Source organism: Panthera pardus, unplaced genomic scaffold, assembly GCF_024362965.1.
Source record: "Panthera pardus isolate Hobbes unplaced genomic scaffold, ASM2436296v1 HiC_scaffold_17, whole genome shotgun sequence".
NCBI classification, from domain to species: Eukaryota; Metazoa; Chordata; class Mammalia; order Carnivora; family Felidae; genus Panthera; species Panthera pardus.
In genome coordinates this window covers 140,590,808-140,659,759 of record NW_026526732.1, presented here as the reverse complement: position 1 = coordinate 140,659,759, position 68,952 = coordinate 140,590,808, and the positions used below count along the sequence as shown (strand labels likewise).

Sequence of the window (68,952 nt, the reverse complement as noted above, 5' to 3'; positions counted from 1 at the left end):
GGGAGGGGGCATCCCTCTGCCTCCAGGCAGCCCCCCATCGTCCCCCACACCACTCCCCACTAAGAAGCCTCAGGAGCAGGGCTCGACTGGGACAGCCCCTCTGCTCACCATGTTTGCCTGTTGCCCTAGGGGAGCAAGAGGCACCTTACCCCAATGAAAAGAGGTAGTTGTGTGCAAGAACCTGGGGTGTCAGCCTCCCATCTCCCTTCCAGGCCTGAGGACAAGAGGACCTTCACGTCAGCACAAGATGTACATCCTCAGCTACGGGTTGTTTTCCTCCTCTCTTTCTTCCCTCCCACCCTGCCATTCCTCCGGGGCCAGTGGTGCCTCATCTTCAGGGCTCTTACCGGTGCCCCCCCAAACTTCCCCCAACTGCTACCTAGTGCCTGAGGTACCACCATCAGAATTCCTTCCTTTTCTTTGTGGCCAGAATCCAGCAGCCCCTCAGACTCCCACGTGCATGAAGAGTCAGACAGTGGGTTCTCCTCCCAGGGAGGGAGGGAGAGTATGAAGAATGCGGGGAGAGTGGGGGAAAGCGGGGTGCAGACCATGCCGAGGACGTCAGCCGCCTTTATAGTTGGGCCCAAGGCTGCCCGCCCACCCACCCACTGGATACTCAAGAAGGGGAAGGAGAGAAGGCCTGGCCAGCGGCAAGACGGGCTCCTACCTGTGACGGCCACCAGGATGAGCAGGCGGAGAGGCTCCATGTCAGGCTTCCCTGGTGGAAGGCAGACACAGGGGACCTTGTGCAAGATCTCGTCTTTCCCTTGAAGTGCGGAAAGGAGAGGGGCAGGCGCATCGAGTGCTGCCCACAGGAACTGGGCTTTTAGGGATTGAGAAATAGTCAGGACTGGGGTCTGGTTTTATGATTCAGGGAGGGGGTGTGGGGTGGGGGAGGAAGGGAGAGGAGGGGCCAGTCACTGCTGCCCAGGAGGCAGTGGGAGGCTGAGGATCCCAGACCTCTGAGAGGCCAGCCTGCCCCACTGCCCGTCCCAGCCAGGGGGACCCCACATGGCAGGGGCTGGACAGTGTCCAAGGCTGTGGAGCCCAGCCCAGGGATCACAGTCCCCACTGCTGTGTCCAGACCCTGCTCCAGCTTCAGTGCCTATCACACTCTTGCTGCAGCCTTGCAAGGACCAGGGGCCAGCTGGACCCTCATCTGGGGCCTCCTAGTCCTTCCCTCCAGGCCAGCATCCCTGTAGTGTAGGTAGACTTCAAGTCCTCCTTCCTCACTGCCTGTGTGTGCAACCACACCCCCCCCCACACACACAACCTCTCTGTATCTCAGTCCTTACATCTGTATAGTGGGAATAAGAATAGTGTGTAGGGTTATTGGGAGGATAACATAGATTTCTACCGGCAAAGTGCTTTAGAATAGGGCCTGACACACAATAAGCACTCAGCAAATACTAATTAGTACTATTATCCCAGTTAGGGTGGGGGGGGGGGGAAGGGGGAGATGGGCTTTGCACGAGGGGGAGAATTTCTCTTCCACCTGCCGTCTCCTGCCCAAGCGTATCCTTTGCACATTTGGGCACCTCCTGTGTGCACCAGTGCACGAGGGCATTATTTTGTGCATGCACACACCTATGGGACAACACAGGATGTGACATTTGCTGGAGTTTCCAGGGCTGGAGGTGTGCTTTCTCCACAGGTGCAGGAGTGGGGTGGGGGTACTTGAAGGGTGATCCAGGCACAGGGATTTGCAGGTACAAAGCCACCAAAGTGTGAAATGGCTCTTGGCAGTCAGTCCTGGGATGGGGTGAGGGAGGAGTGGTAATTCCCAGGGGCGGGAAGGTGAGTCCTGCAGGGGGAGGTAGCAGAGAGGCCAGGAAGGGTCCACAGGCACCCACAGATCGTCAGAATCTACTCTGGTTTCCTGCAAGCACTCACTGATTTGTTTTTATTTATTTCTTTACTGTGCATCTACGGTATTTACAGGGAATGCACCTAGAGATGGGGGTTAATGATGAACATAATTTAGTCCTTCACTCGGGAAACCAGCTCCCCAGTCTTGACTTAATGGCTTGGGGAATAGAAGGGTCTGAGGCCACCTGAAAATCACTGGATAGGTCCCCTTCTAAGGTCTTTTTATAAAGTCAGGATTATTGGCATATCATTTACATACACAAGAATTCACCCCGTTAGGTGTCTACCTCTATGAATTTTGACAAATTCATACATCTGTGTAACAACCGCCACAATCAAAATACAGAACACCTCTATCAGCCCCCCAAAAAGCTCCCTCGTGCTCCTGCTAGCCAATCTCCTTTCCAGCTCAGGTCCTGGCAACCACTGATCTGACTTCTGTTCCTACGGCTTCCTGCCCTTTCTAGAATGTTCTATACCTGGAATTATTTGGTGTATAGCTCTGAGTTTGGCTTCTTTCACTTATGATAATGTATTCAACACACATGAAGTTGTGCTCCTCAGTAATTCACTTACTTTTTATTGCTGAACAGTATTTAATTGTATGGCTGATGCATACCTTGTCTATCCACTCACCAGCTGATGAACATTTGAGTGGTTTCAAGTTGGGGGCGATTATGAAAAAAGCCACCATAGACATTCATGCACCTATATTTTGTGTGGTTATATGTGTCATTTCCCTTGGCTAAAACCCTAAGAGGGGTCACGTGTTAAGTGTGTGTCTAACTTTATAAATGCTGCCACACTGTGTTGCAAAATGGCTATACTATTTTTGTATCCTTGTCAAGACTTGATATTGTCAGGGTTTGGAAAAGCCATTCTAATAATTTTGTGGCTATATCTCATTATGGTTTTAATTCTATTTTCATAATAACTAATGATGTTGAACATCTTATCATTGCCTGCTTTTTTTGAGAGAGAGAGAGAGGGAGGGAGAGGCAGTGCACGTGTGTGGGGAGAGGGGCAGAGGGAGAGGGAGAAAGAGAATCTTAAGCAGGCTCTATGCTCAGCTTGGAGCCCAATGCGGGGCTCGGTGTCCCAACTGTGAGATCATGACCTGAGCCAAAATCAAGAATCGGACACTCAACTGACTGAGGCTTCTGGGATTCAAACCCTTGCTCTCTAGCCCCCACCTCTCTCTCACCTCTGACTCCTCTCAGACTTGACCTTCTTTCTTTGTATTTGGACCATTGTTCTCTGACACTTCTAGCTGAGGCAGTTCTCCCATCCTTAGCATCTCATATTTTCTCAGACGGGGATCTTGGCCCCTGTCTAGAACCAGTACCTCCTCTCTTCAGGGCAGACACCTCCCGGAGAGTGAGGGTGTGTGTACTCGCTCAAGTGCATGTGCCGGGATTGCTTTAGGTCATGGGCAAGCAGCAGCCAGTAGGCTAGGGGATGGCAGGCCCAAAGGGAAGATCTGGACGATAGCACAGGTGCTAGGAGGAAGGGATCCAGGCACTGAACCTGCCTCAGGTCATCACAGACATCACAGGACTGAGACAGAAATGCAGGGAACCTCATCTACCATGCGGCTGGATCAGGACTGGTCCAGATCCTGCCAGGATTGGGGAGGGTACCTAGCCTGCCTTTGGGGGCCAAGTGTGGGGATTAGAAGGCTGGATGGGACAGATGCAAAGTGGGGATTGAGCACACAGGTTTGGGCTTCTTACAGACCCATGCTTAATCCCAGCTCTGTTATTTACTGGCTGTGTGGCCTTGGGCAAGTTCCTAACTCTCTGGGCCGGCTTCACTATCTGGGTATGTAAAGGTAGGGCATGTTAAGTGCTCAAAAAAGAAAGAAAGAAGAAAGAAAAAAAAAAAAGAAAGAAAGAAAGAAAGAAAGAAAGAAAGAAAGAAAGAAAGAAAGAAGAAAGAAAAGAAGGAAGGAAGGAAGGAAGGAAGAAAGAAAGAAAAAGAAAGAAAGAAAAGGGCTAGAATTATTTTCCTTCCTCTTCCCTATATTTCTCTCTAAAATCTTCCTTCTTCCTGTCTATCTCCATCCCAGAATTTCATCTTCCATTTTCAAGATGGCAGCTTTCCCTATATCTTGTCTAGCTGTCTGTCTGTCTGTCTGTGTATCTCCCCTGGATGATCCCCAGGAGCTACTTTCTCACCCGTCCCGTCTCCCCCCGTGTCTTCAGGTCCTACTCCCCACCGCCCCCACCACCACCACCACACACACACCTTTTCCTCCGTGCTTACCTTGCCACAGACTCACCTGTCCTCACATCTTCTTTATCCATTCATCCATCGATGGACATTTGGGCTCTTTCCATACTTTGGCTATTGTTGATAGTGCTGCTATAAAAATTGGTGTGCATGTGCTGCTTTGCAACAGCATACCTGTATCCCTAGCAGTGCAATTGTGGGGCCGTAGGGTAGTTCTATTTTTAATTTTTTGAGGAAACTCCATACTGTTTTCCAGGGTGGCTGCACCGGTTTGCATTCCCAACAGCAGTGCAAAAGATATCCTCTTTCTCCGCATCCTCACCAACATCTGTTGTTGCTGAGTTGTTAATGTTAGCCATTCTGATAGGTGTGAGGTGGTATCTCATTGTGGATTTGATTTATATTGCCCTGATGATAAGTGATGTTGAGCGTTTTTTCATGTGTCGGTTGGCCATCTGGATGTTTTCTTTGGAGAAGTTTCTATTTATGTCTTTTGCCCATTTCTTCACTGGATTATTTGTGTTTTGGGTGTTGAGTTTGATAAGTTCTTTATAGATTTTGGATTTATACATTATCTGATATGTCTTTTGCAAATATGTCCCATTCTGTCAGTTGCCTTTTAGTTTTGCTGATTGTTTCCTTCACTGTGCAGAAGCTTTTTTATTTCTTAGGGACAGCTTTGTTATTCACGCTCTTCAACTGCCCATTTGAGTCTGATCACCAGAAGACATGAATAGCCTCCTCGCAGCCCTCCTGGACTGACTTTTCTGCTGCCTTTGACCCCTGCTGACCGTGCTCCACTCCTGTCCCCACCCCTGCCCCATGCTATCCCTGCTCAGTCCTGTTCTGCCCCTGGGAGGCTGCCCCTCTGGACTCCATCACCCCAGCGCCTGGCCCCCTGGCTTACTACTGCTGGGTCTAGCAGAAGGGAGCTACAGGCAGGGGTTGGCAGTTAGGAGGAGAGATAAGTTGGAGTACTTACTTTCCCCTACTCCCTCCATGTCTGCCATGGCTCACACAGTGGCTGCCTTCCTCTGTAGCCATAACTCTGATTGGTGGTCCCTCCTCCACGGCTCCCGCTCTCACTTGGCTCCAAGAACACAGTTCTCTCTCCTTGCTCTTTCAAGTTGGGGTGTTAACACTCCCTGTCTTTGGATGCATCGCCATCCCTTGGTGGCCCGCTCATCCTTGTCCACTCCTCTGTAGGAACCCTATTAAAATGATCGGCAATAGGGGCGCCTGGGTGGCTCAGTCGGTTAAGCGTCCGACTTCGGCTCAGGTCACGATCTCGCGGTCCGCGAGTTCGAGCCCCGCGTCGGGCTCTGGGCTGATGGCTCAGAGCCTGGAGCCTGCTTCCGATTCTGTGTTTCCCTCTCTCTCTGCCCCTCTCCCATTCATGTTGTGTCTCTCTCTGTCTCAAAAATAAATAAACGTTAAAAAAAAAAATTAAAAAAAAAAAATGATCGGCAGTTGAACTCTCTTGTGCTTGCTGCCTGGTCCTGGAAGGGAACTTGCCCTACAACTATCCCCTCCCGGGCATTCCTTTCCCTCTTACCCAGGAAGTGGGAGAGACTGGAGCCCTCTTCCCAGGGGCACATTCATTTATTCCACCTATTTTCCAAGCTCCTACCATATGCCAGGCTCCATGCTAGGTGCTAGGAAGGTGCAGTGAGCACAGGAGTCACTGCCCCTTTGTTGCTAGATGTGGAAGTGATGTTGATATTGCAGATCTGTATTGGCAGGATTTTAAGACAATACCCTGGGTTCAGGGAGTGAAGGGAGACCCTCAAATGAGTCATCAGAGAGAGCTTGGGGACATTTCTGGTCATCTCAGGCAGAAAGGCACATCTGGGCCTCTGTTCTGAGTGTGAGTTGAGAAGTCAGGACGCCTGTTAAGGTGGAAGTGAGGGTCCAGGCTTGGACCACAAGGATCTGCCAACTGAAGATGGGTCTTGCCATGGCCAGAAACAAAATGCCTTAAAAATAAAAGAGAATTATTAGAGAATTGCAGCCTTTCTTTAGATTTTTTTTTTAATGTTTATTTATTTTTGAGAGAGAGAGACAAACAGTGAGAGCCAGGGAGGGGCAGAGACAGAGGGGGAGACACAGAATCCGAAACAGGCTCCAGGCTCTGAGCTGTTAGCACACAGCCTGATGTGGGGCTTGAACTCACGAACCGTGAGACCATGACCCGAGCCCAAGTCAGACGCTTAACCGACTGAGCCACCCAGGCGCCCCAAGAATTGCAGCCTTTCCTAAAAGAAAGAAAACAGTTCCTCCCGAGTGGGGCGGATTCCCACCCCCAGCACTGAGTGGACCCCACCTGGTGGTGCTGTGTCCTTGTAATGCCCCGGACTGAGTCAGTCCACAAGTCCTTCCCTCTACACCCGGAGCACGTTGGGCAGTCTGGGACCAACAAGGAAGTAAATCCTGAGACCAATGTGCATCTAGACCAGCCCTTCCTAACAGTATCTGACCACAAAACCCTTCTAAAAGTACTCTAAATTTTCAGACAATCCACAGGAGCGCCAGAGTTACATTTATGCCTGGATTAGAGTAGAAAGCAATGACAGTCCTAAAGATAAATTCGTTGCTGCAAAATTTGATAATTTTCAAAACAACTTTTAAGCAGAATTTTTAAAATCACAATTTAGAAAAATCAGGTAATTTTTAAAGACCTAGTACTGAAATCACAGCAAGATAAAACGCTTATTAAATAGGGTTGTTAAATACATCGGTGATGTCCATGATTCCTTGGTAAATACTCCTTGTGCAGTTGAAATATCGTACCCACAAGCCACAGGCAATTTGCCCCAGGATCACCTGCCACAGTCATGTAGCGCGCAGATTCAGAGGGAGCTTATTTCTATCATAGTAACTATATAAAATGTGCTTAGTGTTTTAAAAATCTTTTGAAAACTGTAGTCAATTAATTTTTATATGAAAAAATATAAAAATTAACTTTAAAAAGGTAAAAGTTGTCCATAATTCCACACTCAAAATACATGAGTTGGGGCACCTGGGTGGCTCAGTTGGTTAAGAGTCTGATCTTGATTTCAGCTCAGGTCATGATCTCACGGTTCGTGAGTTCAAGCCTGGCATGGGGCTCTGTGCTGACAGCATGGAGCCTGTGTGGGATTCTCTCCCTCTTCCTCTGCTCCTCTCCCCCACTTGCAGTCTCTCTCTCTCTGTCTGTCTGTCTCTCTCTCTCTCTCTCTCTCTCAAAACAAAAACTAAAGAATAGAAAAAAAGAAGAAAAAACAGACAAGAATGTATTGAGTGCTTACTATGTGCGGGGCATTGTTCTAAACACCTTAAATGTGTTTCGCCATTACCTGTGAGGTAGGTAATATTATTGTTCCAGGTAACCAAGATCCAGAGAAGTTAAATAACTTTCCTGAGGCCACACAGCTCATACAGGTGGAAGTTAGGTTTAGATCCGAGCAGTCTGGCTCCAGAGCCAGTCCACCTAATCTTACTGAGTGGAATTTTCCTCCACTCTAATACCACTCCCTGGAGATAATTTCTACTGATATTTTAGTGTTTGTTCATCTAGCCTTTTTGCTATGGTCATACAGAGACACAAACACAAAGGAGTTCATGCTAGACATATTATTTTGTGGCATTTTCACTTAATCTATCTGGAATATCTCTCCATATCAACGGATGTCTACATAATATTCCTTGGTATGAATGTATCATAACTTCTTAATCAACCTCCCATTAATGGATATTAAAAGAGTTTCTAAGAGCCAACTTTTGCAAATTGTGATAAGCACAACTTCCTTTTCCTTACGTTAAAATGTTTGAAGAAAATGTGTTCCTAGCATGGGTTATTTTCACATGACACTTATTAATGTCTCTTAAAACGCTAATGTTTTGTGGTGCATTGGGAGGTGAATCTCAACACTTCTATAGCTGCAGGAAGCTTCGGGTTGCGATCCACTCCTTCTGCGTTCCAAGTCATGTAGCAGAACCCATTAGTCACCCTTCCACCCCACATCGCCAGACCCTCCCCACAAACTCAACTATCTCAGCCTGGAAGACAAGACCTAAAACAGCAGGGACCAGAGAGATTTGGAGGATCCATTCTTTCCTCCGACTCAGGCTCGGCTTCTCGACTTCTGAGTCTTTGGCTGAGGAGACATACTCCTTCAGTGAAGACACTAATGACCACCAGGGGGAGGGCCAGGAAAACTTAGTTGAGGAGAGATTGGCTGAGGGTTTGGGGGTGAGCCAGCCTGTAGCTGCCAGCCATTGACAGCAAGGTAAGGACTCGTGCATTTCCTTGAAGGACAGAGAAAAGCTTCAGATTGTTGTGATGACTTTTTGTTGGTGTTAGCCTGGGGTTCCTTGAATGAAGCTCCTTGAAAGGACCCTCACCAAATCTAGCTTGTGGATTTGTTACATGCATGACCGCCGCAGTGGGTGGGAGAAGGGGCTTGTTTTGAGAAATCTGTAAAGATTCCAGGGAGAAAGAAGCTCAGGCAGAAGAGATAGTAGTGGTAAAGAAAAAGAAGGCCAGCCAAGTTTCTGACCTTTGGGAAGCTGTGCTGGGATTTAGAATTTACATTAAGAACTTATTTCACTGGGGCACCTGGGTGGCTCAGTTAAGCATCCCACTTCAGCTCAGGTCGTGATCTCGCAGTTCGTGAGTTCGAGCCCCACGTGGGGCTCTGTGCTGACAGCTCAGAGCCTGGAGCCTGCTTCTGATTCTGTGTCTGCCCCTCCCCCCGCTCACACTCTGTCTCTCTCACTCAAAAATAAACATCAAAAAAAATTTACAGTAGACTTACTTAGCACCAAAATTTACATATCCTGCCATGCTTACATTTTTTTCTGTTGTTGTATGTTGCATAACCTCCTGATGTAATAGGAACCTGATAACAGCACCTGCCTGGTGGTTTTATTGTTACAGAGAAAATGCCATTTGGGGTGCCTAAATTCATTCACAGAACTAGATTTTTGACTGTGATTATTATCATGAACTCTCAGAATTAAAAAATATGAGGTATGTATCTATATATCTATGTCTATATCTGTATCTATATCTATATCTAAATCTATACCTATATCTGTTCCTATATTTCTGTATCTACATATGAAGCATTACAGACATATTTGAAGTCCCCAACCAATATACTGGGTAGAAATGTTTTTAGTTGAGATTTGAATTTATTTGATTGCTCATGAGGTTAACCATTACTTATGTTTTTCATTTTCTTGGGTGTGATTTTCTTCTCACCTATAATTTGTCCACTAAAAACGGTGTGTCCTTTTACTGATTTATAAATCCTGGATGCTAATCTTTTATCAGTTATATGCATTGCAAATTCCATTTCCCTGTCGGCGGCTTCTCCTCCCACTTTATTTCTGGTGTCTTCTTTTTGTACTCGAGTTTTTCATTTTAATATAGTCAAACACCACATTTCCCCTTTATGGTTTGCACTTTTGATATCTTGCTCAAGAAATATTCCTGTACCCTGAAGTCATGAAAACGCTTACATTTTTGTCTAAACATTTTATTGCTCAGCTATTGACATGGAGATTTGTAACCCACCTGGAATTCATTCTTCTGTAAGACATAGGCGGGAATCTAATTTTCTATTTTCCCCATATGGATAGATGGTTGCTCCTGGACCATGGCATATTCCTCTCCTCTGCCCCTGTTTCATATGCCTGCTCTGGCAGAAAATCAGGTTCCCACTTCTCACCCCCCAATTCTGTTGCCCTGGTCGATTTTCTAGTCTAGGATCACACTGTGGTTGTGAGAACATCACACTAAGTCTTGGTTTCCGGTCAGGTAAGACCATCTCCTTTTCCATTTGTTCTTCAACTTTGTCTTGGTTCTTCAGTTTGATTATTTATTGTTTATTGGTAACAAACTATCCCAAACCTTAGTGGCTTGAAACACTGACCAAAACAGAAAACAGACAAGTCGATGAACAAAACGTTGACATACTGTGGGGCGTGCATAAAGAGCATAGTGGGGGGCAAGGTGAAGGGAGGGTCCAACTGGCAGTGGGTGGCAGGCCCTCTGAGGATGGTGCCTAAAGCCTGCTGGTGTCCCAAAGGTCGAAGAGCATCTCTCTCCTGTGGGGCCTGAGCCTTGGGTGGCAGAAGGGGTGGTCCCCTCCCTGGGGCACTGTGGGCAGGAGGGACCCAGGCCTTTTTATCTGGGGACACTGGTTAATCAAGAATCCCTCTCCTCAAACTCCCCAGCTACATCAGCCACAGCCCTACCATCCCCTCTTGGCTCCTGGAGTTCTATCAGAAAAGGTCACACTTCCCATCCTCTCCTAGCACCGTTAGCATTCTTCAGCTCTTGCCATGATTGCTTGGTGTTACTATTTTGTCATACGTCTACCCCCTGTGCATGTGCACGCATGCGTACATGCAATGGGAACAGGGACCCAAAAGCACTGTGGCTAAAATTTCAGGTCTAGGATCCACCATTTATTAGCTATAAGACTTTGGGAAATTACTAAACTGTCTGCGTCTCAATTTCCCCATCTTTAAAATGAAGGGAAAGCACTTACCTTATGAGGTTGTTTAAGCCATTAAGGTATGTAGAGGAATGTGGCTATAAGAAACACTCCATAACTGTTGGCTTACTAGACTTAATCACCGCCCCTGAGCAGTGGCTGGAGGTCAGCAGGCCCCTATAAATAATGTGTAATGCCTATAACTCCAGGGGTTCTAGTCTGAGTAAATCCTTTGGTTTTGGACAGTGGCGGGAGGAACCTGACCCCTGGGATGGCTCGTGGTGTTATAGCCAGGAAACCCGAGTTGAGAAGACCATGGTGAAGATGGGCTCCCCCAGTGGGTATGTAGACTAAAATATAGACCAAGAGGCACTGTCAGGAGCCTAGCACAACAGAGGACCAGAGGTCTAATGAGGCCATAGGTCAGTGCTGATGGCCCTCTCAGAGCAAGGCCGGGTAGGGTGAGAGGTCAGGATACAGCAGGTGCCCAGCCTCTGGTAGTCAAATCTGGAGCACTGGAGGGGCAGGGAAGAGACCTGAGGAGCCAAGGTGATGCTCAGAGCATCCTGTTCTCCACCTCTTTCAACTCGGGGTTGTTCCTAGATGTCCCCAACAGCCACAGACTCGGGACAGAACCACATCCTTAACACTGGGAACCTGGGATGTCACAAGTGACAAGGAATTACTTTGCCTTCCTCCCTGAAGAAGACCTCATCATCACACCCCAGCCTGCCAGACCTCAGACCACCCACCCTTTTCCTCTCCAACCCCTCTCCCTTCCTGGCCCTGAAGCAGCCACACCCTCAGGTCCCATCCTGGAAGCAAAGCTGATGTCTCACTGTGACTGATGGCAAACAAGTTCCTGTCTGACAAAACCATTCACACTGACCAATAAGCAGTGAATCCCCTGTCCTCCAAGAGACTGGGACAGACACTGTATGACTCACTGGAATTTTGCAGAAGGGATCTGGCCTCCCACTGGCAGTTGGATTTGATGATCTTTAAATGTCACCCTTAAGAAGTAATGAATCGGCAATTCAAGCAATCTTTCCCATGACATGGTAGGACAGCACCCTCTGTCCCCATGGCTTAGAATTCCCACGATCCAGAGTCACTCCTTGGAGGTGCAGAATAAAAGAGGGCCCATGTCTCCGTAAGAGCCCTGTGGAAGTGTACTTGGGCAAAGCAGGAGGTGGCCCTCAGCCTGCTCTGTTGGAGATGAAGCTAGCAAGGTAGTTGATGGTTTCCATGGAAGGGGAGGGAGCCCAGGTCAGTTCCCTACAGTGGCTGCGGGGGCCACTATAGGGAAGGAAGCTCCCATGCCTCCCACCCCTGCCCAGCAAGGCCAAGTGTTAGGAGGGACTCTTGAGTGGAGGACACTGCCCACATACTGGCAGGGTCATTTGTGAGAATCAAAATCAGGAGGTCAGGAAGGAGCTCTGGTGGAGGAAAAGAACTTTCCAGCCTGGCTTAGCAGCCCTGAGAGGTAGTTGGGGGTGGATGGGGGGGGTTTCATGAGGAGAGTCACCAAAGAGGAACTTGCACAGTGTGTCAGGGTTTCACAGCCCCTGGTCAGGAAGGAAGTGAGGGTCACAGAGCGGGGAGAACATTGGGTCACTCGGAGGCACTGGGATCCAGACCCTATCTAATTGGACTTTGCTCTAATAGCCTTCCTCCTAGACCCTGGGGAAGGGAGCAGGCAGGTGTCTAGAAACCCCTTCTATGGGCCCCAGAGCCTGTCCAGCACAGCCTTTAGACTCAAAGCTTCTCTCCTCTGGAGTGATAAGGACTTTCTTCTCCTCCCCCTTCCTCACCTCCTTTGTAGGAAGGGATGACCTTTTGCTGGTTTGGGACCATCTTTGTCCCACCAAAATCCCCGTATCACTGGTAGGGCAACCCCACGCCTCACAGGTACTTGTTAAGTGCTCACTGCCCAGTGAAGTCTGCCTTCAGCTCCTGAGTTTCCCCCTCCAGGGCAGTCAAGTTGGAGGGCTGGGGTCTGCTTCCAGAGATGCTGGCATATTCCACAGTCAGAAGGGGGTCAGGCGTGGGCCTCAGGTTGGGGTGGGTGTTGACATAGATGGAGTCCTCAAGGTCAAAGTTGTTCAGGTGGGTAAGTGAAGCATAGCAAATGGCCCCACAGTCCTCGTCAGAGCCCATCTGTTGATTGGAGCCCTGGGAATCAAAGAAGATAGATGTTCATTGTACAGATCATAGCTGGGAATGGTCAGTGGCCCCCAGGCTGCCCAGAGCTGGGTAGAGAACAGAGACAGGGATAAGGTGTGGGACAGAGTATGGACCTTGCAGAGCCTCTGGGAATAGCTGAAGCCAGCAGAGTTGCCATCACTGACGATGTTTAAGAATAGGCTAAGGAAGGCTACGTTGGGTATGATCCATGGACCGGCATTGCCTGGCAGCTTGTTAAAATCTCAGGTTCCACCCAAGATCTATTAAATCGGTCTCTGGGGGAGGGGCCCAAGAAATTCTGTTTGAACACGTTTTCCAGGTGACTTTTATGCACACTCAAGTTTGAGTAGTGCTGAGCTAGAACAGCACTTGGTAGGGGTGCCATTTGTAGAGTTGATTCCAGCATTACAGAGGGTTGAACCAGATGGCTTTAGATCCTCCCAATCCTGCGATTCTGTGGTTTTAAGAGTCTCAGATCTTTAGACAAGACACACCTACCCAAGGGCAACAGCTCGGCCCTCAGCTCCCGAAAAGAGAGCACTTAGGGAGCCAAGCTTGTGCCGTGAGGCCCTCTTCCCCCTAGCCAACTGGACTGATGGAAGCCACGCCATAGGCTGGCTCTGGACCCATGGGATGGACCCCCATTAATAGCTGTCTCCTGTGGGGGTGAAGGTCAAAAGCTGAAGCAGTCAACTTCTCTCTCTTGAAGAGGTTTGAATTGGGAAATATGGGGCAATGGGTACGTGCAGATGAGGCAACATGAGGAGTCACACGTGATTCCAGGTCCAGACTGAACAGAAACTACAAGTAAACACAAGCTGGGGAGCTAAAAAAGACAGTAAACACTGACAACACAGATACCCAGGAAACCTGAGATCGCCTCTGCCCTGATGAGGAGTCTTTCCGGTGTTCAGTGGTCTTTTCCCTCTGGACTGAAATGTTGTCATAGACGTGGAGTTTGTCCTCACCTGTGAAGAAAAGAGTCCAGTTTGGGGCAGGGACCGCTCCCTAGGCTCCAGTCTCCTGTGAAGGCAGAGGTGATGGAGGCCCCCTCTGGGCAGAGGGGACCCTGGCAGGGGAGGGGCTGGGGCCCCGGCCCAGAAATCCCACCCTGCCCAGGACATTGCAGGGAGGTCACAGTAGGGTCACAGGCCTTGGCCAGTGCAGAGGAGTGTCCAGAGAGCAGAGGTTAGTGATAAGGAGCAAATCAAGCTGGCAGCCTGTGGCTCATTTGCATAAAACTGGTAAGCTTAATCAACTCAAGTCACTGAAAGTTCCAAACTGAAACATCAATTTAAGTATAATCTATTTGCTGGGGAAGTTATCTATAACGTCTTTCAAATTTTTGGACCAGGAGCCACAATGAGAAACATTTTATCTTATTCCGGCACATACAAATACACACACTCACACACTCACACTCCTACATATACGTGCGCCGCCCCCCCACACCCCTAAAAGTCCAATGAAAAAATATTTGTCCTTCCAGAGTGTACAAACCACTGTGACATTTTACCTTTTTATTTTGTTTTATGGAAATAGTATTGCGACCCACTAAATTGGCTTTGCACAGTTTGAAAAGTACGGATAGAAAATTTTACAATCCCGGGCACCTGGGTGGCTCAGTCGGTTAAGCGTCCGACTTCAGCTCAGGTCATGATCTCACAGTCTGTGAGTTTGAGCCCCGTGTCGGGCTCTGTGCTGACAGCTCAGAGCCTGGAACCTGCTTCGGATCCTGTGTTTCCCTCTCTCTCTGCCCCTGCCCCCCTCTGTCTCTCTCTCTCTGTCAAAAATAAAACAAACATAAAAAAACTTTTTTTAAATTTTACAATCCATTACTACGTTAGGATTTTTATAGCTTGAAAAATTAAAATCAATACGGCCCAGCATAACCCTGACTTGCTTCCACATTTCAATCTTGTCAACAGACACAACACTGGATTATATGGTTAATAAATACACAGCACATACATGCTAAACAAACCAAACAACAAAAACTAAGGCAGGAATCATTGAAAGGCACTAAACTGATAAGCCTTGTGCAAATGTTAATGCTAAAAACTTACAACTCAGAAGATTAAAAAGTCCTTCTTGTGCTTTTAGGGAGACAAAATTTAAAAACAACTGTGGCAACCAGGGGCGCCTGGGTGTCTCAGTCGGTTAAGCATCCGACTTCGGCTCAGGTCATATCTCCTGGCTCGCGGATTCGAGCCCTGAATCGGGCTCTGTGCTGGCAGCTCAGAGCCTGGATCCTGCTTCGGATTCTGTGTCTCCCTCTCTCTCTGCCCCTCCCCCTTCTCTCTCTCTCAAAAATAAATAAAACATTAAGAAAATTAAGAAAACATAAATACAAACAATAGTGACAATTAAAAACCAATACCGTTGACCAGAAAGGTTTTTAGATAAATTTGCTTAAAAATCTTTAACGATAGGTGGCTCAGTCAGTCAAACATTCAACCCTTGACTTTGGCTCAAGTCTTAATCTCACGGTTTGTGTCAGGCTGTGTCAGGCTGCACACTGTCAGTGCAGATTCTCTCTGTCTCCCTCTCTGTCTCTGCCCCTTCCCCTGCTTGCACTTTCCCTCTCTCAACAGAAATAGAGCTTTTTTAAAAAATAAAAAAAGTAAATCCTTACCTATAAAAATATGGCAAATTATACGATCCCAAAATGATAGCAGAATGCCCAATTTTAGGCAAATTAGGCTTAGAGGAAGCTGACCTTGAGCCTCTGAAGAGAATGATCCTGCCTGCTGTTCTGCAAAGCAAGAGCACCCAGGGGATCCTGGCCACCTTGTCTTGCGGGCCTCAATTTCCTTGGTGGTAGAATGGGCACAATAAGCCTGGTCCTCACGGCTCGTGGGCACGAGGACATCATGGCCACGCCCTCAGTGGTCTGCTCTGAACCAGCTCTGGGCTTTACCTTTCCTGGCACTTCCTCGGGCTTTCTTGAAGTACAGGATCATGAGGACCATGAGCACCAGCAGCAGCAGGACGGCCACCGTCGAGGTGGGAATGATGAGATGCCAATTGCTTTCGGAGCTTGGGAATAAGGAACAGCCAGCAGGGTGAGGAAAGTGGGAGCCAAACTTCTGCGGGGAAGCCATCCCTCTCCCCACGCGTGTGGTGATCATGACAGCCCCTCCCGCTGAGCTGGCCAGGAGGCAGTCCCATGGTCAAGGCCTCTGCCCCGTAAGCCATGCACGTCTAGCCACGTCTGGGCTATGTTTCCTCCTCTGTGAAAGGGGAATGGTACCAATGCCTGCTGTCTTTGCTCCTTTTCCTTTTTCTGGCTGCTGTCCCCTGACTTGCCCCCGGGCCCCTGTTGCAGGGTCTGCACTCACCCCTCCAACCTGCTCCCCTAAACTATTCTTGGTCCCGGCTCTGTCACCTCAGCCTGCCTGTGAGAGGCGCCCAGCTCTCAGAGAACACTGGTTTCCTGTGACCCACAGTTCTGCCACATGATAAACACATCTGGATAGGGCCTGTCTTAAGTCGAAGGCAGAACACAAAGACAGGCTTTCTCACACCACAGCAGGCTCCCCAGGGCGGCAAGCGTCGAAGCCCTAAGCCCCGGAGGCAGCCACTTTAGGAACACCTCTCAGCTCCATGACCATCTCCACCTGGTTTCTGGACATATTGCCTTGAAGCAAGGAACCATGGTTTGTGAGAGCCCCAGGTTCCCATCGCAGTGATGGTGGGTGGAGAGACGGCAGGGAGGATGGAGTCTGGAATAAGAGTGGCTATCAGGTCAGTCCCGGGGGGTCGGGGCCTAGAACCCATCAGGCAGGGGTAGAGAAGAAATCAGGCCGTGGGTTGTAGTAACGACAGAGTGCCCCCTTCCCCCGGACGCCTGTGGCTGGAAGAGGGGAGAGGCCAAGGAAGAAGCTCTGGGCACATGCCTGGCGCTGGGCCAGACACAATCCCACTTAATCCTCACAGCAACTCCGTAAGACGGTGGTTCTGCCCCGAGGCAAACTTGGCAGTGTCCGGAGACATTTTGGTTTGGTTGCCACACCTGGGTGGTCTCAGGGAGGTTTGTGCTGTTGCTGTCCCATGGGCAGAGGCCAGGGACGCTGCCGCCCGGGACACCCCTTGCAACAAATGTCAGCCTTGCCCAAGGTAAGCAACCCTGCTGTAAGGTGAGAATGTCCACTGGCCCCATTTTGCAGATGACAAAACTGAGGCTCCAAGAGGCCTGAGGCAAGTGACCGGAAGCATTCTGCCCCCCTGAGAGCCAGGCGTCTGTGGTAGCTGGAGGCATTTGGCACAGTTGGCCATGGCAGGGGGGGAGGAAGTGGAGGACGGAGAGGACCGGGAGGCAGGTGACAGTACCTGTCGGTGACAGAGCTGGCGGCGGAGGTCCAGGCTGTAGTGCTCCTGGTGCTCGTGGTGGAGGGTGTGGTTGTAGCTGAAAGACACGACCACGAGAGGAGCACTCCCATGTGTTTGCTCCGCATTGCGGGCTCCCCACTTCTAGCCCGTGGCCCTGGGGAGGATGGGCCCACACAGGGCCCTGGGCCAAGTGGGGGTGTTACTCTGAGTGATGTTGGGTTTCCCTCACAGTGAAGTGCCACCGTGCAAGTGGCTTTAGATTAGGACTAAACCATCACTTGGCTATATTCCACAGTCTTTTCTGTGTTCTTTGAACATATCATGTACTTTCCACCCATAATGCATCCCTCCCACCTGCCCCCACTTTTGTCTGGGGGTCCTGCTCCTTCAGTAAGGCCCAGGCGGTATCACCTCCTCTGGGGAGTCCTCCAGGAGAATCCACACCACTGCTTTCTCCACCAACCTGGTCTCTCCCTTCCACTGGGCCGCCACCCAACATGCTTCCATTATGCCGCCCACCACCCACCCTCCTAACCCTTTACCTATGTATCTGCCTTCCTGGGGTGGGAGGGCGCTGTGGGCTCCTCCAGCACAGGAGTGGGTCTCAAGGTTTCTGATTCCCCTTCTAGAGCACAGCCCCTGCCCTACATGGGGGAGGGCGGTGAGCCACGGCTTAGATGGTGACCGGCCAAGCAGCTGACCTGCGTCCTCTGGGTGCCCAGCTCACGGAATGGCTGAGCAGGCTTGGAAGGAGGGCAGGGGTCTGGGAAGATGCCATTCAGGCTCCAACCATCACAGAGAAACTCGGTGGGTGGGGGGCAGGTTTGCCACTTGGAGGTTGTTTTTTTTTAATTTTTTTAAACGTTTATTCATTTTTGAGAGACAGAGAGAGACAGATCATGAGCGGGGAAGGGGCAGAGAGAGAGGGAGACACAGAATTGAAGCAGGCTCCAGGCTCCGAGCCGACAGCACAGAGCCCGACGCGGGGCTCGAACCCACAAACCGTGAGATCATGACCTGAGCCGAAGTCGGACGCTCAACCGAATGAGCCACCCAGGTGCCCCAACCACTCGGAGGTTTTCAAGAAATACACCTGGGGCCTCAGATGGGGAGCACTGCCAAGCTCCCCATCTGAGGCTTATGGTCTCTCGACTATAAGGGGCAGGTCCAGGGTGAGGACCCATGTCTTCTGAGCCCTCGGCCGCTGCACCTCCCAACCTCACCCTTTAAGCCCCACGTCTGCCTCACTGACTGGCTGCCTCCTGCCTGTCTGCCATTTGTTAACCCAACTGGCTTCCTGGGACTCAAGCACAACCCTTTGAGAGAAGGTTAGGGGTTAGGGTCAGGGGTGGGGATGCCCAGGAGCGGCCCAGTCACCAGCCAGTCTCGTCAAACTTGAGGGAGCCTTACAGTCATTAGAAATCAACGGACGAGTCTTGTTAGTAGCAACAAAACTGTTCAGAGACACATGTGATGGGAAAGGAAGAACAAAGTGAGCCAGCAGGTCTGAGTTCTGCTGGTTCTGCCTTTAATTCACGGTGACCTTGGGCAAAGGGCACTGGTTTTCGGCTGTGAGAGCCAAGAAGAAAATGCTTTTAGAGTCTTCTCTAGCTCTAACACCTGTGGTTTAGGAAGGCTGAGGACCACACGAAGAAGGGCAAGAACTCACCCCGAGATACCACCAGATGGAATTTTCTGAGAACAGAGATCTCTGAGGATTTGTAGAGTCCACATGAATAAAATCCGGAGTCCTTCACCCTGAGCTCAGTCATGGTGACGATGAAGTAGCCTAAACTGGAATAATCCTGAATAGAGTTTCGAGGTTCCCCGGACACTCTCGGGAGCCTGGTGTTGGAGGCTAACACGATACAAGTATCTGCTGAAATGTCCCTGCACAAGACTCTCATCATGTTTGAACCTGTCCAGGGCGGGTACAGGCACTTCACGGAGACCGTCTCCCCTTCCAGTTTGCGCAGCAACAGTGACTTCTGTTCCCAGGAGCCTGAAAAGAAACTCGGGTCAGGGAGCAGTTCATCTGCCACTGCGGGGCCAGGAGATAGGTGCCTTCCTCCGCAGAAAGGGCCCCAGAGGCAGCCTCAGGCCACAGCCCCACCCTGCCCCTGTCCCCTTCTGGCCTGCCTCACCCGGCCACCTGCCCCTCCTCTTGCCCTGTTCCCTCCCTCAGTCCTCATCACCTGGTGATGCCAGGAGCATCAGAAGGACAGATAGCAGCAGGTGTGTGCCCCCCCCGGCCATGGGCCCTCTTCTTGAGCCGGGGTGGGAGAGGAAGTCCCGAGGACAGGGAGCTTCTGGCTGGGGGACAGGGGTGGGGATTCAGCACAGCCACCCTCGCTGGTCCGGGGGAAGAAGCGTGCTCCAACGGGGCAGTAGGAGGCCTGGGAGGAGGGGACCTTCCCGCTGCAGGTGCTACATGTGAGCCCTGAAAGGCGTCAACCCCGAGACTGGACTGAGGCTCCAGGGGACTCTGCGGCTACTGCTGTGGCTGTCTCGTGCTCAGCCTCTTCCTCCTTGTCGCACTGGGGTTGGGATGTAGAAAGCTGTGGAAGCCCAGGAAGAAACTCTGGTGAAAGCAGAACCTATTTCTCCTTTCTTTCTCTCCTCTAGCTGACCACTTCCTCCCAGCCCTCAGCTACCTCCTCCCCACCCGGTAAAGCAGTGGCTGACGGGGAGTGACCCAGTTAGGGGACACTTTGGAGGTGCCCAGTGGTCTGAGCCTTCTTCTCCAGGCCTGCCTGGGAGCTGGGGGGGTTGTGTGGGGACTGGAGGGGCAGAGGAGAAGAGAGAGGGAGAGTCATTTCCAGGAAGAGGTGCAGGGAATCAGGGAATATTCTGGCAAGGGTGGGAAAGAATGAAGCGGGGGAGCATAACTGGCAGGGGGGGTGGGGGAAGAGGATCAGGGAGGCTGGAGGGGAGTCTCCCCACCCCAGTCACCCCATGTCCCCAGCTCCCAGCCTGCCATAATCACTCCCCAAGCATTTGTCCAAAGACCACAGTAATCAAGCACGTTTTTAAGAATAATTGTCATTAGAAGAGCCACAGAAAAACAATCACCACAGGCTGTGTATAGTTAATAAACAACGAAGAAAGGAGGACACCTTGTAAAAATGCAGTGTGGCAGGTCGGGTTTGTGGGGGCACAGATTCTGAGGTGGAGGTTAGCACGGGAGGCCTAACATGCCCGGGGACCAAGCCGGGAAGAGAAGGACAGGTCAACAGGAAGCTCAGGCCTGCAGAGATCTGAAGACGGGATGCTCTCCAGGGTGGCAAGGAGATGCCAGGGCTTTGGAGCCTGCGACAGCCGGTCAGGGGTGACGGGCCACCCTGGGAGGGGGACTGCCCTTGGTGAGGCCTCTCTCTGCAGCTGAGGCAGCCCCCTGAGGGGAGGGGCGGGCAGAGGAGGCCTTCCGCTCTCCCTATTCCCAGCCCTGGGGTAACAAGTCCATCAGCCTGAAGGAGGACGATACACCGACTCAGTTTGATGCAGACTGAGAAACCTTTTGCAGCCATCTGGGAGGACCGTGAACTTGAGGCTTGCTTGCTGGACTTCCAGCGGGAGAGCGTGTGTCCCACGGTGACAGATGTGTCTTCTATGTTCCGCAGAGCAGACATCCCCCCAAGCTGGGTTTTCTTTACGTGTCCCGGCCCTTGGTCACGGCAAGAAGCCCTCCACGGGCGTGTCCTGTCATCATAGTCGATTGCTCAGGAAGCTTTGTTGCCTTAGCCACTAACAACAGCAGCAGCCTGTGTGATACCCACCCCCACCCCACTCCCCCACCATGCACCCCCTGCCCAGGATGTCCTGAGGATCTGGATCCTCCTGCAGCTCCAGGGGAAAAAGGGTAAGGACAAGGAGAAAAATGAAAGGCTGGGGCTTTCAGGAAAATGTCCCAGAGCACTGAAGGTCCAAAGAGGCCACCCAGGCCCCAGCGGGGCTGGAGACCCGGGGCGGGGGCTCTGTATTCCTTTCCCAGTACCCTGTATCCTTCCTGGGGAGTTCACGTGGGAGCAGGCTCCAAGGGTGGGCACCTGGTACAGGCTCACCCAATTCCGGGAGCCCCTCATCCTCGGCAAACAGGGATGGGGGGGTCCCCTAACAGCTACCCTGACATCAGGGCACAGCCGAAGGCCTCTGCCTAGGTCCAGCACCCACCGCCTGAGGCCTGCCTGTGTGTCCCTCTGCCCTCCCTAGCCCCTTTCAATTTAGGGCACAACAGAGAAATAGGGCCCAGAGGGCTTTCGTGTGGACAAACCATACTCTAGAGCTGGAGAAGAGCTTGGGGACGAGCAATCAGGAGGCATTTACTCGGTGGTAAGAGGTTCCTGTCACTCTACTTGATCCTTGAAAGCAGTCTTGGGAGGTAGAGTTAGTGTCCTCTTTCACAACAGAGGACAATGAGGTCCGATAGGGTTAGTTACTTGCACAGGGTCACACAGTGACAGGGAGCATCCCTCAGTCCCCGTCCTGAGCCCTCTGCGGCTCTCCCACAGGCGGGGCTGTAAGTGTGCTGTTGCAGGATCTTGAATGGAGTGGGGCTCTGGGGGAGCTGTGTTCCCCAGGGAAATGAACCCCCTCCTAGTTGCACACCAAGGTCGTGGGCACGCCCTCCTGGTAGAGAGGACCGATATCACTCTGGGTGCGCGCGTGTGTGTACGTCCTGACACCGGGCTTGTGGGTTCGTCAATCTGAGTCCCTCCTCTAGTGCCCCCTTCTGGACGCAGGAAAGAGATGCCTCTTCCCTGCGGTCCTCCAGGATTACCTTCTGTCCCTTCCTGTCTCCCCACCTCCATTCTGGAGTGGCCCCCCAGCCACCCATCGAGGCCCTGGCTGTGTCACTCTCTTGACAATGACATCTGCTGTCCTTCCTGGGACGGCCCTGCTCCAGGGGGAGAGTGCAAATGCCACATTGATCCCTAGGTGCTTATTCCGGTTGCTCCAGACTAGTAGGGCCCCTGCTCCAGGGGAGGAATCCAGCCCATACTCTCCAGCCTTCACGGCAGGCGAGGCCAAGTCTGAGCGGAGGCCAGTGAAGCAGAGGTCAGACTCCCTGCCCTCCTCCAGCCCCAGGCGTTCCTCCAGGCTGTGCTCAGCTCCAAGCTGTCCTTGCTGGGTCCCACGTGGCTCCTCTCTTCCCAGGGGACAATGAGTCCTTGGGGCCGGTGGGCGATCCACCCTTTTCTGAGCCACGGCCTCCCCTGCGGTGGACTTTGGAGGGCCCTCTGCCTTCTGTGAGAGCTCAGGCACGCAGCTGGGAACCGAGGGGAAGAGCCCTGAGTACAGCCCCCGTCCGGGGACAGGCTGGTCCTGCAGCCAAGGGGCTCTGGGCGGCCTGGTCACAACTGTCCCTAGAGGGCCTGCCAATGGGTGACAGGCCGCAGTGGGTTGGTGGCCTCTGCTGGCTGGCTCCCAGGACTTCAGGGACAGGCACTGCGGTCAAGGCAGGGCACATCCAGAGGCCCATCAGAGGGCGCGGGGCCCCAAGGGTGGGGGGCTTAGGCCGCTCTGGGGTCCCCTGCTGCCAAACCCCTGTGGATCTCCAACTCTTGGTCACTGTTCCTTCTTCTCCTCCAGGGCGGGGCCCCTGAGACACCGGCTGCCTCTGAGACTCTCTCCTCCCCAAGCACGTGGGGAAGCTTGAGGGGAGCAGAAGGCGGCTGAAGGCACAGGGTTCAGGATGGGGAGAGAGCAGCGGCCCACCCGTCTGCTCCCCTCTGCTGCATCCAAGGGGCTCCTGAGCTCTCTACAAGGCTTCTCTACCACCCAGCGGGGGCCTGGGACTCAGGGTCCCCTCGGTGGCTTGCCCTGCGGTTTTCGGCCTGGTGCCCTCCATTCTGAGCGTTCTCAGGTTCTTGGCAGCCCAAGGGGTCTGAGCGGGCCAAGAGCAGCCTCTGGTTCTGCGGGGGGCAGGGTGGGGGGCCTGAGTCCAGCATCGGTCTGGCTCCAGTTCACACAGGTCCCCATCTTAATCCTCCCCTGGCCTCTTGGGCCCCTCCAGGAACAGCTTTCCTACTCCACAGTTAAGTGGCCTTGGACCAAGCAGGCTTCCACGGAGGCTCCGGGCTTCCAAGTGGGTCCCTCCAGGCTCTAGCAGGATTGTTGCACACCCTGTAGCCTGGAAGGACAAGGACAGAGATGAAGGGCAGGGCTCCGGTGCTCCCCTCCCCCTACCCTCCTGGGCCAGTCCATCCCTCCTTCTGGCTCTGACCTCCACTTTCTGCTGGGTCGGCCCCGGGAAGGTCATGCGGCACCCTTCCTGTTCACCCACCCTCCTCCCTCCCCTGGGCACCAAGCAGTCCTTCTGGCCGACAAAGGTGAGGACACACCGCCTGGGAATGGAGTGCAGGCGGGCGCTTTGGAAAGCGTGTCAAGCCCCAGTGCTCTGCCCTCAGGAGGCTGGGAGGGTGGGCTGTACTCACTCCCCATGTGTCTCTTCTTCCAGAACCCATAGACCACGATCAACATCACAGGCACTGGGAGGAAGGTCAGCACCCCCAGGAGCACAATGGGATACGAATCCTGGTGCCTGAAGGGACAGGACGGAGCGGGGAGGAGGTGAGCACCCGGCTCCCTCCTCCCAGACCCATGTCTTCCTGCATGCGGCAGGAGAGGAGCCAGACCTGGAGAAATCCTGACAGGTCTTGGCCGGGGTGATGGCCTCCCTTCCTTGGGAACCCAGCTGTGGCAGGAGGAAGTGAGGAGCTTGGGGGTCAGGGGAAGAGTCCCAGGTGGAGGGGAGCATCTCCTCCACTGTTTCCCCAAACCCGCTCACTGCTGAGGACGAGGACTCTTAAGGGACCCCCATTTGTGACAGAGGAGACTGAGAGTTTTGCTGTCCTCACAGTGGGAGCCTCTCGTGGTGGCCCTTCCTTCTTCTGTCCTCTGCAGCTGATGCGGGAGGGGCACAGCCTGTAACCCCTTGCCTGTATCACTCCGTGTACACTAGCCCTCGGCACCTCCATTCAAATATTTTTTGGCCTGAGGACTTTCTCTTGTTACTGGAGCCCTCTCTGCCACCCAGGACAGGCAGCCCTCTACCAATGGCCAGTGGGAGTAGGTGTATTAATACCACAGCTCTCTTGCCCTTCAGGTGGGCGTCTGACACAGGGCCCCAGAGCCCACCCCATGGGCTGAGCTCCGCTGCCCACAGTGGTGGTGGCTTGATTAGGTTCTCTACTGGCTCCCTGTCTCATTTCCCCGTGCTCTTTCCAGCATTCCTGGTCCCAGAGGTGGCTTCCGGGGGAACCCAATTTAAAGCATCCCCCATTTCCCACTTCCTACTCCCGAGGCCCATCCTTGTCCTGCCCCTACCTTCTCCTCTTCAACCACAGACTCTTAGGCTGACCCCTCCTCACCCTCACTTCCCACTGCCAGCCCGTATGGATGGCACCACTCCTTCCCAGCTTCTGGCGTCCTACCCACCCGCCATTCAGCAGCAGGCCAGACGGGCCTCCTGAAAGGGAAGGTCGGCTCTAAGTGGAGGCCCCAAGAATGGCCGCAATATCCGGTCAAACGTCATTCAGCCCCACGACCCCCGGGTACCTGTCAGGGGATAATTTGTTGATGAGAGACCCACTGGTATGGCACATTCCCGTGGTGGGTGATCTGGCACGCGGGGGCCCAGCCCTGGTAGACACAGACACTGGGCCGGCAGAGGAGGCTCCGGCATCACTGGGGGGCACAGTCACAGTCTGGGACCCCACGGTCCTCCCGGGCCCCATGGTAGAGGAGCCAGCGCTGGTGAAGCTGTAGCCTGTCATGGAGGGCAGTCTGATGGACCCTGAGGCAGCGGAGGGCACGAGTCTGGTCATGGTGAAGAGACCAGGTGTGAGCACTGTCACACTGGTGGTGAAAGGGGCATTGGGGCCTGACGTGGGGGCTGGGCCCTCGGTGACGACAATTCCACTCTGGAGGATACTGGCCAGCTGTGGAAGAGGAGTGCTTCTCTTGATGGTGGAGGCTAAGGGGACAGAGAGGGAGGAACGTTAGATCAGGAGTGGGTCTCGCTGATGGGAGCGGATCCCTGTCTCCCCTCCTGGGTCTTGTACCCAGGGCTCTGCTCTGCTGAGTGACCAGCTGTTGGTCAGGGAGAAGGAAGAGACTTTCTGTTTCTTTAGCCTGCCCTGTCGGGCCACCTGGGCCCAGAGGACACTATCCTCCCCGCCCCCATCTCTCCAGTCACTTCCAGACCCTCCTCATTCCTGTGGGCCAAAGAGACTTCTTCACTATGATGTTGAACAGGGACTTTTCCAGGTGCTCCATAGTTGGCAAGTAGGGCCCAGAGACTGAAGACAGGGAAGCAACTGGGCATCAGTTCGGCGTCAGATTCTTGATTTTGGCTCAGGTCATGATCTCACAGATTTGTGAGTTCAAGCCCCGTGTCGGGCTCTGCGCTGGCAAAGTGGAACCTACTTGGAATTCTCTCTCTCCCTCTCTCTCTCTCTCTCTCTCTGCCCCTCCCCCACTGGCACAGTCTCTGTCTCTCTCAAAATAAGCAAACAAACTTAAAAAACAAAACACAGGGAAGCACTAAAGGCCCAAATTCCACAGAACACCTCAAGCAGCAGAGTCAGATGCCCTTCTCAGGGGCTTACAAAGAGACACCTGCTACCCTCACCCATCACCTTAGCCTTTTACATCCCATTTTCGAGAAGGGTGGCGATTGGATGGTAGAAGAGGAGGGGGTTGCAGGAGGCTCCAGGTCCCATCTGGGGCAATGTGGAAACTATATCCTCAGAGAACAAGGGAACTGGAGAGAAACAGTGGGGGAGAGAGAGGGCTGCCATGGGCTGTCACATGACATGACTGTGCATCACACGGACACATTCCAAAGGGCCAAATGGCCACCATGGAAGGTGCCCATCTTTCTGGGCAAGGGACCCCCGAACAAGCAACATTGGTGAGAGTGGGGATAGGGGAAGAGGCTGACCTGGAGCCAGATCTCCACCATCACCCTACGCAGCAGTGGGGACACCCCCAAAGACCCTCCAGAGAACTCATGCATAGGTGCCTTGGGAGGGCCAGCATCTGGACACCCACCTCACAGAGGATCCCAAAGGGCTGGGTACAAAAGAGTGACATCCGACACGGAGAGAGAACTCCTACAGCAGGCAGTGAAGACACACTACCACTCCCCTGCCTCCGCCCCTGCCTCGGTGCACCAGGGGGTTGGCAGGGGATGGCAGGGAGAGCGGACTGCCAAGAACCCCACCTTCCCTACCTGCCGAGATGAAGGAGAGGGAGTTAGGCAGCAGGCTACCCCCTTCCCCACTCCAGGTGGCTTGGTCTTCAGGAAGGAGTGGAGGGGCATATATTGCTAGAAGATTAGAGTTTTTAAACGGGCTGTGGATTTTTCTGTTTTCCTGATAACTGAAAAGGTCTGCAAAGTCGGAATCTCCCCAAATGGCCTTTAAGAGGTGGAACGTGAGATCTGACAAGGGGAGGGGGTGCGCAAAGAGAAAAGTGAAACCATTCCGTGTTTGTATCCCTACAAAGGCAGACTTCACTACACTGGTTTCCACTCTTCCCTGGGTCTGAAGCAGAACTGGAGAGGGGGGATCGAGATTTGGCTCCACATTTCAGAGACAGTAGTTGCCCGGGCTCAGTCCCACAGAAAAGGGAGATACAGAGGGATCAGGAGAATGCGGAAGGGTGGATAACAAATTTCGTCATCACTGGCTGCTTTTTTTTCAGATTTTCTTGCTGGTTCCTCGCCGTTTCCTATCGTATAAATTTCGGGGGGGGGGTACCTCGGGGCTTGGCCCTAACTCTCCTTTTCCACACTCAAGGGAGAGCTTTTACATTCCCTTGATTTTTTTTTTAATTTTTTTTAACGTTTATTCATTTTTGAGAGACAGAGAGAGACAGGGCATGAGTGGGGAAGGGGCAGAGAGAGAGGGAGACACAGAATCCGAAGCAGCCTCCAGGCTCCGAGCTGTCAGCACAGAGCCCGACGTGGGGCTCGAACTCACGAACTGCAAAATCATGACCTGAGCCGAAGTTGGACGCTCAACTGACCGAGCCACCCGGGAGGCCCCTACATTCCCTTGATTTTTTTTACAGCTTCATTGTGACACCAGTCACATCCCACATACTGTGCCCATTTACAGCACCAAATTCAATGGTCTTTAGTATATTCAGAGTCCCGCAACCACCACCACAGCCAGTGTTAGAATATTTGCATCATCTCCTCACCCTTTAGCTGTGACTCCTCTACCTCCTCCTTTTGTCCCCCCCCCACCCTAAACAACCACCAATCTGCTTTCTGTCTGTATGGATTTCTCGAATCCCCTAGACTTTAAACTATCTTCACAGAGATACTTCCGAGTATATCCCCAGCTCTGACCTCTCACCTGAGCTCCAGGCTGCACATCTACTGCCCATTTGGGGCTCCAGGAGGCATCTCAAACTTAACAGGACAAAATATAGCTCTTGGTATTTCTCCTCCAAACCAGCTCCTCTCCAGATTCACCCTACTCAATAAATGGTACCGTCATGCACCTCGCTGATGGAACAGAAAGCCTTAGGGTCACTCCTGATTCGTCCCTTTCGCTCACCTCCCACACGAGCAGATCCCGTCTTGCCTCCAGAGTGTATAGGGCGGGGGGCAGGAGGTCTGAACATCATAGATTTGAGCCCCTCCACTTCTCCCCGCCTCCAGGGCCCACGTCCTACTCTAAGACACTGTCATTCTCAGCCAGAACACCCAACAGCGGTCTCTGTGCCCATCTCTTACCCTCTTCCACAATCCATCCTCCACAAAACAGCCATTAGGCTCTTAAAGACAAGCCACAACACACCCCTCTAAATTCTCCAATAGCTTCCTATTGTACTTGGAATAAAACTCAAACTCCACATCAGAGACTTTAGAGCTGCTGTTTGACTCTCCAGCCTCATCTCCTGCCACTCTGCCCCACACTCAATATGGACCAGCCACACAGGCCTGCCTTATACAGGCCCAGCTCCTTGTCACCTCAGGGCCTTTGCACATGCACCTAGAATACCCTCTGAAGGACCCATATTTCAACAGGGCTAAAAAGCTCTCATCACGCTGGGCTCTGCTTGATGTCATCTGCTCAGGAGAGTCCTCTCTGGTCTCCAGCACCTCAATGGCTCCCTCCGCCACTGAATTACTGAATAAAACACTGACCTGCTTTATTTTCTTAAGAACGTTTATGGTTACCTACAATTATTTGTCTGATGATGTGCGACTGCCTGTCATCTCTCCTAGGGCAGGGCTGTGTCTGCTTTTGCTCACCCCTCTATCCTCAGAGCCTAGAACAGTCCCTGGCACATAGCTAGGGACACAGTGAATATATATTTAACAGAAGATGGAATAAAAACAAAGCACACAGCACCCTAAGTATGAATCCTGTCTCTGTCACCTGCTAGCTCTGTGACCCTGGACAAGGTGAGATCCACAGAGGGTTTTTTATTTATTTATTTTTTTAATTTTTTTTTTAACGTTTATTTATTTTTGAGACAGACAGAGACAGAGCATGAATGGGGGAGGAGCAGAGAGAGAGGGAGACACATAATCGGAAGCAGGCTCCAGGCTCTGGGCCATCAGCCCAGAGCCCGACGCGGGGCTCGAACTCATGGACTGTGAGATCGTGACCTGAGCTGAAGTCGGACACTCAACCGACTGAGCCACCCAGGCACCCCCACAGAGGGCTTTTTAGATCTCATTTTCTTCATCGGTAAAATGGGGACAATAACGCCCATGAAGATGTCAGTAAAAATTGCGAAAACCCTGCGGCACCCCAGGCCCACAGATGGATTATTATTCTTACTATATCTGCTGCGAACGGAGACTGGGGCAGGGAGGACACCCTCTCCCCTCCCGTGCCCTGGCGGGCCAGCTCACCTGGAGACACCTCCAGAAGGAAGCCCGTCAGAGGGTACAGGGTCCCCGAGCTGTTGCGCATGCACCAGTACCGGCCCGAGTCCTGGCGCTTGAGGGCCGCCATGGTGATCTTGACTACCTTGGCCTTCGCGTCATCCTGCAGCAGGTAGCGTGGCCCCTGCGTCCAGACCCTGGTGAATCCAGGCTCGCACTTCTTCCTCCTGATTTTGCACCATACCTTGCCCTCCACGTGGTTTTTGCGGCTCTTGTAGGAGCACTGCACAGACAGAGTCTCCCCTTCAAGGTGCTGCACTTTAGTGTACACGTTCTCGGCGGGGACACCTGGGGAAACACTACTGGTGAGTGAGGTCTGGCCAGAGGCGGGGAAGGAGGCCTCTTGAAGGTCGAGGTGAAGAGAGAGGAGGTGGATATTGCCTGGAACTCACAGTTGTGGGGAGAGACACAGTCCTACGCTGAAAGAGCTCCCCCGGTCAGAAAGGGGAGATGTACGAGTATGGCCAACAGCTAGCTCCCAGTCTGAGAGGCGAGACACAAGCCACTCCCTCACGGAGCTTCCAGTCAGTTGGAGTAGACATTAGCCCTGCCCTCTGGGAGTTCCCAAACTGAGGAGGAAGACAATAGTCGTGGGCCCCTGGGGAGTCCTAGAATGGTGCAAAAGATATAGGACTAGCCCTCAGGGAAGTCCCAGTCTGATGGTGGGGACACAGGCAAAGCCCTTAGGGAGCCCCAGACTAATGGAAGAAACTCAGCCCTTACACTCAGGGAGCTCCAACTGACACAGCCCCTTTCTTCATGGTATTTTCTAGCCCAAAGGGAAGGTAACAACCCCATTTGCAGGGTCTTGTGGGAAAGACCCACGTCTTTGAGACAGAGGCACTGACACAGGTGCACAGCGAGACAGATGCACAGATGCAAACAGAAGTCACTAAGTTATAAAATTCCAGAACACAAGCAACTCAAGTAGATAAGAAAGTCCTGCATTTGAAAAAATTCAGAGTAAAAATGATTCACCAAGAAGTTCGTTTTAGTTATCCTCTAAATAGCAAGTTGTCTTAGTTCCTTTCACATGGTATTTCATTTTAAAACGTTCTAGTTGCATAAAATCCATAGATTACAAATGCCCAAACATGCATCTCAATTCTCAGTGGGGTGTAAACCAAAGAATTCACTGTTCGTCTACAGCATGTTACAGTCTCGGCCTAGAAACAAGATGTGGTCCGTGCATTTCACAATCCACAGCCTGGCAGGAAGAGAGTGGAACTAGAAGTGGGGGTGGGCAATCAGGGGACAGGGAGAGAGAGAAAGCTGTGGTGCGCTCCCTCCACCCCTCTGCCTAAGGTAAGCTCAGTACTTACTCCTTTCACACCCCCAGAGCCTTTTGCACACATACACACGTCTCTCCCCAGCAGGACAGAGTAGAGAGCACACATTTTAGAGTCTAAAAATATATGGGTGGGCGCTTGGGCGGCTCAGTAAGTTAAGCGTCCGACTCTAGATTTCGGCTCAGGTCATGATCTCAGGGTTCGTGGGATCGAACCCCTTGTGGGGCTCTGTGCGGACAGCGTGGAGCCTGCTTGGGATCCTCTCTCTCCCTCTCTCTCTGCCCCTTCCCCCTCTCTCTCTCTCTCTTAAAATAAAATAATAATAATAAAATATAAGAATAAAAAAATATGGGTTAAAACCCTGGTTCTACCATTGATAGTGCCTGGAACGTAGCCAGTGCATCACGTGCTTCCGTTTCTAAAATGCAGGTCTCTCCAGACTTCTCCAGTAGAGCCCAGAGCTGTGATAGCCAAGGACCCGGCACAGGATTTGAGACATCTGCCTGTTTCCAACCCAGCTACAGGAGAGCTGAGGCTCAGGGTAAGGTAACACCCTCTCTAAGCATCACTTTGCCCTGCACAAAGTGAAAGGAAGGACCAAACTAAATTATTTGGGGAGAGGGAGGTTTGGGGGACCCCAAGATTGCTCCGCACAGGAGCAGAAGGAGGAGGCTCCCTAGGGGAGGTGCATGGGTGGGGTGCCCTTGGAAGGGGTCTCCAAGGTGCTGGAGCCCATTTGAGCCCACCTTCCACCCCTCCCACAGGCAGTCACCAGAACTGAACAGGAAATGGTAACTTGGTTGCCATGGCAATAAGGGAGGCAGGAATGGGTGAGGCCCCCTCAAGGAGCATTTTGTGGGGTGGGCGAGGCCTTCAGAAATCGCTTCCGCTCAGGACAGGGGGATGGGGACAGGGGGTAGTGGCACAAACAACTGAGGGAGTTAAAGCACACACACGTGGTGCAATGATTCTTGTAAGAACCAAACAGCCCTTTCCCAACAAGGGAGGGAGGCTTTCTGTGTGAGGAAACTGAGTGTCCACAGTCAGAGGTCCTGAGCAGGCCTGGCAGATGAAGGGGCCCAACCAGAGAGGGTCTGGAGCTTTATCTTAGTTTGTGAGGCCTGTGGTAGCTTTGCCTGGGGCCAAATATAGGGATGCAACCTTCTCACTGTTCTCTGGTCAGGAGCCTCTAGGCCAGCCCCATCCTTCTCCTCCTCCAACCCCACAAAGCATGAAAGCGGGGAGGGTCTAGGAAAAGGCCACTCTCTCCCCGCCCCGCCCCCACCCCCACCCCCAAGCCAGCTCTCCTGCCCTCTGGTTCTCTCACCTGAGACAGGGCCCTGGAGCCACAGTAGCAGCAGCAGCAGCAGCAGGAATGCGGGAGCCATGGCTCCATCCAGTTGGGGACAGTCACAGGCCAATAGGGGGCCAGGGACACCCCCGCTCCAGGGTTAGGGCTCCAGGCCGCTGCAGGACGTGCCACTTAGGTCTGCCAGGGAAGGACCTGGCGTTCTGAAAGCGCAGTTGCCCATTTAGGGAAGTGAGGAAGTTGTAGGACCCACTGTGATCGGCAGACCGTGGGGCCCCGCAGAGTCTACTGAGGGCGAGGGCGGCGCTGGTTGCTGTTTACGCCCTCTTCTCCGAAACTTTGGGCAGGTGTGGCTGCTCCACCCAGTCTGGGCCCACCCCATCCCCCCAGCCCGGGAAGGCTCTCGGGGTCAGAAGACTCCCCACCGTCTCCAACCCCCTCCCGGAAACTGGCTGACGGGGGTGCCCCCTAGTCTGAAGCAGGGGATCCGTCGAGGGGGCTGGGGTGAGTTTTCTGGACCCTGAGCTACAGACTCCCTGGGATTCCCTGGGCTTAGAGACCCAGGGGCAGGGGCTTGGGGCTAGGGCAGGGCACCTTGGTTCCTAAACACACACACACACACACACAGTTTTCTCCAAAACACATTCACAAGGAGATTCGTGTAAACTCACACTCATTCACGCAAGCCCTCTCATAAAGCGTTTCTGGCGGTGCCCTGCCCCTCCCCCTCTCTTCCAGGTTCCTGGCTGGTCAGAACAGTCCTTCTCGCTCACACTTGCGAAGAACCCCTTACGTGCTCACAGGCGATCTTACTTCTGTCACGGTTAGAGTGACAGGGGGAAAAGATGCAAATTGTACAGTGCAGTTTGGACTCAGGGAGGCGCTTCTGTGCTGTCACAGGTGGGGGCGCGCACACACACACACACACACACACACACACACACACACAAGCTGTCTCTCCTTTTGACTACACGCATGTCTCCTAACCTTTATCCCTTTCTCCAGCTCTCCTACCATCCGGTCTAACCGCCCACCAGCTTTCCCGACGCCCCCTCCCTCCCGCAGGCTCCCCTCCCCCGCCTCTCCAGAAACCACGCCCCCAGACCCTGGGTTCTGCCCGGGCCCCCCGCAGGCACGCGCATGCCCACTCGACTTCCTCTCCCTCAACCCTATCTGGCCCAGACAGCCGCCAGGCTGCAGCCGAAATGACCCAGCATTTGGCCCAGGACCCCACCCTTCACTCAGTCCCGAGCGCTAAGAATCAGGAGGACAGCCTTCTGACATCCAGGAGCTGTGTCATCCGCTGCTTTGGGGGTGAGGGGACCTACACGATAGTGTGTGCTCCCCCTACTCACCCATGCCAACTTTCTTCTCCTTGGACGGGACTCAGTAACACGTCTTAAACTGAGCTTGAACTCCCAAATCCCAGACCAAGGACGTTTGATTTTTGCTGACTCCAAACTTTAAGTCTCTTCACTTACTCTCCGTTCATTCATTCGTTCGTTCGTCTCTACAATCTTACACGCCACGCAAGGCGCCTGGCATTTGGGGTATAGGAATGAGTACACTTGTCACTCCAGACCTCTCAGCTCGCACTAGACGTGTTACACTTTCCTTATTCGCCCTTCCTTTTTAATACTTCTTCTCAGTCCTCAGATCCCGGCGTTCAAAGGCTATCTGCCCTTCCAGCACATGGTGTCTTCCTTCCTTCCTTCCCTCCAGCTCAGCACGAAGTGGTTTCAGGAGTAGGGGGGTCCTAGTTATCTCTCGCGGGGACGTGTTGCCTGGAATCACAGTGATATTCATCTGCAGGGGTTTTTTTTTCTATTAACTTAATCACAGTGGTTAATCACAGAATCCATTAACTTAGTGATTTTATTTTTTCACATAGATGTCTTGAATCTGCCTGGAGTCCATCTTTGTATTTAGTGTTAGGCAGGGATCCAGTGCTTTGGGCTGCATGGACTCGGCCAGTTTTCTCAAGGATGTCTACCAAATAATGGGCCCTTCGCCCCATCGATTCATGGTGCTTCCTTATAAGGTATGTTCCCGTGTATATATGGAGCTGTCTGGAAGTCTAGCCTGTGCCATTGTCCATTTGTCATTTCTTGCTGTTCCAGCACCTAATGTCAATTGTATTACTTAGTAGTAGGTCTTAATATTTGGTAGGATGAGTCCTATCTTTTTTTTTTTTTTTCCACAACGGACATAGCTATTTATGCGTCTTTATTTTTCCATATAATTTTACAGCAAGTTTATCAAGTTCTCTAAAAATTAAACTGGGATGTGGGGCGATCTGGCTGCGATATGTCACCCCACCGATCACCAGGTTTGATTCGGTTGATCTGGCTGGCTAGGCGGGTGTTCCCTTCCTCCCTGACTGCTCTGTGAGCAGTCCCTCCTGAAGCTGCTTGCTTGGTCAAAGAGGATGACTTTCACCAAAAGAGGAGGACAGAGGCCCGTTCTTCCCTCAAGGGCATAGAGTAGCTATGCTCCCCTGCTAGAGGCTCCAAACAAACTCTCAAGGTCTATTTGAAGGAGAATGTAGGGTGGTCAAGCTTCCAAGACTCCAGACACATCCAAATGAGGTGCATGTGTCAGTCTGCCTTTCTTTGAAAAAATAAAAAATAAAATAAAATAAAATAAAATAAAATAAAATAAAATAAAATATTAAACTGAAAGTGTGTTTCAGATTACAGTTAGAGACTTATAATTTGGGGGAATTTGACATCTTATAATATTATTGTCTCTTTCAAGATCATAGATCATTTGTATTTATTCAGATCAAAGTTAAATTAATTCTTCCTTAATACGTCATAGATTCTGTTGCTACAATGAATTGTATCTTATTTTGATTAGGTGTTCTAGCTGATTATTTCTAGTGTAGATAAACACTTTTGATTTTTGCCAGTTGATCCTATATCCGGGAAACCTTGCTAAGCTCGCTCATGAGATTGAATAGCTTTTGGATTCTACTCATTTTTTCTAAGTAGATGATGCCAGCATCTCAAATCATGACAGGTGTCCCTCTTCCTGGCTTCAGCCTTCCTTATGGCTTTGGCCAAGACCTCTAATACTACATGAGGCATTGGTGGTAGCTGTGGAAATCCTTGATTTGAATGTATACTTTCTTTACCTAGTTATATTTACTGTAGTCATTGCTATACAGTCTTGACCAAATTATTTCTTCCTATTTCTAGTTTATTAAGGTTTTTTTTAATAATAACAAATGTGTTGAACTATTCCGAATGCTTTTTCTGCATCAGTTTGCTTTCTTCTTGTAGTTTATTGATTTAGTTCATTTAGATTTCCTGAAGTTAAACAGTCCTTTTGGTTCTGAGATAAACCCCACATGATCATAGCATTCATTTTTTTTTTTTTTACCACACTGTTGACTTCAGTTAGCTAATATTTATTTTGGTTTTTACTCTATGTTCATCAGAGATATAAGCCTATAATTTGATTTTCTTGTTTTACCTTTTACTGGTTTCAAGATAAGATGACATTAGCTTCTTGAAATGAATGGGGTAGCTTTTGCTGCTTTTTTATTTTTTGCAAGCATCTTGTATAAAATATGAATCAAATGTTTCTTTTTTTAAAAGTTCTTTCTTTTTTTGTAAATGTTTATTAATTTGTTTTTGATAAAGAGAGAGAGAGAGGGAAGGGCAGAGAGAGGGAGAGAGGATCTGAAGCAGGCTCCACGCTCAGTGCAGAGCCCAACACAGGGCTCAATCCCACAACCCTGGGATCATGACCTGAGCTGAAATCAAGAATCAGACACTCGGGGCACCTGCATGGCTCAGTCGGTTGAGCATCTGACTTTAGCTCAAGTCACAATCTCACAGTTCGTGGGTTTGAGCCCCATGTCAGGCTTTGTGCTGACAGCTTGGAGCCTGCTTCGGATCCTCTCTCTGCCCTTCCCACCCCCCAAATAAATAAACATAAAAAAAAAAAGAATCAGACACTCAACCAACTGAGCCAGCCAGGCTCCCCACATGTGGCAAACTTTCTGAGGCCCAAAGTATTATACTGCCAAAGTCCCAAAGTATTATGTTCACATATTTGAGTGACAGTTTGGCTTGATATAAAATTCTAGGTATAAACTTCTTTTCTTCAGTCCTTTAATAATTTTACTCAACTGTCTTCTGGCATCCAGTGCTCCTCTTAAGAAGTCTAATGTAGATCTAATTCTCACTCTTTTGTCAGTGATCTGAAATTCTTTATAATTTACTCTTTGTCTTTGATGTTCTTACACAAGATGGGATGTTCTTTGATGGGTTTAGGGCTGTGTGTGTGTGCATGTGTTTCCTATTTGCCCCTCTTGGCAAATTTTGAGTCCTTTTGGTCTGAGATCTTTCTTTTTTCTATAATTCTGAGAGATTTATATTGACTTTTTCTTCAAATATTTCTTCCTTTCCATCCTTTTTCTTTCGCAGGGATTATTAGTAACCATATGTTGGATGTTTCATGTCTCTTCACTCCTCTTTGATTCTCTTTGATTCTTTAATCTCTTAATGCTTTACAGGAGCTTTCTGGGAGAATTCCTCGACTTTTCTTCCAGCTCATGCTCCAGCCACATCTGCTTTTTTTTTTAATTTTTAATTTTTAAAAAATTTTTTATTTTAGAGAGAGAGAGAGAGCACAAGCAGGGGAAAAGGGCAAAGGAAGAAAAAGATAGATTCTTTTTGTTTTAATATTTTTTATTTATTTTTGAGACAGAGAGAGACAGAGCATGAGCAGGAGAGGGACAGAGAGAGAGAGACACAGAATTGGAAGCAGGCTCCAGGTACTGAGCTGTCAGCACAGAGCCTGACGCGGGGCTTGAAGTCACAGACTGTCAGATCATGACCTGAGCTAAAGTCGGATGCTTAACTGACTGAGCCACCCAGGCGCCCCAAGAAAGATAGACTCTTAAGCAGACTCCATGCTCAGAACAGAGCCTGACACAGGATCGCTCCCACGACCCTGGGATCATGTCCTGAGCCCAAATCAAGAGTCAGATGCTCAACTGACTCAGCCACCCAGGTGCTCCTGCTCTTTATATATCACATATATTGTGGTCTTTATTTCAATCATAATATTTTTCACAACTATTATTTTAATTTAGCAGTGTTAATAGTTCTTGCTCTTGATTCATGTAATTTATGTCTTCCCTTACCCTTTTAGGCATACCACTAATATTTACCTAGAATTATTGTGCTGTCAATTGTCATAGTTCTCCTTCAGATGGTCTCTCTTGTTTAGTATGGTGTCACTCTTCAAGGTAGTAGTTCTCCTAAGACACCAAGTTGTTTTGACTTTTGAATTCAGATTCCTCTGGGGCGATCATATGCCCAGTCTGGTGATAGTAGAAGAATAGAAGGCTAAATCCTTCTACCTAGTAAACTTTAAAAGTGGGAGGGGGGGCCTGGGTGGCTCAGTCAGTTGAGCCTCTGACTTCAGCTCAGGTCATGATCTCATGGTTCGTGAGTTGGAGCCCCGAGTCGGGCTTTGTGCTGTCAGCACAGAGCCTGCTTTGGATCCTCTGTCCCTCTTTCTCTTTGCCCCTCTGCTGCTTGTGCTCTCTCTCTCTCTCTCTCTTTCTCTCTCTCTCTCATTCTCTCAAAAATAAACATTTTAAAAAGGTGAGATAGGTAAGCCCTAGAGCACAAGGGTACCCCTTATATACCCACATTGCTGCCATTCCCATCCTCTGTCCAGGGTTTCACCTTCAAACACTTTGGGAGATCCTCTTTAGTTTCTAACCCACCTGTCTTGGAGTTTGGAGAATGAAGGGGTTAGGGATCAAATGCCCATAGGCAGTTGATCATCTATCTTCATCAATACTCCACTGCTTTTGCTGGCCACTTGATCCCCTAGAGCACCTGTGACCTAGGCTTTTTCAGCCTGCTTCTACAATGAAGGGGAGGTTATGATGGTCTCAAAACTCATGACTGCAAGAGTCAAGAGCAGAAATCAAAAATTTCTTCTCACCTGTTTTTTTGCTATGTTTCTGGCTACCATCTGCCCATCTGTGGTCACTTTCTACACCTACCATTTGCATGCCAGTACAGCCTCTGGCTTCCACATTATGTGGGTTCCACTGATCTCATTCCAAAAATCCCATGTCTAACTGAATTTTCTATAGTGCTTTCAGAGTTAATGACCTGTATCCTCCTCCTTATTCCTCTCTCCCCAATTTTGAATCTGAGCTTTGGGGACTCCTCTGTAGCACCCTGTGCTTCAACCACCTTGGAAAGAATACTTGGGTCCCCTTTTCCTGACTCTGACACATGTGCATGAGCTATCTAGCCATCCCTTCCCAGGACCCTCCCTTCTGGTGTTGGTGAGACCCTTGCCTATCTGAGCTCAGAGCCATTGAGAGAGGGTGAGTAAGAGGTTCCCTCTGGAGAAGTGATCAGAACTAAGGAGGACACAAAGAAGGTAATTAATGCTCAGGGAACCAGAATAGAGAATACTATTGGCTTTCAAAAGCCTTGAGAGGAAATGGAAAGGGGACACAGCTAGCTCTTTAGGGTCCCTCAGGCCAAGGGTAACTGATGCCTAGGATCTTTGTAATCAGCTGAAGTCCAGACTGGCACTGGGCTCAAAAGGGAGCAGTTTCTCCCCTGAGCTGGTGGGAAACAAGGGGATAGGGCTAGGACACGACGGTATAGGGTCTTCCTGGATAGACTTGCCTCCTAGGACACCCAGCCAGCCCTCTGATCACAGAGCCACTCTGCTCCTGGCCCCAACCCTGACCTTCACGCCCTGCATCTCACCTGAGGCCAGGAGTACAACAGGACAGGTGGGCAGGAGCAGGTGTAGGGCTCCCCAAGCCATGCTACTCCAGTCTGTTTCTGAAGATGAGAGAAGGGGCGCCTCTGGGGAGAAGGAAGCATAACATAAGCCTGATTCTGCCCCAGCTTCCCAGCATCTCTGAGCCAGAAGAACCGAGAAAGACCAACACCTTGATTGGAGAAGTGAGTACCCTGACAGGTAGGCTTTGCGGGGAAAGGGGAGGGAGGAGCAACCAGGCCTGAGTAGGGGGCCACCACCTACAGGGTCTGTCTCTGGGCCTAGAGACCTCAGTCCTGTCTCAGTGGCTGTCTTTTGCCCAGCTTCTCCCCATGTCTGTCATGCCACACCTTCCACCCCATCACATTCCTCCACTGTTGCTGCAAAACGCTCTGAGAATGCCCAAGAAGAGAACCATAGTGAATGAAGAGGCCATTCCTCTATTCTTTCTCTCCATGCACTACTTGTAGGTGGTCAGGGGGCCATGGCATCCCCCTGGTACCCAGAGCAAGACAGGGACTCCATACCCAGGCATGGAGTCAATGATGTGTTTTCATCCTGGGGTTTCATCATTAGGATGGTCCCCGGGAAAGGTGGGGGCCAGGGCAGGAGAAGCACTGAGCATGGGTATCAGAGGGGAAGGCGGAAGGGATGGATCCAAGGAGGGGAGCTCAGCACCAGCTCCATCACTTCTCGTTCCCTCTAGGTGCTCCACCAACATTGTTTGGAACAAAACTTGAGTGGGTGAAAGATGAAAAATGTGTGTGTAAAACATGCAGAAGAAAAGACAGCCAACGTTGGAATGAACTGAGCAACGAGATAAATAAAGTGGTAAAGTGTAAAATAACTATCCGTGAGTCCATATTGATATAAATGAATGACTGAATAAATTTACAGATAAGTGAATTCCAAAGAAGACTTCCAAATAATTTATATAGATACTCTGTCCTCAAAGCTGGTGGGGGGGTGGGGGGGTGAGGGCGTAACCCCCACCCTTTGAGTGTGGGCTGTCTGTGGTGCCTTCCTTCCAAAAAGAACAGCGTGGAAAGAGGGAAAGAATAACTTCACAGTGGACAAACCTGGCAAGCACCATCTCAGCCCCATGATCGAGATTAAGACCAACCGTGATAATCACGTGGGTCGTAGGTACTGCCACCATGATCTGATGAGAATGGCATTTCCCTCTGTGGTATCCTCCCAAACCCCTAGCCCCATGAGAGAAAATATCAAACAAGTCTCAAATGAACAACAGGTATTTCTTAAGAACTTGGTTTGATTGAGGCACAAAGGACAGCAAACGCGGCCATGTAAGGGACGAGTTTATCTAAGGTCAGCACACCGACCATGTGTGGGGCCCAGGGTGTGCTGAACTCACATGGCTGGCTTTCCCAGTTGGTTATAACCTAGCTCTTCCTAGGTATGTTCAGTCTTCAGAGAGTCCTGTTCTGGTAAAACAGGATTGTCTCACCTCCCTGAAACGAGTGGACACCCTGGTCTGCTCAAGACCGCACATGTTCCTGGACCTCTCTGCCCTGGTCCTGCTGTGGAACTAGGCCCCAGAGAGCCCCCAGGAAAAGAGTAACAGCAGAGGCAGGAGGTGGGAAGTTGGAATCTCTGAAGAAAATGAGAAGGAGGCCTGGAGCCCAAGCTCTCACTGGCCCAGATCAGAGGGGACAAGATGGAGGAGATGTCTACAGCCACTTCCTGTCTGTGACCACATGCTCTCACCACGGAGCTAATGTGAGCGCTCAGCTACCCTTCATTAATTGGACTTCTAGACTCTGTTAGAGGCCTCAGCTTGCATTAAGACCCCACAGTCTGTGCCCACCCGTGTCTCTAGCCCCCAGTGTGTCTGGTCCCCCCATAGCCCTAGTCCTGACCGCCATGCTGGTCCTGCCTAAAACCGTGCTGAATCCCTCCCAAAGCTGCTCCCTAACTAGCCTCACAGGCGTCAGGCCCCAAGGGGGTCCTCTTGCAAGAAGTTGGTTCAGAGGACTCTGGCCTGCAGCCACCACCCCACTCCCTGTATGCAGTGTCTGGCTGCTTACAACGGTACCTGACCCTGTGCTGTGTTCTGTCACTGCCCTACTGTGGACACTCTTCGTTCCTCTCCAGGCAGACTGTGAGTCCCCTGAAGGCCAGGCAGCTTTTTTCATTTACTGCATGAGCCTTGATTTGCTCAATGCTGTGGCATCGTCCAGACATGCCCCTTGATCTGATGGGGAAGGGACCATGGAGCACATCTCCAGCCTCTTGCGGAGACTGAGCTGCAAAGCAGGTCAGTGACTTGTCCAAGGTCTCATGGAGATGTCCCAGCTGAGCTAGGGTGCATTTGAACCCTAGCCCCCAACACACACCCAGTGCTTTGCTCACTGATAAGCGGCCCTCATCCACCCTGGCTTCTGGCAGCGTGTCCCTGTCATCCCTCCTCCAAATGGGCTCTATTTGCCCTTGCAGACCCAAGGACAAGGCAGCATTGGGGAACACTCGGTGGGGAAAGAGGGGAAAGGATCGAGGCACCAAAATAATATGAGCTTATGCGCCCTTTCTTTGAGAAAAAGTGTGAGTCTCTTTTTACTGCTTTAATTGAATGGAAACTATAAACCAAACTACCCAGGTGTAAAAGTACCACGTGCTATAAAAGTTTTAATCCATGTTAATAAGAAGCTAAATTTATAACAAGGAACTGAAAGCTTTGTTAACCCACTGGTTCTGTTGAAGGAAAAAGCTTAAAAGCAGGGTTGTCTGACAGAATTTCCTGCTGCGGTGGAAATGTCCCAAATCTTCCGGCACAGCCCCATAGCCAATAGCCACATGTGGTCATTGAGCAATTGAGCATCTGACATGTAGCAGGTGCCACTGAGGAATTGAATTTTTATTTTTCATTTAATTTAATTAACTTAAATGTGAAATAGCCACGTGTGGTTGGTGGCTAGAGTGTTAGCACAGCTTTGAATAACTGAGGTCAATTTTAACAACACTCTGCCCTGCTAATGACGGGCAGACTTCTTTGTCGTGTGCTGTTTGTGAAAGTTGAAACTATAAAGCTAATAGAAGATCACGTATGAGAATATCTTTGCACATTTTCTTTTTTTTAAATTTTGTTGTTGTTTATTTCCAAGAGAGAGAGAGACAGAGAGAGAGAGAAAGACAGAGAGACAGAGAAAGAATCCCAAGCAGGATTCGAGCTGTCAGCGCAAAGCCCATTGTGGGGCTTAAACTCACAAACTGGAGATCATGACCTGAGCTGACACCAAGATCTGACACTCAACCAACTGAGCCACCCTGGCGCCCCTCTTTGCACATTTTCTAAGAGACTATATTCAAAATATTATCGTGCTGCAGATTGGGAAGTACATCTTAAATAAGATCATCAAACCCAAGTCATAAAGGGAAAACAGGTGGATTTAATTACATGGTCACCCGCTGGCTTCCCAAATATCAGCAACATGACCTTCAGAGAAGAGAAAGCTGAGTTTATTGCTGGTGGCGGTCAGGGAGAACATCGCCTCGGCAGAGCTGCGGGCAGCATCTTAGAGGAAGGCAAGGTCAGAATTTATTGAGAAGTTCAGTTCAAGGCAGGCTTTGCATAGCAGGGGCTGCACCAGGACTGGGGACAGATGGCAATACAACACTCCAGGATTGGTTGCAAACGACCTCTTGATGCTCGCCACATTGAAGAGTCACTGGATCTTCCAGGAAGTTTCTATAATGAACAATGAAACCATTTGCCTGGGCGAGAAAATGACTGGAAAAGTAAAGTAATACTAACCAGAACAGTGGAATAGCAAAGGCGCGTTAATATAGACGGTGAGATGTGGCGAAGATGTGGCTTGTAGTTACAAGCACTTTACGCTCACAGCATAAACATTCATTTTCCAAGCGAAGGCTATCGTGGACAAAAGCAATGTCGGCGAACAGCTCCATGTGGACCCTGGCCTCCTGCCTGCAGCCACAGGAGCCATGCGGGTAAAGGTCTACAGCTACTCAGAGTCGGGACGGACGCACTTGTCTCTTCCTAGAATGAGAGAGAATGTCGGTGAACACAGGCCACTCACCACCGCCTGATGCCCCTGGGAGACAGTTTCTCATCACCTCCCGTAATGTGATAAGGGAAGAGGCATTCTGCTGACCCCTCAGAACAGAGCTGCAGGCCATAACACCCCTGAGTGGCAGTCGCCAATGGGTTCCTCAGCAGCGGGGTATCACACGGCTCGAGGCAGTTCTCTGACCCCTTTTGTTTTGGTGTATGGGACAAGGACCCCACAACTCATTGTATCTATCTTCTTTTTTTTTTTAATTTTTTTTTAACATTTCTTTATTATGGAGAGACAGAGCATGAGCATGGGAGGGGCAGAGAAAGGAGGAGACCCAGAATCTGAAGCAGGCTCCAGACTCCGGGGCTGTCAGCACAGAACCCGATGCGGGACTCAAACTCACAGACTGCAAGATCATGATCTGAGCCGAAGTCAGATGGCTAACCAACTGAGCTACCCAGGCACCCCACGACTCATTGTATCTTCTGCACCAAATCACTGAGGCTTGGGCCTGGGCTTGGCTTGATGTGTGTTGCCAGGTAACAGATGAGAGCCTGAGGGAAGCTATTTGCAGTGTCTACAACTGACTATGAATGAATATCTAAATGAGCCAAGAGGTTATTAAGACTCAGCAAGCAGAACATGGGGCATCTGGGTGGCTCAGTCGGTTGAGCTTCAACTCAGGTCATGATCTCGCGGTCTGTTGAGTTCGAGCCGGGCATCGGGTTCTGTGCTGACAGCCCGGAGCCTGGCACCTGCTTTGGATTCTGTCTGTGTCTCCTTCTCTGCCCCTTCCCTGCTCGTGCTGTCTCAAAAATAAACATTAAAAAAAATTTTTTTAAAGAATCAGCAAGCAGGAGAAAGGAAGTTCAATAGCAAAATGATCAGAAGAAAGTGTTGTAAAACAGTAAAAATCCAAATGCCTAAGAAGCCCGCGGATAGATGTTTGACCTCATTAGTATCAGAGTTATCAGAGAAACACTCAAGTGAAAACATTGAGCTTTCACTTTGTACTCAGCAGACTGGCAGGAACTAGGAAGTTGAGTAAGATTCAGTATTGATGAAAATGTGAGAAAGTTCTGGAACTTCCACGTGGAATAAATGTGTGACTATCCTACATTCAGTGTCCAACTCCTGAATGCATACTCTATCGTGGTTACTATTGTTTGTGTCCTGTTTAGGAAATATTTGCCCACTCTAAGGTCATATTTTCTGTTTTCTTTTAGAAGCTTTATTGTTTATACCTTTCATTTTTATGTCTATGATCCATTTTAGTTAATTTTGTGTATGGTGTGAGAGAAAGGTAAAAGCCTTCCCCCCCCCCCCCGCCACCGCCCGCCCCAAGTGACTATCCCATAAACCATCACCATCTATTGGGAAGACCAACCTTTGCCACTGAATCAGAGGCACCTGTGCGGTAATCAGGCGACAACATATATGGGTGTGTTTCAACACAATGGAATCATACATAGCAATAAAAATTAAAAAAAATCAAAGATTTAGATTTACATAGAGTAACAAGGACAGGGTCAGAAGCAAGATTGAGTGAAATTTATAAACAGAGTTATAGCTTTCAAAACTACAGTTAAAAACAAACATGCGTTGGGGCACCTGGGTGGCTCAGTCAGTTAAGGGTCCAACCTGGATCAGCTCAGGTCATGACCTCACACTTCATGAGATTCAGCCCGTGGGACTCTGCGCTGACATCACAGAGAGATTCCCTCTCTCCCTCTCTCTCTGCCCCTCCCCCGCTCATGCACATATGCACACATGCACTTTCTCTCTCAAAATAAATAAATAAATAAATAAATAAATAAATAAATAAATATTTAAAAATATAAATAAAAATAAACATGCATTAAAGATTCTTTTAAACTCATATTCAGTGAGTGAACCAGGCAGATGTTAGATCTGGTTAGAAAAGGAAGTCAAGGGGCGCCTGGGTGGCTCAGTCGGTTAAGTGTCCGACTTCGGCTCAGGTCATGATCTCGTGGTTCATGAGTTCGAGCCCCGCGTCGGGCTCTGTGCTGACAGCTCGGAGCCTGGAGCCTGTTTCCGATTCTGTGTCTCCCTCTCTCTCTGACCCTCCCCCCATTCATGCTCTGCCTCTCTCTGTCTCAAAAATAAATAAACGTTAATTAAAAAAAAAAAAGAAAAGAAAAGGAATTCAAGAAGCATATACTTATATGGAGGAAAGCAATGTTGAATAACAAGGGGAAACCAGTTTGGTGTTTATTCCTGCCCCTCCCCCACCTCCATCCACAGCAGGGGAAGGAAGAAAAGGACAGAATCTGCATGTCTGTCACTTACCTACAACTTACATAACTATAAAATAGCTCCCACAGAATCAGAAACAGAGAACCCAAGGGAGAGTGTGCTAGAGACAATGCAGTTTTCTGTATGTGCACATTATATTCTATTATATAATAGAATGAAATGTGTATCGGGTGCCTGGGTAAGTCAGTCGGTTGACTGAACTGAAGCTAGCTTGGGAATAAACTTTATATTGTTTAGAAATGCCCAGAAGGGCGTGGATGAATAGACAGAGCACAGAGGGGTTTGAAGGGAGTGGAACTACTCTGTGTGGTACTCCAGCTGTGGGTACATGTCAGTGCACATTTGTCCAAACCCATAGCATGGACAACACCAAGCGTGAGCCCTAAGGTGATCTATGGGCTTTGGGTGGCACTGATGTGTCCATGTAGATTCATTGATTCTACCACTCAGGGACACGATGTCCATGGCGGGGGAAGCGGTGTATGGAGGGGTGGGCAGGGGTTAGAGCGGAACACTGTACCGTCTACTCAGTTTTTCTGGGAACCTAAAACTGCTCTCAAAAATAAAGTCTATTTTTTTTAATGCCCAGAAGAGTGATGGTCTTGCCATAGGCTTTAGCAGGGGGCCAATGAGGTCTCTAGCCAAGCAAGGCTGGACGGCAGTAAGAGGACAAATATAAGTGTCATCTGAATTACACTTTGTGAGTCCCAGTTGTACTTAACACAGAAATCAATTGCCATGCCCTTGGTCTTGATGACTCTCCCTGGGTTTCTTTGCACCCAGCCCTCCACGCTCCCCCACCTGGTACTGCTTTTCTCCCTCTGGGTAAGAGAGGGGCTGGGCAGAGATCTCACAAGAGAAGTTCAGGAAGCCTCTTATTTACCACTGAACAGAGTGGAGTGTGGTATTTGTTAGGGGAGGAAGGCATGCCCGTCAGCTCCTGGAAGGTTAAGTCTGCTTCCCTGGGTGTGCTGTGTCCTGGGGACACTCCAGGAGGCTGCCTTGCCTGAGGAGGGACAGAAATGAACAGTATTTGAAAATGATGCGTCCATGTCAGCCCCAGCCTGCATCCTCCTCCCTCCTCTGAAGGAAGGCTGGATTGCCAGTAGCAAAAATCCTCACCCTGCCCCTTCCACCCTTCCAGGGAGCCAGCCCAACCCCATTCACGTCACCCCCAGGGGCGGGCCCTGCCTCCTCTCCAAAGACTTCTGAGCACAGAAGTGAGGAAAGTCAGGGGATGGGTTCTGGTGAACACCTGGGAACCTCTAAACCCACATCTGCAGCTGTTGCCTGTGTCCATTCATTCATCTCATTCATTTCCACCCAAGCCTGTCCCTGGCCCTCACTCGCCTGAGCGAGCCCCGGGCTTTCTGGACAGAGGCAAACAGGACTGAGAACAAGATGAATCCACATGTCAGAACAGTCGCCAACACCAGCAGGTCCTGGGAAAGGGCGAGCACTGGAATCCTAGGTTTGACCCCCAGAGTCCAAAAGGGTGGGGATCTGCCTGCTCCTGGCCATGAGAGCAGCCACACAGGGGTTCGCACCCTTTGAAGATGAGGCCTCTACTTTTCCCAGGATCTTAACCCTGACTCTCACCCCAAAGGAATCTACCTGGTCTCCTGCCCCTAACACCTCCCTTCTCCAGACTTCCTGCATAGCTGCTGGGTCACTCTGCACCCAGACCCTCACTCCTCCCCTCAGGGGACCTAGGAAAAGCCCTTTGTGTGCCCCATTGCTTATAGGACAAAGTGCATGTAACTACATGGCCTTCAAAGCTCTCCACCATTTGCATTTATGGTCCTGCATTAACCTTACCCTCTTCTCGCCACTCAGCCCAACTGTCTACCTCTGTAGGCAGCACACTCTGTGCATGCGTTCCCACAACTTGCCCCTGGCATGGAACACCACTCCCTTTGTGCCTTCAGTGTTTCTCCTCCTCCAGGTAGTGTTTTCTGACCCCCACCTCTGGCCCCCACTCCCCAGCAAGTCTGGGTAAGGATGAACTTCTGTTGATCCCATTCCTTTGACTCCAAGGAAGGAAGAGGCTCTTGATTACTCAGATTCCACTGCACCTGGGCCACTTTTTCCAGGTGGTGCCTTGTAAGCAGGGGTATAATACACCTGTATGTCCTTAGCTCCCCAACCCCCAGCTCCTCTCCTCTGGGGCTGGTGGATGGGACTTTTGCTGCCTTGAGGTGATGACATTCAAGGCTTGCACTGGGGCTTCAGGATAGAAATAGAAGCAAAGGTCATTCTTCCTGCTAGGGTTCAGGACTCCCTTGGCCCACCTGGAGCAGGAGAAAGTCCTCCGTGTGGTCCAGCCTGGCTCTCCGGCGTCCACACGTGGGGCCTGAGCTGAGGGCCCCAACTAAGCCCTTACACTGCTTTACTCTGGCCTCCATGTAACAACCCTCGTTCAGACACAACTTACCCTGGATCCAGATTGCCTTTGTTGGTTCTCTTGGCTAGTGCCATTTTCTAGAAGAGATAAAAAGCCTTTCTGAGCCTTGACTGACACTAGGTTCCTACTGGGTGCCCAGATAATGCTTGAGGAGGATGGGTCAACATATCCTGAGTTTGCCAGCCTATCTGCACAATCCAGCCGACTCAATCTGAGCCAGAGAGGGCCCTTCTTCTCCTACATGCTGAGTGGCCTTCTCCCAAGTTCGTTGCCATGGGACTAGACTCTGTTTGGGAGGGAAACATTCACACGGTCCTAGCAGGTCAAAGGTAGGGGCGTTCAATTGCATCCATTCCAACCCCCCAAGGAACAAGGTAACAGAGAGTACCCAAGGTCACTCAACAGACAAAACCAGCACTGGGACCCTCATTTCCTAACTCCATTCCTATATATCCTGTGACATACAGCTGGTCTCAGCCTTCAGGGTCTTTCAGCTCTCAGCACCCACGCCCTCCCAGACCATCACAGTCACGTGATTGCTCATCTGCCACAATAGTCCTTCCGCCCTAGCTTCTGTCCCAACATGGAACTTGCCCATGAGACCAAGAACCTCCCTCCTGCCCTCCAGGGCCCACCTTCTGTCTTCTCAAATTCCCATTTCAGGCCTCCCTTCCTACAGTGGGATTGGGTGGACAATGTTATCTCCTCCAAATATTCCCCCCCTCCCCAATATATTAAGTTTCTTTCTGTGGTTGGCAACGCCATGCCCTCCCTCACCTGGTAAACTAAAGAAAAAGTCAAGAAGAATAAAGAAGGACTCCCCACAATCCACTGAGGGAAAGTCTATCTCCAGGCACACCAACCCCTCCCCAGAAAGAAACATTTTTAGAAGATTATATTTTGTTTCCCTTGTGAGACTAATAATTCCTTCAGGCAGGAGCAATCTGTACTAGACTCGGTTTCCTTAGCCACATTAGCCTGAAGTTCTCTGTAATTACTGGATGAAGCTACTATTTATTAGTCCTCCACAGCATCTTTTGTGGCTTGATGAAAGTAATTATGTTTACATTTATCCTGTACTAAACTTGATACACTTTTCATGCAAGATTCTGGGCTCAGTCACTCTTGATTATTTTTCTTATTGTCTTTATTAAGATTTGAGTAAAGGAACCAGGCGGAAGGATGGATTCGGACCTGGTGGGCCCATGCCATCTGCTGCTGTCTGGGGTGGGCGAATTCTGCCAAGTGTAAAATATAAGGCCTTTGTTTCTCTGAACTCAATAAATACAGAAGAACCCAGAGAAATGGAGCCATTGAGTATCACCGTGGAGGAAGCCAGAAAGGGGTGAGAGACTTACTCAAGGTCACTGAGGATGTTCAGGGCACAGGGAGAATGGGAATTGGGCCAGCACACCTCCCCTTGTCCTGTTACAGCCCCCACCTCCCTGGGTGAAGAGCAAGGTGTTAGTGCTTCCCCAGCGTCCAGACACCAAGACCAAATTAATAAAATGTCCCTGGGGCACCTGGGTGGCTCAGTCGGTTAAGCGTCCGACTCTTGATTTCGGCTCAGGTCATGATTTCATGGTTCATGAGTGTAAGCCCTGTGTCAGGCTCTGCACTGACGGTGCAAAGTCTGCTGGGGATTCTGTCTCCCTCTCGCTCTGCCCCTCCCCTGCTTGCTCTCTCTCTAGCTCTCTAAACAAATAAATAAAAATAAACTTTAAAAAATAATAATAATAAAATAAAATGTCCCTGAGTAGAGGGCAATGAAACCCCTTAACTGACCGCATAAATCCTTTGCAACCAGCCGGTTAATTACTGGGTGTCACTGGATGTTTCTAAAGTCCTGGGGAATGACTATATTCTATGACGTGGGCTCAATAGCTTCCCTCCGTCCTGCCTACAGCCCCATCAGTTTGCATGGTCAACTCTTTATTTCCAGACACTTTGCAGTCCGATTTAAGCCCAGCCCTCTCGTGATAGTCACATATTGGGGTTAGCAGGGCATGGGCCAGCAGTGTCCTGTGGGGTGGAGGCCCCTCCAGCCCACCGGCTCCAAAGGGGAGTGTTTCTCAAGAAGCTTGAGGCAAAATTGTCGGCCTCACCTTCCCAGCTCTGTCTCCCCACGTGGGGAGGTGGGCTTTCCAATAAACTGGCGGTGCCCCCACCAATAAGAAGCAACTCAAGGCCAGTGAAAGGCCCTTCATTTTGCTCTCTAGAATCTATCCCTCATCCACTACTTTTTAAATCCCTTGAGAAAGGGGGCAGCTTTCTATTGGCAAACTGGGCCCATTTCCAGGATTTACCAAGAACCATCCAGTCAAGGCGGGTTTCTGTAGGATCCCAGCTGCACCAAGCACCCGCTGAAAGATACAGCAAGTAACCTGACTTCTTGGAGCCTCCCTCCCTTGTACCATGGGGGCAGCAGCACCTATTTCATAGAAGGGAGATGGATGAACCAAGCACTTGGCACAAAGTCGTTGCTCAGGTGTCTAGTTCCTCTAGCAGGTTCTCTGACATAGAGTAAGAGGATTTTTGAGATCACCTAGCCCAACTTTCTTGTCTTGACAGGTGGGAAAGCTGAGGCCGAGAGAGGAGCTAGGTAGGACTTTCGCAAACTGACAGAGTGGGCGTGGAAGAACCCGGTGCACTGCTTTCAGGTCTGGAGCTTTTCCAGTTGCTCTCTCTGTGCCACCTGGCATCCAAAGCAGCCCTCTCAGCCTGTGGCTGAGGCCAGCCTCCGAAAAAGCCATTCCTTTCCTGTCCAGGGTCTCGCTGCTTCTCGCCTTTGCACTGTATCAGCCAAATCCATTTGGACAGGACATGGGGGTTCTGAGGTCAACCACACACCAGTGCAGCCCTAAGTCTTGCCACTGGAGCCCTGCCATTGTGACCTTGAATATGGGTTCCGTGGGACAACCTTCAACAGGTATCCCTGGTCTGGGCCAGTTTAGGTCTTTGTTTCTTTCTTTTCTTCTCTTTCCTTTTTTTTTTTTTTTAATATTTTTTTTTGGAGAGAGACAGACAGACAGACAGACAGACAGATAGACGAAGCAGGCTCCAGGCTCTGAGCTGTTAGCACAGAGCCCAATGTAAGTCTCCAACTCACAAACCGCGAGATCATGACCTGAGACAAGACCAAAGCTTAACTGACTGAGCCCCCCCCCCCCCCCCCCCCGGGCGCCCCTGGGTCTTTGTTTCTAAGTGTAAGAGCACACCACTGTCTCTGGGGGGCGCTGGCTCCTCACCCGCTGCCAGGCCTTCAGGCTGGAGTAGAGCATGACACTTTAAGAGCAGGCTGTGGTCAAGGTCTCTCCATCTAGCAGTCACTTTTGTTTCTCCTCTTCGCCTACAGCTTGGAATCCTAGAATGAGAAGTCAAAGTGTTGCACTGAGCAAATGTTCCTTCCACCATCCCTACATCCACAGACCCCACCACAGATACAAGGTCGCAGATCAAAAGTATTAGCAGCTCCATCAAGCACTTAAACATTTAAATATTAATATTTAATATTATAATTATAATATTATTAAATATTAATATTTAATAATTATAATATTAAATATTAAATAAATAAAATTATTTAAATAAATAATTTAGGATTTCTGTAAATTATTTTGAAATGGTTCAGCAATTTTATATATACATACATATGATATGCAATTGTATACTTATATATCATGATATAATATAAACATACATATTTATAAGTATACATAATATGTGTTAATATATGTAATGAATTAATAAACACATTTATATTTACAATTAACATATTTATAAATATGTATCTCAGCAATGTACACACATATGGAGCAAATAATGCAAAATATCAATTATGGTTGAATGTTTTGATCTAGGTAACAAGTTTACGGTGGCTATTGTCTCCGTATTTTGTAGACTGAAAAATTTTAATAATAAAATGGTTAAAAAAAAAAAGTGAAAGAGAACTTGACCCGTTTTACAACCCATGTTCTATTCTACCTGTGCTTCCCCAGACACAGCCCTGGCTTTCCAGCACCCAGTACTTCATCCCAGCCCCTGCCGTCCCCAGGCTGAGTGCTCTCCCCCACTCTTCTCCACCCACATCCACCCCTTCTGGTCCTAGAGGGAGTCTACCTGGACAGTTCCACCTGCGCTCATCTCCTTCCCTTTTCAACCCTCAATACCTTTGATCACCCTGCCCCTGTTTCCACTACCACCCCCACCACCATCATCACCCACCATAACTTTTGTTAAGCACTGACTATGCTCTAAATACTGATCATTAGAATTGTACATCAGTCTGCTGTTTAACTCTTAGGAACAACCCCCTTAGGACAACACTTAGGTACCATTTACAAATAAATATTGAGGACCCTGAGGCTCAGAGGGTTTGGAGGACTTCCTGAGAGCCCAAATGTAGAAAGTGGCAGAGATAGGATTTGAACCCAGCTCTGTCTGATTCCTGAACCCTCTTTTCCACACTGCCTCCCTGTGCCTTGCTAGAGGAACTTCCACCATATTTTTGTGTTCATGCTGTGGCTTTGCCCTTTTGTTATTTACCTTTGCCTTCTACTAATGCCTCGTCTACCTCAGTGCCTGATTCCTTTAAGGAGAGACTGTATCTTACACTTTCCACCTCCCAGGACAGCGATAAGAGACTGTTCAGTTCACTTCACGTAGTTTTCTTAACTTCACGGTATACTGTAGAAAGCTCCAGATTCTGTTTCATCACCCAGTTCCTGCTGGGACAGGGTTAACCAACAGTCTTCATCCATTACCTTCTCTTCCCTTTCCTGTGTCTAGCCCACACCCTGATCCCATTCAGTCTCTCCTAAAGAAGTGAGAGAAACCCCTCTTAGCAGTACCCCTTTGGCCATCTCCATCCCTCCCCCTGCATCTCCTTACCCGAGGCTCAGAGCAGCAGCAGCAGCAGCAGCAGCAGTAGCCATGGCCACCCCAGAGCCCTGTCCCCTCCATCCTATCCCAGGATCCACTGGGTACTGGCTGTCCCAGGGCTCTTCCCATTGTTGGAGGATGTTGCCCCTCAGGGATGTCTTCCATGTTCCCGGAGAGGCTTGACTATTACTTTGCAGTTGAGAAGGGAAGTGTGAAGAGAGAGCAGCTCAGGAAAATGCAGAAGAAGAGAAAAGAGCAAACACTGCCCTTGTGACATCTTCCTTCCTGCTGCTATTACGTCACTGCCCATTAGTCAACACTCAATAGCGTCCTGTTCTCCACCATGCCAAGTCTGGACCCACCCCTCCATTCCACTCACTTCCTCAGGTTGCCAGGACATTCCATCCCTGGCCACTGACCACTACATCCTGCACCCCCCTACCAGTTCCCCCTGTCTGGAATGACAGCATGCATCCAAATTTGGCTTGTCCTCCAAGACGGAGCTCAAACCTTTCTGATGATCTGCCTTCTTTAATCTTACTCCACACCACGGTTCTCAAGTATGGGCACTTGGCTAAATCACTCAGGAGGCTGGCAAATATACACATGCCTGAGCACCAACCCCCAGAGATTCCAATTTGCTCGGTCTGGGAAAGCCCTGGAATCTGCGTTTTAACCAGCAGCCCAAGGGTTTCTGAGGCAAGTGGTCCAAATAGACAATGCCTGCAAAAGCTACGTTTGAGGTCAGATGGGCCCTGAGGCGTTCGTCAGGTACCCGTCCTGTGTGCAAGTTGTGCGCATCCCTAAGCTCCCAGCCCAGGCAGAGGCATGAAGCCCACAAACATGACAGTGCTAGCAGTAACCACGACAGATCAGATATTTGTCATCTTTTGGTTCTCCAGCACCCAATACCTTCTCCACCTGGGGGACATGCTTCAGTGCACGACTCTCACTAGGGCACAGAGCTCTACTTCCTCTACTATTGAGGGTGGAGGCAGAGATTTCTCCCGCCCCTCTCCCCAACATCTATGTGCCACGCATGTGACTTGACCTAAGTTTGGCCAGACGCAATATCCTGTCCAGGATTCTGGATCCCGAAGGTGTGATACAAGATGCAGAGCCAGTTGGAGATGGCTGTCACAGAAGAAGTTTAAGCACTGAGGGCCCAGGAAAAACATGGTGCCAAAGACGGGGTGACTTCAAGAGTGCAAGGGCAGGGGCACCAATGGCAACATCACTAGATTGTGTGACATTGTGAATTATAAGAAATATGTGTTTGGTCATTCAGATCATCGAAATATATTTCTCATATATATTTGGACTTCATCCACATCGTCTGGATCATAGCTCCCAAAGTCCTTGAAATTTCATGAGCCATTAGAACAGTGGGAGCATCTTTTGTCATATTTGGTCTCTTGTTCTCACTTCCTGGAAACACTTCAGAGCCATAAAGGTGTCATGGATGTCCTGTTGTTCGTAACAAGCCCCTTGCTGCTACCTCTGAGTTTGTCAATGTGGTGACTTTTGGAAATCCTGGAAGGAATGGGGCTGTTTCCTGGGGAACTAACCTTGTGACAAGGGTTGAAACTTTCAGTTCCACCCCCTGATTTCTGGGGAAGGCAGAAGGGCTTGAATCACTCACAAATGACCAATGAGTTCATCAATCATTCCTGTGTAATGGAGCCTCCATGAAAAAAAAAAAAAAAAAAAAAAAGGAGGGGGTTTGGAGTGCTTCCAGGCTGGGAAACCAGAATGTTTCCATGTGCCACTGTGCTGGGCTCCAAATTCCATGGAGACAGAAACCCCTTTGTTCAGGACCTTGCCTTATTTATTTTTCTGGCTGTTGATTCATACCCTTTAATAGTCTTTTATAAAACACCAGTAATCTAGTAGGTAAAATGTTTCTCAGTTCTGTGAGTTGCTCTAACAAATTGATGGAATCCAAGGAGGGGATCACTGGAACCTCCCAGAGCAGGTAGATCAGAAGCACAAGTAATAGCCTGCACTTATCAATGGCATCTAAAGATGGGGAGGGAGAGTTTTGTGGGACTGAGCCCTCAATCTGTGGAATCTGATGCTATCTCTGGGTCGATAGTATCAGAATTGAGTTGAATTTCAGGACACCCAGCTGGTGTCCCAGAATTGCCTGTTGATGTGGGGAAACCACCCCCTCCCGGAACATTCACACACACACATTGGAATTTGGTGCAGAATTCTAATCGGTGATCCAACCCTTTGTCTCATGCTATGACCTTAACTGTGGCCTCTGCAGTCCGTTGCCTCTTGGTTTCCCTAGGTAGACTTCTGCAGTCTGTCCCTGTGTGCACTTTTATTCTCACTCTGCCTTCCTCCTCTGTCTGCTCTATAACTCCCCTGTAGCTCCCATGCTCACCCATGAAATAGATGTTCAGGCCCAGCCATGTCTTGCAAACTCTAACAGATTTAAATCAGTATTTTCTGATTTTCTACTTCTTCTGTTCTGAAAGGGAGAGGGGCCTATTTGTGGGCCACCATCCCTACCCCTCGTGTGACACAAGGACATGGGGCATTTAGACATAGGCAGAATTCCACCATGGTCCATTCTCTATGGCTTCGAGGCCCTTGGTCTTCAGCAAAGGAACTCTAGCCTTTGTTCTTGCTAGTAAGTAGTGACTTACTACTCATGTGGCCTCATTCTAGTCACATACTTCTATTTTTTTCACTTAACATTTTATTTTATTTTATCTTAGCTTATTCTATTTTAATTCCAATGTAGATAACATACAGTGTTATATTAGTTCCAGGTGTATAATGATTCAACAGTTCCATACATTACTCAGTGTTCATCAAGATAAGTGTACTCTTAATCCCCATCACCTATTTCCTCCATCCCCTCACCTACCTCCCTTCTGGTAACCATCAGTTTGGTCTCTATAGTTAAGAGTCTATTCTTTGGTTTGGCTCTTTCTTTTTCTTTTTCTCTTTTTTTTCTTTTCTTTCTTTCTTTTTTTTTTTTTTTTTTTTTTTGGCTCATTTGTTTCGTAAACTCCACATATGAGTGAAATCATATGGTATTTGCCTTTCTCTGACTGGCTTATTTCACTTAGCATTATACTCTCTAGGTCCATCCTTGTTGATGCAAATGCCAAGATTTCATTCTTTTTTATGGCTGAGTAATATCTATTGTGTATCTACACCACATCTTCTTTATCCATTCATCTATGGATGGACACTTGGGCTGCTTCCATAGATTGAATATTGTAAATAATGCTGCAATGAACTTAGGGGTGCATGTATCCATTCAAATTAGTGTTCTGTATTCTTTGGACAAATATCTAATAGTGTGATTCCTGGATCATAGGGTAATTCTATTTTTAATTTTTTGAGGAACCTCCATATTGTTTTCCACAGTGGCTGCACCAGTTTGCATTCCCACTGACAGTTCAAGAGAGTTCCCCTTTTTTCTACATCCTCACCAACACCTGTTGTTTCTTGTGTTGTTGATTTTAGCCATTCTGACAGGTGTGAGGTAATATCTCATTCTGGTTTTGATTTGCATTTCCCTGATGATGAGTGATGTTGAGCATCTTTTCATGTGTCTGTTGACCATCTGTATGTCTTCTTTGGAGAAATATCTGTTCACATCTTCTGCCCGTTTTTTTTCTTAAATTTTTTATGTTTTTATCTATTTTTGAGAGACAGAGAGTGAGCAGGGGAGGGACAGAAAGAGAGAGAGGGAGACACAGAATCCAAACCAGGCTCCAGGCTCTGAGCTGTCAGCACAGAGCCTGACGCGGGTCTTGAAACCATGAACTGTGAGATCATGACGTGAGCCAAAGTCAGACGCTTAACCAACTGAGCCACCCAGGCGCCCCTGCCCATTTTTTCATTGGATTATTTATGGGTTTTTTGGTGTTGAGTCATGTAAGTTCTTTGTATATTTTGGATACTAACCTTTTATCAGATATGTCATTTGCAAATAATGACATTCAGTAGATGGCCTTTTAGTTTTGTTGGTTGTTTCCTTTGTTGTGAAGAAGGTTTTTATTGTGATATAGTCTCAATAGTTTAATAGTTGCTTTTTTGCTCCCCTCCCTCGGCTGATGTCAGAGAAATTATTGCCCGTGTTTTCTTCTAGGGTTTTTATGGTTTCAGGTCTCACATTTAGGTCTTTAATCAATTTTGTATTTTTGTGAATGGTATAAGAGAGTGGCTCAGTTTCATTCTTTTGCATGGAGCTGTCCAGTTTTCCCAGTACCATTTGTCGAAGAGACTATCTTTTTCACATTGCATATTCTTGCCTCTTTTGTCAAAGATTAATTTACCATATAATTATGGGTTTATTTCTGGGCTTTCTATTTTGTTCCATTAACCTATGTATCTACTTTTGTGCCAGTACCATACTGTTTTGATTACTACAGCTTTGTAATATAGAAGTCAGGAATTGTGATGTGTTTTGTTTTGTTTTGTTTTTTCAAGATTGCTTTGGCTGTTCAGGGTCTTTTGTGTCTCTGTACAATTTTAGGATTGTTTGTTCTAGTTCTATGAAAAAGGCTGTTGGTGTTTAGATAGGGGTTACTTTAAATCTGTAGCTTGCTTTGAGTAATATGGACACTTTAACAATATTTGTTCTCCCAAACCACAAGTATGGAATATCTTTCCATTTCTTTATGCCATCTTCAAATTCTTTCATCAATGTTTTATAGTTTTTAGAGTATAGGTTTTTCACCCCTGGTTACATTTATTCATAGGTATCATTATTTTTGGTGCAATTGTAAACGGGATTATTTTCTTAATTTCTCCTTCTACTGCTTCATTATTAGTGTATAGGAAGACAATGGATTTCTGTGCATTGATTTTGTATCCTGGGACCTTACTAGATTCATTTATCAGTTCCTACAGTTTTTTGTTGTTGGACTCTTTAGGGTCTTTTTATAGAGCGTATCACGTCATCTACATATAGTGAAAGTTTTACTTCTTTCTTACCATCTTGGATGCCTTTTATTTCTTTTTGTTGTCTAATTGCTGTGGCTAGGACTTCCAGTACTATGTCAAATAAAAACAGTGAGAGTAGACATCCTTCTCTTGTTCCTGACCTTAGGGAGAAAGCTCTCAGTTTTCCCCCGTTGAGTATATTGTTAGCTCTGGGGTGTTTATGTAAGGCCTTATTACGTTGAGGTATATTTCTACGCACTTACGTTTTGGCCTTCATGGGCATGTTCTAAGGATCCAGAGATCAAATGTTCCTCTAACAATGCACCCAATCGACAAATGAGATTCTCTATAAGTCCTATGCTTTGGATCTTATCTCATCCCATACCTTCCCAGGATACAACCTTTTGGTTGACTTGGTTTCTCTATCCCAAATAAGGAATTCTCACCATGGTGTCTTGTCTTCTCCTCATTCCATGGTTTTCAACCCCCCTCTCTGGAAGTATGGGAAAGGGCCACAGATGAAAAGAGAAATTCATGCACCTGATTCTAGAGGACAGGAAGGCCCAGGGGCAGGGAGAACAGGATGCTTCTGTAGTGAGAGCTCCTTCCAGGTCAGGCCTAAATGTTATGGCCCAGGGCAAGAACAAGGGCAGAATTAGCAGCAGTGCCCTCTGCATACACCGCACAACCCCCACAAGACAGCGACACTGAAGAGCATTGGACTCTGTCTTTATTTAAGGCAAATCTGGAGCCGCTGGTAGAATGGGCATGTTTGCAATTGAATCTTCTCTTCTGAGGGGACGAACTCACACATCCAAGGTTATTAGTGAATTAACCGAGCTGGGAAGGTGGGACCTGAGCCTTAGAGAAAACCTGTGTCACAGATTCAACTCCTGTCACTGTCCCTCCTTCCCTTCCTCCTCACACCCCTCCTCAGGCAAAATTGAGGTCAGAGGTTACTCTCATGGGTTCACAGGCCTAGGGTCCAAATGACCTCTTTGTCACAGCCAACAGCACCGTGAAGACCAGGCTCTTGCTCAGGACTCCACACAACACGATAATGATGATGCTGGTCACAGAGACCCTGGGGGAAAAAGAGACAATGAAGCTGCTACCACTGATGCACGCCTCACACTTGAGTGTTTACAAAAGTCCTTCACGCCCCTTCTCTTAGCTGCTTAGGTCCTCCCAGCACCTGTCCCCATACTGACCAGCCCTGTGCCTTTAGTGTGTCCCATTGCCTAAAACTGCTGACTAAAAATATATCTAGTAAAGAGCATAGGGCACGTGCAGAAGAGGCTTGGGGTGGGATGGAGGGAGGGGAGGGGAGGGCTGCCAGCTTGGGCTCCTCTTCCTCACTGAGATGCAGCAGAGAGCCAAGTTCCAGAAAGGAAACCTGGTTTCTAGTCTCAGCAGCAGAGCCTAGTTCCTTGGAGGGCCTCACTGCTCTGGCCTCTGTTTCCCCATCTGTAAACAGAAGCCAGTCCTCACCAAAATCCCACCATGATTTTTTACAGATTTTTGCATAATGATTCTAAAAGGCCTGGGAGGGGCGCCTGGGTGCCTCAGTCTATTAAGCGACTTCAGCTCAGGTCATGATCTCATGGTTTGTGAGTTCGAGCCCCGCATCAGGCTCTGTGCTGACATCTCAGAGCCTGGAACCTGATTCGAATTCTGTGTCTCCCTCTCTGTCTCTCTCTCTCTGCCCCTCTCCCACTCGCGCTCACTCTCTCTCTCTCTCTCAAAAAATAAAAATAAACATTAAAATAAATACATAAATAAAAGTCCTGGAAAAGCATTAGTGGATACCATAAGAAAGAGATGCCCATGAGTGAGGAAACTTGACCTGTCTAGACAGACAGTGATATGGAAACAGATTACAGCACAGCTAATCTGCATGATAACGCACAGGGTCAAAAGAAATAGGCGGCAGTGAAACAAACAGAAGCCCAGCTGTGGACCTAATGTGATGTACAAATTTAACATCTAAGGAAATTGGCAGCCCAGGAGGAAGTCAAGGATTGTTTAGGAACTAATCTTGGGGCATCTGGATCGCAATATGAAGAAAAAGTCATCTTTTATACAATTTATAACATACAGCAAAATACATCCCTCCCCCCCCCCTCAAGAGGGACTAAAGATTTAAATAAAATGGGAAAAAAAATAGCATCAAGGAAATAGCATCGAGCACATCAAGGAATAAAACAAAGCAATCGTTTAAACATCAACACATCTGCCCATGCAAAACTTAAAATCGAATGCGCGAACTTGCTGGCAAAGGGAGAAATGAGAGAATGGCCGTGGAAAGAGGCAGAGGCCCCTTTACGCTGCCAGGGGACTGGGAGCCTTCCTCCTTCACCTGGAGCTACACCTCCCAGAGAATGGTCAGGTTCAGTCCCTGGTGCTCTGTGGGGCTCTGTGGCTGGCGGTTACAATATCGCCCTACTTGGAGCGGGCACAGCCGGCTGCTCAGCTGGGCTAACTGGGTGTTCAAGTCTCCTCTACCCTCCCAGCCTTATCACACTCTCATGCCCGGAGCGCCTGGAGGGCATCCACTCTTGAAGGCCAGCGCCCACCGCACCCCTTTCTGAGGCTGCACACAGACTGCCCGACCACTGTCCCCCCCCCCCCCACCCAGTGCCTGGGAATTCGTGTGCCCCTGGGCCATGCCTGAGGGAAGACTGGGAATTCAGGAGTATAAATTCTTCAGCTCCTACAACCCCTGATGTACTCAAGGCCCATGGGTTCCACCAGAAACCCCCTGCGGGACTGAGTCCCAGAGTTCCCCACTGTGGGACAGGGCGTGGTAATGACACCCTTGCTAGGCTTCCTTCTTTTTGCCCTTTTTTTTGTGCTTCCTATATTTGTACAAGACCTTTCTCTTTGTCTGCTTCTGGGGAACGCACCCTAAGGCAGGGGGACAGTGTCTTCCCCTGAGATGCTCCCCCATCTGGCCCCAGATTGGAAGCTCACTTCTCCCATCACCTGGGCAAACAGCCTCCTGTACTAAATCATCTCTTTTTTCAAACAGTCCAAGGGCTCCTGCTTCCCTGGCTGGATCCTGACTGATAGAATTGTTCACATTAGTTAATAAAGTTAATAGAAGAGACGCAGCTTCTGGTAACAAAGTGGGCAAAAAGTATGCACTCTCAATTTCCATGCTGGAAAATCAAACTAATATAAAAAGAAAACTGTTGGGTGGCTCAGTTGGTGAAGCATCCAACTCTTGATCTGGGCTCAGGTCACGATCTCAAGGTTTGTGAGTTCCAGCCCCTCATCGGGCTCTGTGCTGACAGCATGGAGCCTGCCTGGGATTCTCTCTCTCCCTCTCTCTCTACCCCGCCCCTGCTAGTGCTTTCTCTCTCTGTCTCTCTCTCTCTCTCAAAAATAAATAAATAAACTTAAAAAGAAAAGAAAAGAAAAATATTCATTCTCACTAGATCGTGTATTTAGCCCCCAAAGGTTTAATAAGCACCTACTGTGTACCAAGCACTTAGGCTGGTACCAGCAAAACAACCATTAGGGGTGTGGGGAGGAAGGCAGTGCCTGTACCCTCCTGGAGCTCCTCGTGCATGGTAGGAGAGAGCTGAAAGCAGGTGTCAGTTCACATCCAATTTAGCAGGAATATTTTCCACATACTAAATCCTTATAGGCAAAGGATCCCCACAGTGATAACTGCTTCACTTATACAGTGTGGATCGCAACACAAAGTGCTTCCAATCTTCACTTGATCTTAGCCAAAAGGCCGAGAAGCGATAAAGTGCTTCCAATCTTTGGAGGACCATTTGGCAATATGGATACAGAGTGATATAAACGTTCACATTCTCTGAAGGGAATTTCTTTTGAATAAATCATTTAAAAGAAGAAAAAGGATGTCTGCAAAAATGTTTCTCTCAGAGTTATCAATACTTTCAAAAATGATGAGGTACCTGGGTGGCTCAGTCAGTTAAGCGACTGACTTCGGCTCAGGTCACGATCTCACGGTCCGTGAGTTTGAGCCCCCCATTGGGCTCTGTGCTGACACTCAGAGCCCGGAGCCTGCTTCGGACTCTGTCTCTGTCTCTTTCTCTCTGCCCCTCACCTGCTCACACTGTGTCTCTCTCTCTTAAAAATAAACATCAAAAAAAAAAAAAAAAAGATGGGGTGCCTGGGTGGTTTAGTCAGTTGAGCATGCGACTACAGCTCAGGTCATGATCTCGCAGTTTGTGAGTTCAAGTCCCACGCCTGGTTCTGTGCTGACAGCTCAGAGCCTGGAGCCTGCTTCAGATTCTGTGTCTCTCTCACTCTCTGCTCCTCCCTCACTCACGCTCTCTTTCTATCTCTCAAAAATAAATACATAAATAAATAAATAATTAATTAATTAAATGTTAAAAAAATAAAAACAATCTCAGTGTCTATAGACAGACAAGTGACGACATAAGTTCTGGCTTTTCCACTGATAGAAAAAGATGCATTTGTTGAGATGACAATCACAAAGTCTAGCAACATCAAAGAACAGTTTTAGCATGGAAAAATAATGGCAAGTTTGTAATTAGAATTACTGCCATGTTAAATATGTATGAACATGAAGAAAGACTAGAAAGAGAATGTGGAGTTCGGATGTGTTAGATCAGTGGGAATATTTCTCTGTTAATTCAATACTTAATGATAAACACATTCAAAGATAAATCTACATTGAATAATAAACTGTAAAGAGGGACATGCATACAAAGCTAATGGTTCTTAGCTTTGCCTGCATATTAAGAAATCTGAAGGTCTCATAAAAATACTGAGACCAGCCCCATCTCCAGAAATTCTGGTCTATCGGCCTACAGGAGGGCACATGCATCGGTATTAAACACAAATCAAAGCAAAAGTAAACACTCCAGGTAATCCTAACACATAGCAGCTGCTGAGAGCAGTTGGGCTAGATTCTGGCTTCCAGCTCCACATTTTCTAGCCTCCCTACTTCTGATTAGACAAGGAAACAAGCCAGAGAGGGTTTGTGACTCACCCAAAGTCACACAGCCAATCAATCTGGCTGGCACTGGAATCCAGGGGCCCTCACTCTGAGTGCTTTCTCCACTACACCATTAGGCCCATGGAGTTGGCTGAGACCCATGGGAATTGAGCAAAGACACCCTTTCCCTCTTCTTACTCCTCTAGTGTGCAAGGAAACAGGTGAACTGGGGAGAGTGGCAGCCGCTCCAACAGCCTCCGGCCCACTCTAGCACCACTTGCTTCCTCCTCGAGGAAGTTTCACCAGACTTAGGGGACTCAGGTCTGTGTCTGCCCTCCCCTGTCCCCCATCCATCACTCTCCACATCTTCTCAAGCACACGGACTCGGAATCAAACCAGGGGCCCAGAGACCTGAAAACATAGCTGGTGACATCTGTCACATTTGTGATGTTGACTCCAAAGCCAGGAGAGGAGAGGTCAGCAGTTGATTTGGGCGGGAGTTTGGTCACAGTCCTGGGTCTGTCAACGAGAGTGCCCTGGGCTCTGGTGGTGGTAGGAGGAAAGGTGGAAATCTGCAGTTTCCAGGTATGATTCTTATCCGAGGCAGCGGTGCTTAAAGGATCTGCAAGAAGGCACATTGGATAAACAGATGGATAAATTGATGAATGAATTGTCAGGAAGTGGGTGGGTGGAAGGAAGGAAAGAAGGAACGAAGGAAGGATGGAAGGAAGGAAGGACGTAAGGAAGGAGGGAGAGATGGCAGGGTAAATGAAACTGAGGAGGGAAATGAACATGGCCATTCATGAAGCAAGTTTTGCTTTTGCTAAGATTAAAGAATTAGTGTGAGGTCAGCATGGGTCAGAGACAGGAAAAAGGAAAGAAGGAAGGAAGAAAGAGACGAAAAGAAAGAGGGAGAGGAGAGGAGGGAGGGAGCAGGGTAAGGAGGGAGAGAGAGGGAACAAAGGGAACTGTCAAGCTACTCCTGTCATTGCAATTGCACTTGTCTGACTTCACCAGTCCATCTGCCGCCACCTTCTTCAAGAATAATTCCCCAATTACTTGACCTTATACCATTCTCTGCCTTGCAATCACCAGAACCTGTAGCATATTGCTTTTCAAATTATCTTTTAGTAATAGATTGCATATGAACTTTGCATTCCTTAGGCTTAGGATTCCCCAGGTGTTAGGACCTAGAGCCTTCCTCCCTTTCCTCTCCTTCCTTAATTTCTCCAGTTAACATCTACCGAGGCCCTACTGTGTGCCAGACGCTACATTAGTTGCTAGGGATACAGAGCTGAGAAAGGCACAGGCCATTTTCTCAGGGTGCTCAGAGATGAGCATGGGAGGCAGATAAGTAAACTGGCCACTACTATCCAGTGAGACTGCATCACCTATGAGAGGGGACCCAAGGTGAGCTCTGGAGCTTTGCTACCCAAAATGGGAGCCATAGGCAGCCTTAGTGGCAGCATCACCAGTGAGCAGATCAGAAATGCTCAATCTAGGGGCGCCTGGGTGGCTCGGTCGGTTGAGTGTCCAACTTCGGCTCAGGTCATGATCTCACAGTCCGTGAGTTCGAGCCCCGCATCGGGCTCTGTGCTGACAGCTCAGAGCCTGGAGCCTGTTTCAGATTCTGTGTCTCCCTCTCTCTGTGACCCTCCCCCGTTCATGCTCTGTCTCTCTCTGCCTCAAAAATAAATAAAAACATTTAAAAAAATTAAAAAAAAAGAAATGCTCAATCTAGGTCCTTCCCTAGACCTATGGTGTCAGAGACTACTCTTTTGAAATAAAATCCCCAGGTAGTTTGTGCACACAGTAAAGTTTGAGAAGCACTGCTTTGGAAGCACACAGGAAGGCCATCAGATGCACCCTTGGGAAGGAAATAGCAGATCACAGAGGCTTTCCAAAGAAATTACTTCCACATGGGGACCTACGGAATGAGACTAAGTTATCCAAGTCTACCACTCATCTTTCACTGTACCCCACTTCCTACAATAGCAGCCCAAATAAAGCTCTGCTACCCCAAGAGGAATCATACATAGAAGGCCCTTCTTACTATTGGACCAAATGCCTTTCAGAGACCTCAGATGAGAGACGAGGAACTTCTGGGAGAAACCAAGATGCTAGAAATCCTAAGCCACGACCCTGTTGGTGCCACCACCACCACCCATACCCCCACCTGCCCTGGCTTTCCCCATCCTCTTACCTCTCTCCAGGTCACTTACCCTTGATCACCACCAGGTGGAAAAGGGGGGACAGGACATCCGGCTCTTTGGAAAGGTAGTAGATCACACACCGATACAATCCTGAATCCTCCACTTGAAGATTGGTCATTTGGACGTGCAGGATGGCCTCACTGGGGATGTCTTCTAGGAAGTACCTGCCCTCCCGGACTTGACTAGGATCGCCTGAAGTACTCTTTGTCAAGGCCAGCGTCACAGGCTTCCTTCCATCTATCAGCTTCTGCCAAGCTTTCTGGCTGTAAGAGTACTTCTCGGTGGAGAAGGGACAATTTACATTCAGGGTCTCTCCCTCTTTTATAAATTTTTCTTCTGTTGATTCATTTTCAGCTTGGAGTTCTGTAAGCAGGGAAGCAGAGTTAGACCCTGTGAGGAATCCTTTTTTTTCGGGTTCAACTACTCATTTTTCAGATAAGATCCTCAAGGCCTACAGAGAACATGCAACCTTCCCTGCGAGCCACATTAGACTCCAGATCTTTTTACTGTGAGTAATTTTTCTTTTACTCCAAGAGATAGACTGCATGGTGTTGTGCAAACTTTCATAAATGATTGGTTTTGAGAGGAAAAAAATGCCTGATTGGAGACGGAACATGAGACATGTGCCAAGACCATGCACGACAGGGGTATGACAGAAGGGAAGATCATAGAGAAGGGCATACACAGTGATGAGTGGACATGAAGGCATGATACTAGCCGAGAGTGATTCCTCCAAACAACTAGGGGAACTGCATCTAAGTAGGGGACAGAGATCAATTCTGGTCTGGTCTAAGGAAGCTTTGCCAACAGGAGGGCCAAGTTGAGTGGAAGTAGGAAGATGCAGATCTATGTTTTCGGCTGGACACAACAGGGTTCTGTAACTTTACTGGGGGTCTACGGTTTATCCACTCAAGCCTGGGTTCCTTTCTTCTTTAGAACACCAAGTAATGGGCTGGACAGTAATGTTGGGTCACGCTGTGGGTCAGGCTACCACTACCTACAACTACTACTGCTTTTATTAATACTACTGCACGCACACACACTCATATCCTCAGGCAATAGCTCTGAGAATGCCCATTGGAAAATGCCAACAGCTGCCCCTTTGATGGAGTGCCTGGGCTATCATCACAGCCCACCTGTATGTTCATCCCAGCGTGGGCCAAGAGTTCCAGCGGGCCCTCCGCCTTACCTTAAGAAGTCTCAACTCAGAGACTCCTGGGGATTTTGAAAATGAAACCAGGCCAATTCTTCTGGGACCAGACTGCAGTTCCTAAGGAAACCTCAAAAGCAAGCTCCCTGGAAAGTCCCATGAACTCTGGTCAGAAATGTTCCTCCAAGAGACAGGCAAGGGGGCTGGTTAACTCATTCATCAATGTGTGGCTGAGAGCCTGCTGTGTGCCAGGCACTGTGCTGGGCTCTGAGGAAGATACACACCTCCTCTGTCCACCCTCTGTAACATTAATGTAAGAGGTTATAGATAAATTATTTGCCAACTGCCTGGACAAGGTGGATGCTATGCTCTGAATGTGTGTGTCTCCCACCTCCCCAAATTCATATGTTGAAATCCAAGCCCCCAAGGTGATGGTGTTAGAAGATGATTAGGTCATGATTAATCCCATGAACGGGATTAGTGCCCTTATCAAAGAGGCTCCAGAGAGCTCCCTCATCCCCTCCACCCTGTGAGGACATAGTGAGAAGTCCAAAGTCTACCACCCAGAAGAAGGCCGTCACCAAAACCCAACCAGACAGGCAGCATGATCTTGAACTTCCAGCCTTCAGACTGTGAGAAATAAGTACCTGTTGCTTATAAGCCACCCAATCTGTGGTATTTTGTTAGAGTAGCTCAAACAGACGAAGAGAGTGGGAGTTACAGGAGTCTGAGATTATGCACAAATTTGCCTGTCCTTTGTGAGAGGAGACAGTAAGGAATCAGTGCTGGAGTGCTATGTGTGCACCATGTCTTACACCACTGTGAGAAAGGAATACCTGATGTTAGTAACAAAGAACAAATAACAAAGAACAAATACCTTTTATTGCTAAGTGTTTAAAAGTACTATCTTGTTTCATCTCCCTGGCTTCATCACTGAAGCTTCAAAACAGATAAGGTTGATACCTGTCATTATTCCTATTTCATAGATAAGAAAATTGAGGCACAGAAAGGTGATTTCATAACCCAGAGGTTATTAAGTGATTCACCCAAAGTTCCACAGTAGAAAGTGGTAGAGTCAGGATTCAAGCCTGAATAGTCTGACCCTAGACTTAGGTCCAAACCTCGGAGATAGGTTGGCCAAGGAAGCTGTCTGGTTGGGATGAGAGCAGTCTCAGCCAATGCCTGAATAGGTACCTAGCAATTCTGTTCTTTAGGATACTGGAGCTAGATGGAGTTTTTAAGTCACCCCCAACCCACCCCCATAGGACACAATGACATATACAGGGCTGGTTTTCTCCCACACAAATACACAAGTGTCAACCCTCCATCTCCTCCCAGTTCTCCTTTGGAGAAACATGAATATGACACAAGGGAATGAGAACCAAGCTCTTGTCTGCCCATCTAAGTTATCACCCCAGCTCCGAGCAGATGCAGCATGCCGTGTGTGTGCAGGCTCTGCATGGTGAGTGTCTGTGACCTTGCTCAAAGTAGTTGGTTCCCGAAAAACACCCTTTCCTTATAATCTTTCCAAGGCAAAGCCTTCTTTTCCTTGCTGTTGACGTTTTCCCTCTCTCTGGTTTTATCCCAATTTATTCATAAGGATTGGGGTGGAGGGCAACTAAAGTCCCAAATGCTTTCATCTTTAGTGAAAGCATGAGCTGTACCACAAGAGAAGTGAGGGTGTGGTGATGGGGCAAACCCACCAAGTTAGGGCAACAATACCCTCCAACACCAGTAGACAGCAGCCACCTGTGGTTACAGCTCCCATGAAAATGGGCACCAGGCCCCTTCTCTTCACTTCTGTTCTGCTATGCCTCAGCAATAGCAGATTTCCCAGCCCATAGGTGGCCCCTGGGAAATATTTGTTTAATTAATTATGTCTTTTAGGGTTAATAGATGGTCAACATCAGGGGCACCTGGGTGGCTCAGTCAGTTAAGTGACCAACTCTTGGTTTCAGTTTGGGTCATGATCTCGCGATTCATGGGCTTGAACCCCATGAGCTCTGCCAGTGCAGAGCCTGCTTGGGACTCTCTCTCCCCCTCTGTCTCTGCCCCTCCCCTGCTCATGGTCTCTCTCTCTCTCTCTTTCAAAATAAATAAAACTTAAAAAAAAAATAGATGGTCAACATCAAAAGCATCATGAGGGACTATAAAAAACAAAAGTTTCAAACTCAAACATTATCTCGGATCATGTCAAATTTAGGTTTGCTCTATCATTTTCCCATCCAGGGTTTTGCATATCTCTGACAACATCAAAACACACAGATAGCCCGTTTCCCTAATTCAACCCCTTTTATTTCTGTTCTCAGGCCCTCTATATTCTCCCGATTCTGTTAAGTTTGGGCAGAGAAACCCAGTCTGGCATGTCTACCGGTTGACTCTATCCTGGGTGGCCACTTCCCCTGGAGCTTCCAAAGAAAAGGGAAGCTTTTCCTGTGGTGGGATCCCCAAGGTTCTGGGCAGAAGCCTTACTGGGTTCTTCACCTTACCTGAGATGAAGACCATCCACAGCAGCCCCCGGAGCCCAGCCTTCTTCATCCTTCATGTGCACCAACCCCAACAGCCACGGTGGTGCCTGGGACATTCTGACCTAGAGGCTCCAGAAAGTTGCACAACAGGATATGAAGCCATTACTGGGAGGTACTGAGGTTGATGCTCTGTTTCCGTCACTGGTTGCCTTGGTTCCAAATGTCAAGGACAACACAGGAATCCAGAGACAGGGCTCAAGTCTCAGGCTTCTCTGAATCCCAGCTTCCTGTTCTCGGGAGATATTGACAATTACCTTTTCAGCCAATCTCACAAAATTTTAGTGAGAACAATACTTGCTGTAAGCAAAAGTAATGTGTCACTATTATCAGGGAACTAGAGGGCCACCTTGCTCTCTCGAGACCGGGTCTCCATTCCATCCAGTTCAGTGTAGATAAGTGCACCAGGTACATGGAGGGGTGGGTTTGGGATAATAATGCCTCACTTTTAGTGCTATTATGAGGATGAAATGGGGTCCCTGTGAAAAGTGCCCAATAGTGTACCTAATGCACATGTTTTTCTATATCCTGTCCTTACTCACCCCCACCCTGATTCCCTTGGCTTTTTCTGACTGGAGGCTCACCCCCTCTCCTCCTAGTTGTCCCACACCCTGCACTTGCCCTCAGCCCCCTGTCACAGACGTGGCCTCGGAGCTCACATAAGTGTAGGAAACCCCAGATATGATTGGAGAGGACATGGCCGCTATTAAACAAGAATAGACTCAGATTTTTTTTTTTTAACGGAAACAAGGATATAGGACAGGACAGGGATGGAAGAAGGAAAAATTCAACAGTTGTCATACTAGAAACAATAAAAGGCAAATTTCATGTTGTGGAAAATCCAATCAATAACAGAAAAGAGTCACTTCAGAAATACACCCAAATGTGAAATGAATATAGACATTTTGAAGAGCTCAGAAATACGTTACAGGGAGAGTCCTAGAAATCCAATAAATGGTCTACAAATAAGAGGTGCTCCTGAATTATAATATGGGACAGTGAGTCATAAATGAGGATGTATATAAATACCTTCAGCACAGTATAGCAACCACACTCAAGATGCCATATTGCATATTCAGAAGTTGCTAAGAAAAGAGATCTGAAAATTCTCATCACACACAAAAGATTCTGTAACTGTGTATGGTGACATATGTTAACTAGACTTACCATGCTGATCATTTTGCAATAATACAAATATTGAATTATTATATTGTATGC

At 49.0% G+C, this 68,952-nt stretch overlaps 4 protein-coding genes and 1 long non-coding RNA gene across 12 annotated transcripts in view; 1 reads left to right on the top strand and 4 right to left on the bottom strand.

Moving 5' to 3' along the window:
- TREM2 (triggering receptor expressed on myeloid cells 2) overlaps positions 1–886 on the bottom strand; it is a 4,811-nt gene extending 3,925 nt beyond the window's left edge. Inside the window, exon 1 of one of the 2 annotated variants that reach the window (XM_019457071.2) lies at positions 668–886. In XM_019457071.2, the coding sequence (XP_019312616.2) occupies positions 668–707 (40 nt within the window). In that variant the 5' untranslated portion in view covers positions 708–886. The remainder of the gene's footprint in view (positions 1–667) is intronic. The other variant, XM_019457067.2, reaches the window with a different exon arrangement.
- Positions 887–9,607: 8,721 nt separating this feature from the next.
- On the bottom strand, positions 9,608–20,026 carry LOC109271594 (trem-like transcript 4 protein). Of its 2 annotated transcripts, none has more exons than XM_019457075.2 (6): positions 19,301–20,026; positions 18,775–19,107; positions 17,106–17,181; positions 15,694–15,812; positions 13,644–13,741; positions 9,608–12,761 (listed from the first exon to the last, which is right to left on the bottom strand). In XM_019457075.2, exons 1-6 carry the CDS (start codon positions 19,359–19,361, stop codon positions 12,513–12,515), a joined length of 936 nt encoding a protein of 311 aa, XP_019312620.2. In that variant the 5' UTR covers positions 19,362–20,026; the 3' UTR covers positions 9,608–12,512. The 2 variants fall into 2 exon arrangements, with proteins under 2 accessions (XP_019312620.2, XP_019312619.2); XM_019457074.2 differs by having other exon boundaries at positions 13,635–13,741; positions 19,301–20,011.
- A 101-nt stretch (positions 20,027–20,127) lies between these two features.
- TREML2 (triggering receptor expressed on myeloid cells like 2) lies at positions 20,128–32,238 on the bottom strand. Of its 2 annotated transcripts, XM_019457072.2 has the most exons (5): positions 31,636–32,238; positions 28,987–29,307; positions 24,663–25,080; positions 23,540–23,646; positions 20,128–23,235 (listed from the first exon to the last, which is right to left on the bottom strand). In XM_019457072.2, the coding sequence occupies exons 1-5, from the start codon at positions 31,694–31,696 to the stop codon at positions 23,141–23,143; spliced, it is 1,002 nt and encodes a 333-aa protein (XP_019312617.2). In that variant the 5' UTR covers positions 31,697–32,238; the 3' UTR covers positions 20,128–23,140. The 2 variants fall into 2 exon arrangements, with proteins under 2 accessions (XP_019312617.2, XP_053761015.1); XM_053905040.1 differs by lacking the exon at positions 23,540–23,646.
- On the top strand, positions 30,778–39,300 carry LOC109271595 (uncharacterized). Of its 2 annotated transcripts, none has more exons than XR_002082031.2 (4): positions 30,778–30,849; positions 33,509–33,658; positions 38,523–38,579; positions 39,101–39,300. It is a non-coding gene; the product is annotated as an uncharacterized LOC109271595 (long non-coding RNA). The 2 variants fall into 2 exon arrangements; XR_002082030.2 differs by having other exon boundaries at positions 38,523–38,595.
- A 2,481-nt stretch (positions 39,301–41,781) lies between these two features.
- Positions 41,782–67,799, bottom strand: TREM1 (triggering receptor expressed on myeloid cells 1). 4 transcript variants are annotated; one of them, XM_019457077.2, is made up of 6 exons: positions 67,699–67,799; positions 64,069–64,422; positions 62,258–62,468; positions 50,361–50,476; positions 47,143–47,189; positions 45,544–45,714 (listed from the first exon to the last, which is right to left on the bottom strand). In XM_019457077.2, exons 1-6 carry the CDS (start codon positions 67,745–67,747, stop codon positions 45,559–45,561), a joined length of 933 nt encoding a protein of 310 aa, XP_019312622.1. In that variant the 5' UTR covers positions 67,748–67,799; the 3' UTR covers positions 45,544–45,558. The 4 variants fall into 4 exon arrangements, with proteins under 4 accessions (XP_053761014.1, XP_019312624.1, XP_019312622.1 ...); XM_053905039.1 differs by lacking the exons at positions 45,544–45,714; positions 47,143–47,189 and adding an exon at positions 41,782–42,412; XM_019457079.2 differs by lacking the exons at positions 45,544–45,714; positions 47,143–47,189 and adding an exon at positions 41,782–42,100.
- Between the last annotated feature and the right edge of the window lie 1,153 nt (positions 67,800–68,952).

Coding starts and splice junctions, on each gene's coding strand:
- LOC109271594 (XM_019457074.2), bottom strand. CDS start 19,361: ATGGCCGGGGGGGGCACACACCTGCTGCTATCTGTCCTTCTGATGCTC. Junction 15,813..17,105: donor GCCAGCTCTGTCACCGACAG/GTACTGTCACCT, acceptor CTTATTCCCAAG/CTCCGAAAGCAATTGGCATC. Junction 13,742..15,693: donor CCGAGGAAGTGCCAGGAAAG/GTAAAGCCCAGA, acceptor TTTTCTTCACAG/GTGAGGACAAACTCCACGTC.
- TREML2 (XM_019457072.2), bottom strand. CDS start 31,696: ATGGCTCCCGCATTCCTGCTGCTGCTGCTGCTGCTACTGTGGCTCCAG. Junction 23,647..24,662: donor AACAAATTATCCCCTGACAG/GTACCCGGGGGT, acceptor CTGTCCCTTCAG/GCACCAGGATTCGTATCCCA. Junction 23,236..23,539: donor GAAGAAGAGACACATGGGGA/GTGAGTACAGCC, acceptor TTGTCCTTCCAG/GCTACAGGGTGTGCAACAAT.
- TREM1 (XM_019457077.2), bottom strand. CDS start 67,747: ATGAAGAAGGCTGGGCTCCGGGGGCTGCTGTGGATGGTCTTCATCTCA. Junction 64,423..67,698: donor GTGGATGGTCTTCATCTCAG/GTAAGGTGAAGA, acceptor CCCTGCTTACAG/AACTCCAAGCTGAAAATGAA. Junction 62,469..64,068: donor CCACCTGGTGGTGATCAAGG/GTAAGTGACCTG, acceptor GCCTTCTTGCAG/ATCCTTTAAGCACCGCTGCC.